General features: G+C 51.7%; 2 protein-coding genes and 1 long non-coding RNA gene across 3 annotated transcripts; 1 reads left to right on the top strand and 2 right to left on the bottom strand.

The window, feature by feature from the left end:
* Positions 1 to 30491: 30491 nt before the first annotated feature.
* CPN2 (carboxypeptidase N subunit 2) lies at positions 30492 to 38960 on the bottom strand. Its single transcript, XM_032361417.1, has 2 exons — positions 38854 to 38960; positions 30492 to 32297 (listed from the first exon to the last, which is right to left on the bottom strand). The coding sequence occupies exon 2, from the start codon at positions 32292 to 32294 to the stop codon at positions 30648 to 30650; it is 1647 nt and encodes a 548-aa protein (XP_032217308.1). The 5' UTR covers positions 32295 to 32297; positions 38854 to 38960; the 3' UTR covers positions 30492 to 30647.
* A 2599-nt stretch (positions 38961 to 41559) lies between these two features.
* Positions 41560 to 54876, bottom strand: LRRC15 (leucine rich repeat containing 15). The gene is made up of 2 exons (XM_032337529.1): positions 54822 to 54876; positions 41560 to 46945 (listed from the first exon to the last, which is right to left on the bottom strand). Exon 2 carries the CDS (start codon positions 46938 to 46940, stop codon positions 45189 to 45191), a length of 1752 nt encoding a protein of 583 aa, XP_032193420.1. The 5' UTR covers positions 46941 to 46945; positions 54822 to 54876; the 3' UTR covers positions 41560 to 45188.
* A 4380-nt stretch (positions 54877 to 59256) lies between these two features.
* Positions 59257 to 64895, top strand: LOC116600916. The gene is made up of 3 exons (XR_004289858.1): positions 59257 to 59328; positions 64561 to 64570; positions 64885 to 64895. It is a non-coding gene; the product is annotated as an uncharacterized LOC116600916 (long non-coding RNA).
* The last annotated feature ends 5394 nt before the right edge of the window (positions 64896 to 70289 follow it).

Below are 70289 nucleotides of genomic sequence, written 5' to 3'. Positions count from 1 at the left end.
CAGGGAGCCTGACACAAGATCTGGGGATCCCAGGCCCCCAACATCATGACCCAAGCCAAAGGCAGACGCTTAACTGACTGAGCCACCCAGGCTCCCTGTGTCCTCTCACTCCCGAAAGCGAGCCTCTCAAAGCATCCCAGACTGCTGACTACCATCCAGTCTGTCCAGTGTGAAGGGATGCTGTCCCAGAAGCACAAGGAGGCCAATTGCAGTCTTCCCGAGGAAAACGTGCCAAACAAGTTTTTGCCCCATCTGGGATAGTGGAGCAAACGGTGGTTCCACTGTTGGAATGCTCTTAAAACAGTTCTGGTGAGCTGGCCTCAAGGAAGGTGGGCTGGGGCCCAGGATGGATGATGTAGTCCTGGCCCTCTCTCCAGGGCTGGCTTGGGAAAGAGGTGGAAGACTTCCATATAATGAGATTCCCGGCCCCACTCCATCAGCCAGGAGCAGCGAAAGTATCCAAGGGCCAGAAACCTTGCTCTGGCTGGAGCAGAAGGCTATGGGCTGCTCTCTTGGAAGGAGAATCTGTTTTATCTGGAGCAATAGGACCTCAAAATGAGTGGTATTTGTGTGTACCTGGGGAGATGCGTTGGGGAGGGGGGAAATATGTAAATATTTATTGGTGGTGGTTTTAAAAGTCTGGGGAGAAATCTGCTAAATGAAATTTAACATATATTTAATACTCAAATGTACTGCTTATAATGAAAAGTTGATTTTAAAGTCTAAAGTTTTGCTTTTTTAAAAGTCTATGAAAGTTTCAAAATTAATTTTGTTCAACCTCCTGTCTTAACTGGATACTTGAATAATAACTGAACTGTTTTTGAACTCTGATTTTAAACTAGTGAAAAATCTCATTTCATTAGACTGATTTCTAAAGCCTATAAGATTTCTCTCTAGTGCTGTAGGGCTCACCTGCCAATCGTGGCTGAATCAGTATACGGGCATATGACCAGCCTCCACATCTCAGACCACATACATGCATAAAACCAGCATTTTTAGGCTAACACCATTCAGTTAAAATTAAAAAAAAAAAATTGGACTTCAGTCTAACTCACTCTCTTTGGAAGCCATAACATATCTGATACTTTAATAGGCACTCTGCATCAATAATGTTTGAATAATTGTGTATGATAATGGGCCTCTGGAACTTTAAAGAACAGAGTTAAGTGACATCACCTTTGCAGAAAAAATGTATGTTATAGCTACATTCTATATTTTATATAATCACCATGGACTAGTCACTCTCGTTATTATGAGTGGCATTCAAAAGCATCATCACAATAACCATTACATTCATTTGATCTTGGTATATCTCTTTAGTCAATACCTGCTTTGTTATTTATGCATGATTTCCTCCAACGTGCCAGGTGTCATGCTAGGGACCAGGAACTGAAACGAATGTGCATTGTTTCTGGTCTGGAGTCACCTTCAGTAGAAGGTACAAACACGGAAGCAAATCAAGGTGATAACATGTTATAAATGTTACAGAAGCAAGAGGGGCCTCGTGGCGCAATGAGTAGAGCATCCGACTCTTGACTTCAGCTCAGGTCATGATCTCAGGGTCATGGGATCGAGCCCTGAGTAGGGCTCCCTGCTCAACACGGGGTCTGCTTGGGATTCTCTCCTTTCCCTCTGCTCCTCCCATGGCTGGTGCTCTCTTTCTCTCTGTGCAGAATGAATAAATAAGTCTCTAAAAAAAAATAAAGAAGTGAACAAGGAGCCAAAAGGAAGAAGATACAAACTCCACCCAGAAGAGGGAAGAGAAAGTAGGGAAGACTCCCCAAAGGAGGTGGCATTGAGCGTGTCTCCCTGCTGTCATCGTCAGTCTATGGGACTGTTCCTCCTGAGTGGTCTCCTGGAGTCCACACTTACCACAAGGGATTTATGCCTGTGAAGGTTCTGGCAGTGTGTAGGAGGCCTGAGGCCTCCAGATCTTCAGAAGGGATGGAGAATGGCCTTTCTGATTAAAAGTGACAGCCCACTCTCTACAAGACATCACCATAGATCCTCAATCAACGAATAGTAAAGAAACAGTTAAGGGGTGCCTGTGTGTCTCAGTAGGTTAAGCTTCTGCCCTCGGTTCAGGTCATTGTGTCGGGGTCCTGGGATCAAGCCTCGCAGCGGGCTCGCTGCTCAGCAGGGAGCCTGCTTCTCCCTCTCTCTCTGTCTGCCTCTCTGCCTACTTGTGATCTCTATCAGATAAATCTTAAGAAAGAAAGAGAGAGAGAGAGAGAGAGAAAGAAAGAAACATTTAAGCACCTGCCTTGGCTTCAGGTCATGATCTCAAGGTCCTGGAATCAAGCCCCACATCAGGCTCTCAGCTCAGTGGGGAGTCTGCTTCTCCCTCTGTGATGGAATCTTCAAAAAAAAAAAAAAAAAAAAAAAGAACACATTTATTTACTGAACATTAACATTATGAAGGAAACACTTATAGTGACAACACATAAATTCTAAATCCTACTCTAGGCTCAGTGACTTTGAGAGTGAAGTTGGTCCAGGCGTTTTGTCCTGCTGCCTACACCACGTAGCCATGGATTCATCATTCAGCAAACCCTCCTGACAACTGTGGCCACTCATGGCTTTCCCCCCCGCCACCTCTCATTCATTGGTCTAAAGTTCCCTGAGCTTACCACACGGCAAACATGAGAGAAACAGCAGTGAGCAAAACAGACAAGACATCCTGCCTCCCATGAGCTTAACGTTCTAGTGAAGAAGACAATAAGCGAATAAATAAGGGAAACCCAAGTGCCTCAATCAGGAGAGAGTTAGTGAGAGCTGCCGATCTTGGTGGGAAGGAGCATCTTAGAACATTGTTAACAATCGCCAACACACAATGCTGGTGAAGAGCTGACCGACCTTTAGTACGTGTCGTGATTATTGTGACATTGTCTACAGATGCTGTATCTCCTTGTGCCCTGGACCCAGGATGGGTTCCCCATACTTACCCCACTACTGAATTGTTACGGCAGGGAATCAGAGAATAAGAAGTAGAATGTAGAAAATAGAGCAGGGATATGGGGTGGGGAATGAGAATGGGAAAGGTGGAAATTTTAACTAGGATGATCAGGAAGGGACTTACTGAAATGGCATTTGAGGAAAGGGCTTGGAGGAAAAGAGTTCCAGCAAAAGAAACTGTAAGTGCAAAGGTCCTGAGGGAGGAGAGAGGGAGCAAAGGGTGAGTAACATAAGGCAGTCAGAGAGGTAATGGGAGGACAGACCATATAGGGTTCTACAGGCCTTGAGATGAATTTGGTTGACACCAAGAGTGCCATGGGAAGGAAGAGACATGATCTAAATTGCTTTTGAAAGGGCTACTCTGGAAGCTGTGTGCAGTGCAGACTGAGGCAGGGAGGGGGTCATGGGGAAGGGTGGAGGCAGGCAGAACCAGTTAGGAGTCTATTGTCATGCTCAAGGTGATAGCAGTGAAGATGCTAAGGGTCAGATCTTGGAGGCAAAGCTTCTATTGGATGATTCACTCAGTGAGCCTAAAAGAAGACGCAGAAGATTCGAAGGGTTTTTGGACTTGCCCTTAGCTGGGATGGGGAAAACTGCAGGCGAGGGAGGGTCGTGTGGGGGTGGGTGGGGGTCAGCAGGAGCCCAGTTCTGGAAAAGATGTGTATTTAGATGCCCAGCAGAAACGTCTCATACGCAGTGGGCGCCAATGAGCCCTGGGGAGTCAGTGTGCACGGATCATTGAAAGCCGTGAGTCGGCTGAGGGAGGATAGCTAGATGAGAGTCACAGGATGGAGACCGTATGATCCTCTAGACGAGAGTTACAGGACGGAGACCGTATGATCCTCTAGACGAGAGTTACAGGACGGAGACCGTATGATCCTCTAGACGAGAGTTACAGGACGGAGACCGTATGATCCTCTAGACGAGAGTTAGAGGACGGAGACCGTATGATCCTCTAGATGAGAGTTACGGGACGGAGACCGTATGATCCTCTAGACGAGAGTTACGGGACGGAGACCGTATGATCCTCTTTGTCCTTCCTCTTTCAGGAAGCTGTGCAGAAGCTAGCCAAAGAGGCAGATGGTGTACCCCGAAGTGGAAGGGAAACCCCGGGATGGTGGTGTCCTAGAAACTGAGCAACAGGAAGGGAGGGGCGGCTGTCTAAAGCTGCTGTCGGGTCAGGCAGGGTGAGGACCACGAACTGCCCATTGGAGTTAGCAAAATGAGGACACTGATGATGCTGACAAGAGGGTTTCATGAGTGACAGGATGACGGGAGTGGATTCAAAGTAGAATGGCCAGAGAGGGTTTGGAGTGGCAAATACAGATGGCTATCTTAAGAGCTCAGCTATAAAGAGAAGAGCACTGGGGACCTTTTTCTGGGGGAGGCAGCGGGATCAAGAGAAGGTATATTTGTGTGGAAGAAATGGCAGTGTGGCCCCCCACTGTTAGGAGAGACACAATAAAGAGGGAGAGGCTGATGTCACAGGAGAGAGAAGGGAGGGGGGCTGGAGCAGTGTCCCTGAGCAGCCCAGAGGGCATGGGAGGGCTGGCGCTGGCAGAGGGGCTGGCCTTGGCCAGCGTGGAACGTTCATCCATAGGAACAGGACAGAGGCAGGGTCAAGGGCATGGATGCAGGCATGGGGGCATGGAGGGTTACTAAATAAAGCCCACGCCCATCCCCTGATTATTCTATCTTCTCAATGAAGTACAAGAGGGTAGGAAGTGGGATTGTTCCTGAGAGCAGGAACCTTGTCTCTGGTCCACATAGTTTCCCTGGTACTGGCCCAGCACATGTGCATCTGGAGGATGAATGATTAACTAATCAATGATGTGTAAAACGCGCCGATTATCACAGGACTTGGAACCCATTAGCCCTTTCCCCAGTGGTCTCCAGCCAGATGCCCGGTGCCATCCCAACACACTTGCGTCCATGGCCGTCAAACCTCAGGGCTGTCTGGGCCCCCAGGGGACTGCAGCACACCGCTGCTTTTCCCTCTCTCGCAGCCGAGCGACAGGGGGTTGGCCTCGGCCTCTTGGTAAAACCACCAGTTTTATCTCATTGGAGATTAGCGGAGCATATCATGTTTGTCTCCATTTCTTGCTTTTTCTTCTTCCTGCTCACTCTCACGTGGTCGCATGTGTTGCCAAGCTCACCAAGGAGGATGCTGTGGGACAGTCTGGCCACCTGTCTTTAGAAGGGAAAGTTCGAAAACCACAACACATGACCCATTTGTTTTATAGACACATTAAAATTCAGTGGCTTTGTCGAGCCTTTCTATTAATGCCTTTCTATTAATATTACTAATATTCTATTAATATTACTAAGAGTTTAAATGGCTTGGATTGTTTGCATCTGAGGCCATGCTACAGGCTTTGGAGGACAAGGTCCTGCCTGGGCTGGGGTAGAATGACCATCCCACAGGGCTCTTCAAGCCTAAGCATCTGGGTTCTCAGCCAGGGGCCATACAGCCTGGAGTCCACAGGCCACCAGAGTCGCACACTGGCGGGAGTCCCCGGGCTCTGCCATGTTGTCTAGCGCAACCCCCTTGGATGCTGAACAGCTTATGTGGTCACATGGTCAGCTGGTCTTCCCCTTCTGGATGGACTGTGGCTTTAAAAGCATTCTGCTAGAGAATCAATTGCCCCCAGTGGCTCTAAAGGTCCTTAGGGGATGCTGGCCTTTTCTCTTACAAACAGGTGACCCCATGGGTCAGTTTTGGCGTACTGGGAAACTCATTTTTCCCTAGCGGCCCCTTGGAAACCTCTGCAGAAAGGTGACAGTCTTCCCAGAAGATGCCTTCCTTGCCTCTGGGGCACCAGAAGAGCAGCTGAGAACTGGGAAGAAGCCCTTAAATTCCTTTCCCATCAGGCTTGAGGGGAGGCTTGGTGGGGGGGGGAGAATTCAGTTAGTCAGTCACCACATATTTGCTAAGAACCTACTGTGAGCCAGGCACTGCTCTAGATGCTTCAGATACGTGAGGACAAAACGAATAAAACGAATAAAATTCACACCTGTGGAACTCACATCCGAATGTGAGGGGAGGCCAAAACCGGTTCTGGGTTCAAGCTGGGCCCAGATTCCTCTCCTCCCGCAACTGCCCAGAGTGAGCAGCAGCTTCAGATCCTCGAAGACCTCCTGTCCCCTGACAGAGGCTCAGACACTTCCCAGCTGCAGCCTGTCGCAGCAGATCTGCAGAGGACATCAGCCTGTGCCATCTCCTCGGAGAGGCCCAAAGCCACTGGCAATCAATGAGATCAGCACCGGCCACAGTTGGTGGCAAACCCCGGCAGGCTCTGGGTGAATCTGTGGGGTCAGCTCCCTGCCACCTGCTTCCTGCCTCAGTGGCCACAAGGGAAATACCCCCTTCTGAGGAGGGAGAGCCTGTCACCCAGATAAGCTGCCGCTGTCGGTGCCCCCACTTCAGCAGGAAAACCCACTGGTTGAGAAGCTGTCTCTCTTCTGGCTATTTTCCTGACTGAGTAGAAGCAGCTCGAACACCTGCAGAGAGCAAGGAGATGGGAGATTAAAGGAAACCCTTCTTACCTCTGAAACACCCCCCAACTCCCCAGATCCAGAACCACTTCCCAAATACACCGTTTTTAGAGAAAAAGAAAACAAACTCAGATCTGCCACTGTTTGCAAACCCCAGACAACCTACGGTCCATCTTCTCCCTGTCATGGGCAATGGAGAGTGGCTCCTGACATCTGTTTTCTTTGAAGAGCCTGTCAGAGACACAGGGCAGCAAGAGCCCACACTGCCCCTCAGGACTGGGGCCATGATCCCCCAGCTCCCAGGACTGGGGAGGCAGAGGCAGCCTCCAAGGTGGATCTCCGGGGGTGGGGGGGCCCATGTCTGCAACAGCCCCTCACCCACAAACTACTGGGGCGGATTTTCCCAAACCACTCAGAGCAAACTCCTCTTTTGGACTCCACACTGTGCCTAGATGTTCAGTCCTTGCCTACAGCCATGGAGGAAGATCTCCAGGCCAAGCACAAGCCACTCTGTGATATGATAAAATTTCTGAAGCTTAAAAAAAAAAAAAAAGGTCAGCAAAATATAAAGACAGTTGCACGAGCTGAGTCTTCCCATGCACAGTTATTTCTAGATCAGGATTTTCAAGTCGGGTGGGGTAAGGTAGGGGAAATAGCAGTCTTTCTAGGGGCTTTTTCAAACCACCTATAATCCCCCCACTTCCAGTTCCGGAGGCGCTAGCACAGGCCTCAGGGGCCCTCGGACACAAGCGGCATTGGAAGCCCAGAGGGTCTGGTCAAGCACAAACCATTCTGCACCGCCCGCCCCCCACCCCCAGAGTTCCTTAATTTCATAACTCGGAGCCAGAGTCCAGAAGGTACGTGTCTTTCTACTGGTTCGGAGAAGAAACCATTTGTTGTTTATTGCAAAGGAGCAAGACCAAATTTCCCTGTCTTTTCTCTTGTTGCTGCCACTCTGAAATGGGGGGCGGGAAGCAGGGGGCAATGGCTTTGAGATGAGCACCTGACCAAGCCTCCAGCCCTATCTGTGAGGACTGCAGCCTGCAGTTCCCCGCCGGTCATGAGCTGAAACCAGGCTGGGAGGCACCAGCTGCTCTTTTAGCTGGAGCTTGGACATGAGGAGAATAGGGCACAGATGCCCCCCTACGAGGTCCGGGAGCCTCAGCTCGTCCTGTGGCCACGCTGAGGGGCCTTTTGGGGATCAGTCCTCAGACTGGTGCAGAAACGTTCAGAGGTGAAGATCTCATTCTCAGAATTCAGAAGGGACATTGTGGCAACCAAACTTAGCTTTTATGGCCAAGTCATACCATTAACCCAAGTTATACCATTAACCCCAAGTGGTCCCAATCATGACATACAAAGGAAGATGGCCTGTGGTTCCATGGAAGGAAAACCACAATCTTGGAAAAGAAGAATTTTTTTAAAAATATTTTATTTATTTGACAGACAGAGATCACAAGTAGGCAGAGAGGCAGGCAGAGAGAGGGAGGGAAGCAGGCTCCCTACTAAGCAGACAGCCCGACTCGGGGCTCGATCCCAGGACCCTAGGATCATGACCTGAGCCAAAGGCAGAGGCTTAACCCAGTGAGCCACCCAGGTGCCCCAAAAGAAGAATTTTTTAGAATTGACTTCTATCTCCTATGATGTTCTCATCACATAAGAGGTTGTAGGGCGCCTAATTACACAACGAGGGAGTGGATTCCTGCACTTCCTTGAAGACTGGGAACCACATGTCAGCATCCCCAGGGCCTAGCACAGTGCCTGAAATACACTAGGTCCTCAGTGAAAGATAAATGAATAAAACCCTTAAATTTGGTTTACAAGTCAGGGCACCTGAGTGGCTCTGCCTGTTAAGCATCTGCCTGGAATCAAACCCTGTATTGGGCTTGCTGCTGGGTGAGTCTGCTTCTCCCTTTGTCTGCTGCTCCCCTTGCTTGTGCTCACTCTCTCTCTCTGTGTCAAATAAATAATTAAATAAAATCTTTAAAAAAAAAATTCTGGGGGTTTTTAAGTCAATGCCTCCCAAAGGGGGAAAAATACCATCACAGGGCAGAGCTCTAGGGGCCTCAGGCCAGTCTAACAAGGAATCCTGCAGTCACAGAGCAAAAATCCTTCTCCTGATGCTGTTGGCTCTCCTGCCTCTGTTCCCAGACATTTAGCTACTGGAGTAATTAAGACTGTCACCTACAGGCCGTCACCCTGAGCATTCAGAAACTGTTCTGTTACTCTTCCCAAGGGTTAATGATCTTCAGACCTTTCGAAGAGCTTCTGTTTGAGTTGGTTATCTGAATCACCGATGGGGCTGTTTCCAGGATTCTGAGTCTTCTCTCCAGTGGTGTGTATGTTGGGGGGTGGAGAAGTAGGACGTTGGGAGAAGGGCTTATATTCACACCCATTCACATACAGACATGCCCATGGAAGCCAACAACAAACCCAAGGTATTAGCTGTTTCACCAGATGATTCATTTTCTGCTCTCTGGTGGGGACACAGTGGGGAGAACTGGCCATGTGTGGAATTAGTGACTCCCTGGAGATACACTCCCTCTTGCACCTTTGGGGGCTTGCCTTTCTTTCTTTTTTTGCCCCAAATCCAACTCAAAGTGCCCTTAAGTAGGGATTGTATGATGTACAGGGCAGATGCGTTTACCAGTCCTCTTAGAATTTCCCACATTTCATTGTACCCCAAGACCAACTTCCACTTCCCAGACCAGTCTCAGTGATATCCTAAGTGTTGGCCAAGATCATGGTAGAAAATATCCATTCATTTAGCATAAAATGCTTGTTGACACATGGCTCCACTATAGCCCTCTACAGGAGCCCCTCCAAACATTAGAACTCAAAGACAAGATAAACTTTATCTCCCCTAAGGAACGAGTCTACTTCCTTTCCTTTCCTTGGCCACTAGGAGCCTCGGCATTCACTTTAGTAATAGCTTCAGGTTTTGTACATTTACATTCCTCCTCCTTCCTGTGGTCCTGAAATAGGCAGATATTTTTAATCTTATCGAATGTGTGTTCTTTGGTCAAAAGCACCCAATTTTTTTCATGTTTAATTTCTAGCTAAATTCAAGGTATCGATAATCTTTGTGTAAAACAGAGAGTGAGAAATATGAGAACTGACTCTCAGAGAAGAAACCGACTGCATAAAAAAAAAGATTTGCCACAAACAAAAATTCCTGAAAACAATTAAGAGTTCAGAGTGGGGTACAAGCCAGCGATGCAATGATAACCTTGTGCCTGGGGGGCTACTCCTTCTCTAGACAACCACTTTCTTTCATTTCTCCATGAAGCTTGGTGTTTGAGTCTCACATTGACCTCTGGAGATGAAAACGGTCTTACTAAGACTTGTAGGAAAAAGTCATGTCATGCTTAACTGCAATCTTTCCACATAGGAAGGCTTGTCTAACAAACACCCATTAGGCACCCACTGTTGTCAGAATCCTGCCAAGCTCTGGGAAAAGGATCTTCCGGAGAGCAAAGAAAAGAGTCCAGGCCTCTTTCCTCAAATGGTTTTCTCCCACCTGTGGTCATCTCTGTAGATAAACGCTGCTGGTTCCCCAGTCTCCCAGATGGGTGTCTGAAAAAGGCTTTCAACCCTCCTGTTCTTGGGGGCTTTCAGAAGATCGTCGTGCATCGGGACTGATGTGCGTGGGGCCCGGTCTGATCCCTCAGGACTTTCGCTCTATGGAGCCTGGGTCCCACCATGGCCTTGCCCCAAAGCCCGACCACAAGCTCCGGGAAAGCTGGCGTGAGGTGTCCCTGCACGATGTAGTCCTGATTCTCTCCTCTAATCCTCCCCAGGCTTCCTCCCCGGAGCTGCCGTGCTGGGGGTTCATGAGCTGTGCGGGCTGGCCCCTTTCCCTGCCTTTTTTTAAATATAAATTTTAAAATGTGACTTGGAGATGAAAGCAAGAATGCCAAAAGGAGGCCGATGCTTTCTTGTGTTCAATTACAGCCCTGGGGAGCACCCCACAGAAGGAGCCGCTCACAGCTCCAGCCAAGATGAAATCTGCTTTTCCAATAAGCACTTCAAACAGCGAAGGAGGTTTTTGGCTGGATTCGGCACCTGGGAAGCCAACAGTTAATGGGGTTGGGCACCGAGGCCGGGCTCTCCGCCATCAGGGGAGATCTGAGGCAGCCGCTTTCACTGCCACTCAACTTATAAGGCACTTGCTTGCCTGCTTCCCCCAGACAAGAGCACGAAGCCCACCTTTGGACCTCACTGAACAGATCTTCCAAGAGGGGAGATTTTGTGATCCCAGTTAGTTTCTCTCCATATAATTTTTCTTTGTTGGTTCCTCAGGCCGGATTCCTTTATAAGAAGTTCTAGGTGTCATTAGAAATGCAGATAATAAGGAAATAAGGAAAGTGAGGGAGATGGCTGGTGAGCAGGTGGATGGATGGATGGACAGACAGACAGATGGATGGATGGATACACAGACCGGCTGGGGACAGAGGGGAGCAGCACTGAAACATAGAGGGGAAGCTTCGGCAGCTCTGTTTCATAAATCTGGAAACTGAAACTCCCCAAAGCAAATGACCCTCCCAAGCTCACCACTACTCAGCCCAGGCTAGACCCCAAGACTTCTAGGTCATGCCCTTCCCATGACACCAGCCTGCTGCTCCAATAAGCTGGGCTGCACCTTGACAGGACGACGTCAGCATCTGGCCCTGCACTGACACAGGGCTCTCCGGAGGGAGTCGTGGTCAGGAGTGCATCCTGCCTGCTGGAGTTACTCAGTATTAGCCAATTGTCAAGTCACACAGGGAATCGTCACCAGAACTCTGGATTCCAGCTGCATTCATGACCTCCTAAAGCCATACCTGGATTCGGGCAAATATACCCCAAACTGTTAGGTCAGAGAGTCTTTTGCATGGAGAGGAAACACCAGGGTGCAGAGCAGGAATTTCCCAATTTGGGTGTATGCCAAGGACTTGTCAAAATACACACTCCCAGAGCCCGTTCTGGGAGGCTTTGAGGGAGCAGGTCTCCGTGAATACAGGAGGCACAAGTTCAAGAGCAAAACACCCATCTCTGAAGTTTGGGGTCAAGAGTCACCTCCCGGGCAAGGCCTCTCCTGACCATTATATTTAAAATCACAACCCATATACCACCTCTCTGGCCCCCATCCCCTCCCCTGCTCCTTCCCTTCACAGCATGACACGTTCTGTTATACCCCCGCGAGGGACCCTATGTTAGTATCCTCCCCTCACATCCCTAGATTGCAGTCCTCACTCTAAAGGTGATGGAGTTTGGAGGCAGGGCCTCTGGGGCGTGACTAGAAAACGTTATTAGGGCGGAGCTCCCATGCCGGGTTTAGCACCCTTCTAAGAAGGGGAGGAGCCCTGAGCTCTCACTCTCTGCCCCCTGAGGACACAGCAAGACAGTAGCCATCTGCAAACCAGGAAGAGGGCCCTTACAGTATTTTGTTATGCAGCCCAAGCTAAGATAGCTAAATAACTGACCTGTTTCTTACACTCGTTTTTGGTCTTGCCCACACTGGCAGCTCCCCGAAGGGAAGACCCATCTTGTCCACTGCTGAATCTCATGAGCCTGAAACAGTGCCTGGCTTGGACCACTCTAAGTTAACGGGGCTGACTGAAGGACGAAGGGATTCTGGGGTAGATGGAATCACACGCTTGAGAAACCCTGCTCACGAAGAGCTCACACCTTTGGTACTGGCCGGATGAGAGTTGGGATTAAACTCTACCCACTTCCGTATGACTTCAGACCATTGAAGCCCCCTGAGCGTCAGTTCTCTCATCTGTAAAATGAAGACAATACTGGAATCTTAAGGTTGCAACCCAAGGACCCAGGGGACTGGGCACAGAGCATCACTCCCCTCAGTATTTCCTTCCTCGTTACTCATCTTCTGGGTAGAATTTTGCATTCAATGTCCTCTGAGCAGAAAATGTGCCTGAAGCCTCCCCCCAGTGGGAGGGGCGAGCATTCTGCTTCGTGCCAGATGGAGAGAGGGGAGGAGGAGGAGTGCATGGAGGTGGGGGGGGGGAGTAGGGGGGGTGGGGGAGGGGTTAATTTTAAGTCCCCAACCCCAGAAACAGTGGCATCCAGGATCCCAGGCAGAGAGAACCCAGGCCGGAGACAGCAGGGTGGGCACCTGGAGGAGGCATTCCTCAGGAAACAGCCCACCCCGGTTCCCTGGGGTGCTTGGACTACATCCCAGACTCCGGCAGCCCCACCTGGAAGGACTTAGACCAGAGCATGGGAGCTTTGGGAGAGGTGATCCTGGAATCGGTGACTAAGGTTGTAGAATCCTTTCTCTCCGGGTGTCATGAAACAGGATTTGGAGGCAGAGACACAGAAAACAGGAAGTATCTGTGCACGTGTGCGTGCACTCAGACCCGAACATTACATAACCCGAAGAGAGAAAAAGAGGCAGCCCCTGTAGAGTGGGGTTGGGGCCTCTTTCCATATGGAACACAGGACAGTGGTGGGACACATGACTCCGAGCCCAGCACCGGTATGTAAGTGCTGGCTTGGCTACTTGTTGGCTACCTAGGGCAGCCCCTCTCCTGCCCCCTTTGAATTACTCCCCTCTGTGCCCTGAGCACAAGTCTCTGTGGTCTTCCCTGTGCTGGTGGCACAGGAGCCCCAGATCCCAGCTGGGCTCTGGCCAGAGGCACTCCGAGGCAGCAGCGACACCAACCCAAACACACCGTGACCTGGATATTCCTGCCCCCCACCTCTGCCCCACCCCTGCCCTGACCCACTCGCGATCCAATTCAAGGCTCAAGCCTTTACTTTGTGAGGCTACACTGGCTGGCGCACAATGTGTAGTGACCTCCCACACCTCTTCCCTGGCCTCCTGTCCCCCGTGAGTGAAAGCCAGCGCCCACCAGGCTAAATTCCCTCCGAGTCCTGGGGAGGCCTTTTCCCTGCACAGCCCCTGCCGGGTCTATGAAGATTCAGGTCGACACCTGGAATGACATCTGCCCCAACAAAGGGTCACTCATCCAAATTCAAAGAGAAACTGGTATTCTTCCAATTAAACAAACCGGTTTCCTTTGGAACCCAGCCACTACTCTCTCAACACTGCCTAAACTGTCACACCCAGCACCTAGTAGGAGCTCTGAAGGGCCTTGGCAGGGGTTTCTGAGGAATTAGCTTGAAACGGGACCTGTCAAGAACCAGTTGTGTGAACTTGAGCGACTCCCTTCCCCTTTCTGGGCCTCTGGGCGGGCTGGGCTCTCTGGCATCTGCCCAGTGTGGACATTGTGTCCCTCTCCCACCTGCAAACAGCCTCCCTCCCGGGGGGCTACAGGATGCCCACCTCGCTGGCTGGTCGTGGCTGGGGGTGGATGGGGTGGGAGTCACACGGGAGAAACCAGGAACAGGTCCTTGAAGTCAAGATCAGAAGCGGGCACGAAGCCTGCTTCCTGCTCCCCAGAATTACCTCTTCTGCCCTTCCCACTGTGAGCTGTGGAAGCCGGAAGGGTCATCAGGCACCATCCGTACCAGAGGGGTTCAAGCTGCTTTGACCTGCACAGACCTTCACCAGATGCAATCTCACACTAGTGAGGCCCAGACAGCAAACAGATTTTACGGGGAGAGGAGTGGGGGAGCAGGGATGAAACGGAACATTTATGATCCAAGCAATACTGGCCAGCCCACTGGGAAAATCAACTCTGGGAGAGGGAGGAATGTCTTCAGCCAATGAGGGAAGCTAGATAGGAGAACATCACTGTGCTCCACTAGGCTCTCATCTCCAGAATAAACTCCCACCCTTGCTTAAAGAGTGTTGTTTTGTTTGTTTGTTTGTTTGTGTTGTTGTTGCTTTTTAATTGACGTTTCATCAACAGCCAGAACTCACCCAGCTCCTACGCACCAAGATAGACAATGTTCCTTAGAAATGGCAAACTGCCTTATCTGTCGCATTAAAGCTTGGCCATCTGCCCCTGTCTCTTCCACTCCTGCCTATGAAAACACATGAGCTGGAATTTCTGATCCACACAGCTCAGACAGGGGAGAAAGGGAAGAGCGGACAGCAGGGAAGGAACTGAGCTGCCGAGTGCCAAGGAGAAGAGAAACTCCTAAGAGGAAAGAAAGTTAAGAGTTGGTTCCTGCTGCTCACCTGATAAATCCGAGGGCTCAGGCCTGGGGGATTTCCTGGGACCCTCAGGGTCCTGACAAGGCAGAGGAGAGGCAGGAAGCTGCTGGGAAGATAGGGTAGGGCACAGGGTCTCAGACCGGGTTGTCATTGCCGGAGCGTGAACAAAGGCTCAGTACTCAGAGTGGGCCCGGCATCCTGCCTGGAGGAGGAGGGCAGCAGGGCTGGTCGCGTGAAGCAACTTGTCCCCGTGGCCGCAAAAGCCGAATCTCTCCAGCACGGGGCACATCGCTGACGTCAAGCGGAGCGGGACCATGGCCAGCACTAACTAGGTACAGACGCACGGGGGAGGGTGGACTCCGCCAGGAGCAGCTCCCGCAGGCGCCGGCCGGGATCCCCCGCGCCGCTCCCGTGGCGGGCCTGGAGGAGTCCGGCCGGCTTCGCAGGCGGTGCGACAGCGCACTCTAGTGGCCAGGGCTCGGAGAGCGCCTCCCGGAGCCCCGCAGGCCTAGGCGTGGGGCCCCGATGTTAGAATCTGGGACATTCTAAACTCCTTGGCCTCCCTTTAGAATCACTTGGGAAGCTTTTAAAAATCTGAATGCCCAGCAGGCACTCCATCCTAATCAAATTAGAAGCCCTGGAAGCGGGACCCAGGCGCCAGTATTTTTAAAAACTCTTTAGAAGGGTGGCTCAGAGGCTAAAGGTGTTCACTCGTCAAGTTGACACAGGAGCTCTATAAATACATATATGGGGGCGCCTGGGTGGCTCAGTCATTGGGCGTCTGCCTTTGGCCCAGGTGATGATCTTAGGGTCCTAGGATGGAGCCCTGCATCAGACTCCCCGATCCTCAGGGAGCCTGTTTCTCCCTCTCCTACTCCCCCTGCTTGTGTTCCCTCTCTCTGTGTGTCTCACTCTCTCAAATAAATAAATAAAAATAAAAATCCTTTAAAAATATATTTAAAAAATAATAAAATACACATATGAAAATTAATTAATTTATTAACTAAAGAGAAAACCAAAAGCTCTCTAGGTGCTTGCCTAGTACCATCATGTTCAGAACCAGTTTCCTTAACAGCAGCAGCTGAAGCTGTAGGCTTCATAAGAATCACCTGGAGGGCCCGTTAATACACAGATGGGGGGGCACCACCCCCTGAGTTTCTGATCCAGTCGGTCTGTGGTGGGGCCCTGTTAGCTCCAGCGGCTTCCCAAGGGAGGGGATGCTGTCATGGCCGCGAGCATACCTAGAGAACCCCGGGCTAAACTTCTGTGCAGACTGGGCCACGGACCACTGTCCCAACATCCCCTGGGAGCCAGTTAGAGACGAAGATTTATTTGCCTGTCCCACCTGGGATCCACTGACTCAGAATCGATGCAGGTGAGTTGCGTGACGTGAAGGTTCCCAAGGGCTGCTCTAAGCACCGTGTGGTCAAGCCTCGTGTGATCAGGCTGTTTTGAGGGCTAGCAAAACCTCTTTTCATCCTCCCCAGAACCTCTGGATCAGAGAATGGAACGTTCTGGATTATCTGTTCCATTTCTCTGGCATGACAGAAAGGAGAAACTGAGACCCAAAGAACGGAAGGAACTTGTCCCTGGTCAGTCATCCTGGGCGCTTCCAATTTCCTATACTCATGAACGTGCCCTTCCTCTCCCTAAGAGGGGGCACACATGAGTTCCGATCTTCATCCACGCACCTCGTGAACTCAAGGGGGCTGGTGGAGGTCCGGGTCCTTCCTGGCCCGTCTGCTTAGAGTGCACTGAGGCAACGAGCAAAGACGCAGGAGAAGTGCCCCAGAGAGCACAGTGGCAGGTGGCCTGCACAAGATGACCCAGGAGGACTGATTGGAGATTTGAGTGTCAGCCACTGACCCTAAGTGTTGAGACTCATACCAATTTTTTGTTCATGATTCTTCTTCTGAAATGTCAAGGAAGAGAAATCAGAGCCCCGTCTCACAGGCACCTATCTCATAGACAAATCTGCACACACTGAGCAGCCTGTCCCCAAAGTGGCCTGAATGGCCAGCTCTGGCCAAAGCTCATGGTGGGTTTCCATCTTTTCATGTTATTGTTCATGCTGGCGGTCTGAGGAGCACGCAGAGTCCAGGAGGGGGGACTAGACGAACACGTGATTAAATGACAATGAAATACCTTATCACAAGACTGGAGGATTTGATTTCCAGGACAGTGAGGGGAAGGATGGCGTTTGAACCGATGGACACTGGACAGATGCACAACAGGGGTCAGAGAAATCAGGAATGGCTTCCTGGAGGCTGTGTGGTCATCCCAACTGGGGCATGGTGGAAGCTTGTATGTGACCTTTGGCCTGTCCAAATTTGGGCTTCACATTTTTTTTTAAGCTTTTATTTATTCATTTGAGAGAGAGAGAGAAAGAGAGCATAAGAAGCGGGAGAGGCAGAGGGAGAGGGAAGAGCAGACACCCCACTGAGCAGGGAGCCCAATGCGGGACTCGATCCCAGGACCCTGGGATCACGACCTGAGCCAAAGGCAGACGCTTCGCCGACTGAGCCACCCAGGTGCCCCTGGACCTCACTTTGAACCGTGAAAGGTGCAGAATGAGACCCACCCTGTGGCCTGTCGAGAATCTAGAAACAGGATGTCTGGCTGGAAAGGGGGCAGCTGAGGCTGAACAGAGAGGGAGGGGTGGGAGGTGGGGCTTGAATCTAAAGTTGAGGAGTTCAGGTGTTATCCGGGACCCCACTGGAATCCGAGTGACGACGCAATGAGGGGAAAGTGACTCTGATGGGAGTTTGGTGATGATGGAGCCTTTTCAGAGCCCGGCAGGCATATTGCTGACGCCCCCCGCCCCACTCCAGGGCCCTGCGGTAAGACAGTCTCGAACATCCTTGACAAGTTTCCCACATTTGGGACGGCTACATCTTACCGTTCTGTGTTCATTTCCACTTCTTCCCAAAAAGCTGGGGGCAGGGGGCCAATAAGCAATTTGTAATCATAAAGAAAAACGGGCGGGTATTTGTTTTCTTGTGGTCTATCACACTCGCAGCCACAGCCCCCGGTTCCCAGCTTCACAGAAATCAAAGAAACCGAAATTAAACATTAACCAGGATCAATGACAACATCCACGAAATGACATGGCCCAGTGCAAGGAGGGAGAGGACCCCCGACCCTCTGAGGGATTGTTCAAACAGGCCCAGGGGGCTGTCCCCCTTTGCAGGGGACTGGGAGGCCCACTGATGCCAACCAGCACACTCCGTTCCAGCCAACAATCCCATCTCAGGGCCGGCTGTGGCGCTGGTTCCCTGGGGACCAGGAGGGCTAAGAAACCACATCACGCAGGAGAAGGGCTCCCAAGGAGGTACCCCCGGGGGCCATGGAAGGCAGAGTGGAGAGTAATGCATGTCACTCCCCTGTTGTGGGGGGCAGCCTCGGATGCAGGTCTTCAAGAATCAATAGGTTCTGCAGTAAGAAAGAAAGGGCAGTCAAGGCAGAGACAGGTGAACTAGGGTGGGGGAGGGGCAGTGTCTGGGAAGTGACTAATCTGGTGTGACATGTCAGGAAGATGGCCAGGGAGACTGCCAGGGCCCAAAGGCAGCTTGGGTCAGATTGGAAAGCCCAGCTCTAAAGGGCAGGCTTGGCTGGGAAGGTTCTGAGCGCCTTGTCAAAAGTTTCTGGGCCACTGTGGGAAGGGTGGGCTCGCCGGGAGGCCACGGTGGGAGGCTGCGGGGGTCATCCGGGCCAGGAATGATCAGGACTTGCCCTGGGCTGCAGCTGTGGGGAGGGATGGGCTCAGCAGGATTTTCAGAGACACAGTCCCCCTGATCCAGTGATGAAACTGGGTCGGGGGAGGCGAAGTCAGGACTGAACACTTTGACATTCTGAGAAAGGGACGTGTCCATCCGGGGTCCAGCGGGGTTGGCAGGAAGCCCGTAAGCACTTCCGAAGAAGGGAATTTAATACAAAGGGTCGGCTGCATAGCACGGTAAGAGCTATGGAGCTGAACGCGGTGTTGAGGCAGCACAGAGGTTAGTGATGGGAAGAAGATACCAGCTTCCGCTAGGGCAGGAAGACCAAAAAAGTGAGGCAAGGAAACTCGAGCTGGGAGCTCCCCAACCCAGCACAAGCCTCAGCAGGACATAGAGGAGGCCCAGTGCAGGGCCAGGGGAAGAAATGGCCTGGCTTCTGTCCCCACCTGCCCTCCCACCTTGCACCTGCCGCTGGCCAAGCCTGCTTGCAAGCCAGGAGACTCAGACACTTGGGAATTGCGTCTCCAGCCCACACAGCAGGCAGAGAAGCCCAGGGCACATGTGACAGCAGCAGGCCAGGGCCGCGCACGGGCACAAGAGAGCTGGCAACTGAGGAGACGCCGTGAGTAGGCACCGCACCGGGATGCGGAAAGTGTGAGGTCCCCGCCTGCAAGGAGAGCCCACTGGCAGGGAAGACACGGGCCGGGGAGGGGGTTTTGGCAGATGTGGAGGGTTGGCACAGCTCCAGCCGAGGTTTTCCCAGCTGAGCCAGAAGCTGATCCTGCCTGAGTCACGCCATCCGTCTGGAGCTGAGCCTCAGGGGTGCAGCAGGGCGAGGTGGGCTCAGGAAGCTCAGCGAGATCTCCCAGGCCTCCGTTCAGGGAAACAGGCCGGTGCCAGGGAAACAGGGCTGCCCCGGGGCAGCCGCTGGACTCCTGGCAGTTTCCAGTCTGACAGCAGCTAGCTGTGGAACTGTGGGCAAGTGAACGAAGCCTTCTGGGCCTCGGTTTCACGCCTGTGAAGTAAAGAGCACACCTCCCTTGTTGGGAGAATCGAAATCACAGAGAAGCACCTGGTGAGCAGGAACGCTCCGTCTACTCTAGGAAGACCAGGGATGCCACACAGACGCCAGGCCCAGCCAGGACTCAGTAATGCCACTGAGTCCCTTGAGATGAGGGCAACGCTGAGTCTGATGGGCTCCTGGGGCCCCCTGCTATTACCTACACCCGCAGAGAGGCTGGGGCCACGTGCCAGCTGCTGACAGCTGTGCTCGAAGGCAAGTTTCCGGTGAGCTGTAGCTGGCCGGCCACATCTCTGGCCGTTCTGTTAGGACCAGCCACCCATATTCCAAATGACTGAGAAGGCAGAGTGGCCAGCGAGGCTGCCAGGCTTCCACCTGGGACCCCATCGTTGGCAGCAGGGAGGTGACCGCCCTGGGAGGAGGTACTCTCAACACCCCGGGAGCCGTGGGGTCTGTAGATGGGAGAGACAGGACACAGTGGGAGGTGACTTCTTCTCCCCTTCCCCCTTAGAGCCCCATTCACGGCCACTGGCGAGTGCGGAGCCCAAGCTGGCTCCACAGAACACAGGTCAGGAAGTGATCGGGAGGGCCTCTCGGGCCGCAGGCCTTGCCCTGGTCCCTGAAATGGTGTCCAGTATCCTTTGGGCACTTTTTCCTGAGCGAGAGTCCATAGCTTTCTCCTGGTTGTGAGGGGAGTCGGCGGACCCCGTTGTCACAAGCTCCAGGTGAAGCCACCCACCGTGGGGTCCCATACCCCACCATCCCTGTCTCACACAAGGGCTCCAGCACACAGAACTCCTTGTCATCGCCCAAAGTCCCCATGTTTCCTAGGGGGTACTGTCTCTCCACCTGGAATCCCTCTCCTCCCCACCTGGCCACACATCTTGGGTTCCCCAGCCTTTAAGGCTCAGAACAAGCATCACCCCCTCCCTCCCCTCCTATACAGCATGGTGGACGGTATTTCCCAAAGATGGCGGCTCTGTGTACCTACCCCATTCCACCGGACCTGCTGGTAGCATGAGGGACTCTGCTTCCACAGAGAGGTGGGTCTCGGGCCCTTCCCTTGGATCTGGGTGGTTCTGCTGTCTAGTCCCACCAGTGGAGTGTAGGGGCAGTGAGGCTTTGTGACTTCCAAGGCGAGGTCAGAAAAGGTCAGCCCTTCTACCTGGTTCTCACTCACGTTCACATTCATTCTCTCTCTCTCTCTGTCTCGGCCTCTCCCAACACCTGCCCTTGGACCCCAGCCACCGTGCTCAGGAAGCCCAGGGCCGACAGTGAGTGGAGGTGCCTTCAGGTCATTCCAGTTGGGGCCCCATGATGACACCCAGACGAACCGTTCCCACCATGCCTATCTGCATGCTGACCCACAGGAACCCAGAGAGAACAAATGATCATTGGTAGTGGAAACCACTGTGTCTTGGGTAATTTGCTGACAGCAATGGACAAAAGGACTGGTCTGGAGTCCAATGACGCCTGGGCTTCTGTCTGCCAGACCCCTCGATCCCTGAGTCAGCCAGTGGGCTGACCGCGCCGGCTCCCCACTAGACCGCGAGCTCCAGGGCCCCCCGCCTCTGGCCACCTCCACGTCCCAGGCCAGACCCACTGCTGGAGCTCTGGGGGCTCTCAGCGAACCTTCATCCAGTGAAACCCAGAAACTGGGAGAGAGAAAATTAAGTGTATCAAAACCAAACTCCTGGCTGATTGAGTTACTTGAGCGACAGCTCTACCCATGGGAGATACAGACTTTTTCAACCAATGAAGTGTCCGGGAGAATGTCTTCATTTAAACCTTTACAAGGGTTTCACGAACTGGTCCCATCAGGCTCTGGTCTCCTATGCAACCTGCAGAGGTTCATCTGCAGAGTAAAGAGACATCGGGGACATGAGAGGACAAAAAGGCACCCCGCGGCAGCAAACCCCTCCAGCCAAAGTAATCTCATGGATCCGCCCCCATGTCCTTGGGTTTCTTCCCCCTGTGACTCCATAGCTGCCTCCTTCTCACGGAGCCTCACTTCCTCCCTCCCGCTCAGTAGGACTCTGTAGGACCCCCAGATGGTCCCCCCAACTCCCTGAGGCTGTCCCCCATAGGGGCCGTCCTGTGAGGCCCCCAGCACAGAATGCGGCTCTGCGCTCGTCTGTCCCTGGGCCTGTCCTTCCTTCCCAGGAAGGCCCTCCAGGCTGAGAGATTTCATGACACAGACCTCCCCAGGAACGTTGCACAGTTTGGAGAGCATTTGCTGCTGCCTCATTTCCCCTGGTTTCTGCACCATCATGGAGGCAGACTTAGCAGGAATGATGAGGCCCATTTTATAAAAGGAAATGGTCCCCCCAGCTCTCCAGCCCGGACCTCTGCCTGCACACCACAGTCCCTCAGCCTGTTCCGTCCGCTCTCAGCCAGGCTGCTCCTAGTCACCAGGGGAGGGAGGGGTGTCCTGCCGCACGTGCCCCAGGGGGAGACCGAACCATCCACAACCGTCCGGCCCACTTAGCTCACCCCTGAGCATCCAGAAAAAGTCTAGACCGCCTCAACCTGTCAGGTAAGTGAACGAGGATTAGACTTGTACTTCTGTTACCAAAAGACACACACACACATACACAGGTAGCAGAAAACAAACAAGGAGACAAGCCCAAACCTTTGGTGTATGTTCCCCAACTACAAAGACTCGTTTTTGGATTACTTACTGTTTGGGATGGTTCAAGATCTCTTGCCCTGTACCAAACATAAGAATCAATTTCGCTGCACCAGGTCTGTTTCACGAATGTCTACTTCTGTAAATATTTAAGAGGTACAGTCATGGGTCCCCCGTGCACACACACCTCTTTCTGGATAAAGAGGTCTCCGGGTTAGGATGTGTTCTGGAATCTTTCCTTCTACACCTATCGGGTCTGGTCGCTGTCTGCAAGACTGACATTCCTCAAGGGGAGGGATGAGCAGGCAGAAGGCTGTGGGCTCTGTCCCAGCCGGGTCAGGTTCCTGGGAGCTGTCAGCCTGGTTTCTGAAGCCCCAGTGAGGCCATAAATAACCACAATGAAAGGGCAGCGGGCGGCCCAGGCCTCCCCGGCAAGGCACCCCCGCCCATCAATCTAGTCTAACGAATGCTTGGCATTCAGGCTTCCGCCGCGACCTGACCCTGGCCCCAAGCATTCTTGGGGGAGTGCAGTGTCCCTTCCCAGGCACAGACCGGGTCAGCCAGGAGCACGTGGCTTTAGGCTGGCCCCGCGTCTTGCCCATATACTTTACAGATGCCAGAGACAGGCAGGAAGGCTCTCATCACTCAAAACACATCCCCCCTTCCAAGATGGGCTCCAGAAAGCAGACCTACAGCCCCATCCATGCCCACGTGGTGGGTCCCGTCCACAAAGGGCTTCAGGCAGCCATCCCAGCTACCCCACACCTTGTGACAGCTACTCCACGGAGGGAGCTGGTCTTTGTGTTCCCTGCTCTGTGGGTGGGCAAAAGTCAGATGATACTCTAGCTCAACTGTTTGTCCTCCTTTTGTCCTGGCCTCAAGTGGCAATTACCTTTTATTCTTTCGTTTGTACCTTTTGTTCGTACACGGAGTTTGCCTCAACTATCTCAACACTTTAAAAATGCCCACCTAAAATCACATACCCCCCTACCCCCCCGCCGACTTCCTCTTTGTCTCTGGTCTCTGCTGAGCTCTTGGATTGAATTTGCATAAGTAAAATGCTCAGATGATCCTATCCTACCACCAAATAAAATAATTTGGCTTATAACAGACTTTTCACCACATGCCTCTACAAAAAATAAGATGCACCCTTTATCAGTGCATACACACCATAACATGAAGGCTCTGTGACCACAAGTCAAGCCCCCTCACTTCTACATAGAAAACCAAGGCCCTTCAAGTTACAGGGTTGGATAAAGGACCCATGTCTCCTAGGTTCTAGTGCACTTGGGGTCAGGAATGACCCCGGGACATTCTGGATGCCCCTCAGGTAGTCCTTATGGAACCGAGCCCCACGGGCAACAGCACCTTCCACAGAGCATCCTTGGTTGGCGTTTCCCCTTCTGTCTCATGGTGCTGCCTCCTGGAATTACCTCCCAGTTAAAGCCCATCCAAGTCCTTGTGCCCAGCTCCGCTTTCTTGAGCGTGCAAATTAAGCCCATGTTATACAGAATATCCACTTTCTCCAGGCAGCTCGGGGTCATCATTACCTACCTCAGCTCATTATTCTCCTCCAGCTCGGTGCTGGACTAACGTGTCGCCTCGGGAGCCATAGAAGTGCCTGTCCCACTGAACAGCCCAGGCCCCTCTTCTCTGGAAGTTTCTGTCAGAAACTTTCTGTCAGTTTGCCATGTTTCTGTCTCTTTCTTTGTTGCTAGCAAGTCCCCAGCAGGACCACCACCCTCTTCCCAATGTGTGATTTTTTTTGCCTTTAATCTACTCCAGTCTGGAAACCATATGACCAAACTTGATAGATTTGTGTCTAACATAAAAGTGAACAGAGTCTGAGCAGAGGAACCTTCCTTTGAGCAATGCATGAGCTTTCATCTAAGGCACTGGAAACTTCTTCTTCTTCTTCTTCTTTTTTTTTTTTTTTTTTTTTTGCTGCTTGGGAGATGTTTTTATTTTTTCCTGGTTTAGAGCTCTAACTTAGAGGCTAAAAGTTGGGTAGTGAAATTTTGCATTCTTATATTTCAATTTAAATAGGGGATGTGTTCATGGGCCAATGCAGTGGGTCTAATTCTAAATACTTATCGCAAATGCCCTAAGGCTTTTGGCTTGCCACTTGTTGGGATATGTCAATTTCATAGATCCGATTTTCAAGGCTCGGGAGACTTCAAGAGTTTGCCAGCTTCACAGATGTCAAAACAATATCATATACCAGCGAATAGTGGCTGACACACAGATTTGAGGGCAAAAAATAGAATCAGTCCAGGGACTGAATACAAATCTCCCCATCCAGTCTCCAAGTCTAATTCCTCTCCAGAGAATCCCATGTCCCCTCTCCTGGGTGGGAAGGAAGACGAGCTCATCAGCCATGGCTGAGGAGTCTAGCTGTTCCCACAGATCTGAGAGTTTAGAATGCCCTCCCCAGGTGCCTCCCCCAGGTGCCCACCATCTCCCAGGCCAGGTGAGCAGCCCTAGGAGGGTGGGGGCAGGACGTGGGACCCTCCACACCCCCATCTGAAGAGACATGCGCTCTCAAATCTTTCAGCACCTGCTAACCGGTTGAAGGTTCGGAGGCCTGGAGAGAGGAAGTGACTTACCCAAAGTCACAGAGCAAAGTTGAGGCAGAACAGAAGCCACAAATCAGGTATCCTAATCTTTCCCTTCCCTCCAAGCCCAAGTGGGACCTCTGTTCCCATTTACAAAGCCCTCCGGCAAAGTGGAAGTGGCAGGTGCTCTCACATGGTAAGGGAAGGAGAAACACGGGCGGGGACCCAGGACCGCCATCTCCACCTCATAAGGAGACGGGCCGAGGAACCACCTCAGTCAATGAAGACACCGATGGTTCATTTTATGTGTCCCCTTGACTAGGCTAGGGGCTGCCCAGGTAGCCAGTAAAACATGACTTCTGTCCATGAGGGTGTTCCCAGAAGAGATGAGCATTTGAAACATAGACTGAGCAAGACAGATCCATCCCCCTTCACCAATGATGCCCAGTCATGGACTGGCATCAACCAATCCACTGAGGGCCTGAACACAACAAAAAGGTGGAAGAAGGGAGAATGTGCTTCCTTTGCTTAAGCTGGGACATCTGTCTCCTGCCCTTGGACATCAGAGGGCCTGATTCTCTGACCCTTGGACTCTGAATTACACCACGAATCTTCCTACTTCTCCGCTTGCAGGTGGCAGACCATGGGGGACTTCTCAAGTGAGAGAGAGAGAGAGAGAGAGGGAGGTCCTACTGGTTCTGATTCTCTGGAGAACCTGACATCCAGTTTTTGATCCTTCCTTTACTTTGGAACAATGGATTTCATCACTGACAGATCCAACACCCCTAGTATAACAAATGATTCTTAGCAACACCTTCAGTCTCCTGAAATAAATTTCACAGATAGTATAATCCGATCTCACAGAGAATTTAAAAAAGTTAAATGTCCTAACTGCAATACATTAGAAATAAAAGGTAGTCTATGATAAACGAATATTCCTCTCCATGCGAAAATGCTCAGGTACGACCTCACCAGAGATCTGATGAAGCCCTCGGAGGCTTTCACCTACTAGATAATGAGGAAAGGATGAAACTAAGAGAAGCTGCTTTCTGTTTATATTCGAGTCCTTGAAATAAGGGTTAAGCATTGCCAAGGCGGGGCGGGGATATTTTCCAAAGTCTGAACAACTCTGATGAAATTGCAAAGAAGGCAAAGCCCAGTCTTCCCAGCAGGTACATGCCAAGTTGCACTCCTGGAAAAGGGAAAGTGTCCAAGCCAGAAAGACAACTTTGGGGTCACCTGTGTCAGGGTCAGGCTGAGCTCACTACAGGATTTCACCCACAGCGGTGCCTGGAGGCCGGTCTGCAAGTCGTGGGCAAAGCTGACAACTCACTGTGCTGCACGGCTGTCCCAGGGTGCAGGACGCGCCGCATCACCCGGACAGACCAGAACGCGCCAGAAGGGGGCGGTGCCGCCCCGGGAACCTTAGGTCCCCGCCGGCCACCCCTCCGTTGCGGGCCCCCAGCGGCCTGGCACTCGCCCAGAATTACAGGAGACAGAAGCTTCAGCAGTTCGTCCTCCTGCCCGGGAGCGGCTTGCGCTCCACCGAGTCGATGGGCCCGGCTGTCCCTTCGTGGGGGAGGGCGGCTTGTGACTCCCAGGAGGAAAAGCGCAGCGCCCCGCAAGGGGAGCCGTTCCTCCAGGGTGCCGCAAGGGGGCGCCTGGGCCGCTGGATCGCCGCGTTTGCAGGTTTCTGAAATGTTGAACCCTACAAGATACAGAAGTGGGGGCGAGTTGAACACAGAGCGTCAGAAAGAATTCTTTCATAGGCTTACATTGTGCGAAACTGTCTGATTTTTGGAAGCATCGGCCACTCTCCATCACCCACAGTAGGTACCGAACAGTGTTGTCAATGGCATTTCCAGTCCTCCCAAATGATAGAATTTTGATATGTAAACAGCAACTTTAATATCCTCCCAGAAACAGGGATGAAAGAGTTCACACCAATGCAAAGGCCAAGGTCTTGCCTCCTGCCTGCCACACTTACCACACTTCTCTAGAAATCATAATAACAGATAACATTTCTGAGAACCCATGTGTCCTTCTTACATGAATGCACTTATTTCCCCCTCACCAAGAGCACCGTGAAGTGGGCACCACGAAGCCTGTGATCAACAGTACGCATGAGGAAACTGAGGCACAGAGAGCTACAGTAGGTGCCCAAGGTTACACTGCTGGCAAGTGGCAGGGAATCACCCAACTGTGGAACATTCAGGACATGAGGGCAAAGCGTCCCACCTGTTGGAAGGAGGGGCTTTGGGATGCCTTAGCAAGAAAACAAGGTAGCCTGCAGCCAGCTTGCTTCTTCAAGATCTCCAGAGGGCATGAGGATGGTAAAATTAAAAACACCAACAAGAAAAAAGAACCCCTACGAAATCTTTTTATATGGCCCGTTTCGTGGCTCGTTTCGTTCATGAATTCATCCAGACCACTACAGCATGCGGGTCAGACCAAGCTAGCATTCGCACCACTGCCCTGGGTCTAGCTCCAAACAGCCATGAGACCCAGTGCGGGACAAGATAGAGCCCAACTCTTCAACCTTGGCTCGGTGTGAGAGTCTCTGCGGGAGTTGAAGATAAAACTGTTTTCTGGGTCACTCTGCCCCAGGTCGATTGAAGCAGAATCTCTGGAAAGAGGGCCCTCCCAGGTGCCTGTTGCTGGGGTTACCTTTACTTCTCCAGGTGATTCTGAGGTTCGATCAGCATCAAGAACCAAAATCCTGGGGCACCTGGGTAGCTCAGTGGGTTAAGCGTCTGCCTTTTGCTCAGGTCATGATCTCAGGGTCTTGGGATCATGGAGCCCCGGGTTGGACTCCCTGCTCAGTGGGAAGTCTGCTTCTCTGTCTCTCTCTGCCTATTTGTGATCGATCTCTCGCTCTCTCTCTCTCTCAGATAAATAAATAAATCTTTAAAAGCAAACAAACAAACCTCCTGGGGTGCCTGGCTCAGTCGGTTGGGCATCTGACTCTTGGTTTTGGCTCAGGTCATGGTCTCAGGCTCATGGAATCAGGTCCCATGTAGGGCTCCATGCCAGGTGGGAAGTCTGCTTAGGGGTATCTCTCCCCTCTGCCCTTGCCCCCACCCCTTGTGCTCCCTTGCTCACTTGCTCACTCGCTCGCTCGCTCTCTCTCAAGTAAGTTAATGAATAAATCTTTTTTTTTTAAAGACTTTATTTATTTGACAGAGAGACAGCAAGAGAGGGAACACAACCAGGGGGAGTGGGAGAGGGAGAAGCAGGCTCTCCGCTGAGCAGGGAGCCCGACGTGGGGCTTGATCCCCGTACCCTGGAATCATGATGTAAGCGAAAGGCAGATGCTTAACAACTGAGCCACCCAGGCACCCCAAATAAATATATCTTTAAAAAAGAAAAGAAAAGAATGAAACTTCTTTTTCTATAGCTGAGGAAAGACCTGGAGAGGAGCCATGATTTGCTAGAGGCAGAATGCTAAGGAAGGAGGGATCCTAGTGTCCTGATTTCTAACCTGGAACCCATTAAAAGCGTTAGTACCACCCCAGACTGGGCCAGTTCCACAAGGAGACAAGGACTCCTGGGGTGTGGGGCACACTCAGAGTCTCTTCTCTGCTGCCCTCAGTCTGAACTGCAGGGCTGCTCAGTGCCTCCTGCTTCCCCTCAGGACACTGTGGCCCCCTTAGTGGTCAGAACTCCCCACACCACAGATGCCACTTCCCCAGTGTCCATCGGGTGGTTGGGTCACCAGATAAAACACTGGATAACCAGTTAAACTCGGATTTCAGATAAGCTACAAATAGTTTTGTATGCATTCCATGCAACATGTATATGTTTATTTGTAAAATTCGGCCAGGCTACCCAAAAGAGCACAGCGACTCTGGTGTCGCCCAGCCAACCAAAAAGGGAGAACACGCCGCTTGCCCAGCCCACCCAGCCCCTGGCCGTCAGCCAGGGCTCTTTCCCCAACATCATTCATCACAGAGAGAAATGATTCTATTTTAATTTAATAAGGAGTTAGAGTTTGGGGGAAATATAATTGAGAGAAATGTCTACTCGATTATCTTGTTCCTTTATCTCTGGCAGTGGAGGTTTGACTATTCGGACCCGCATCCATTGGGTGGAGGCCTGGAAAGTTCCTAGATGTACTGGGGCGGTGATGCTCTCACCGGACAGCGGGCATCACCCCCAGAGGGAAGCCAGCAGTCTAATGGAGCCGGCCTTGGGCCTGGGGCTGGGAGAGCACTAGCCTGGGGCTGGCCTTACAGGACCCACAGACACTCGGGGCCTTGGGATCCCAGAGGTGGCACAGTTCCCCAGCCTTGGAGGACTGATTAAGATGATTAATCTAGGGGTGCCTGGGTGGCTCAGTCGGTTAGGTCTCTGCCTTTGGCTCAGCTCATGATCCCAGGGTCCTGGGATGAAGCCCCATATTGGGCTCCCTGCTCAGCGGGAAGTCTGCTTCTCTCCCTCTGTCCCTCCCTGCTGCTCGTGCTCTCCAGCTCCCTCTCTCTCAAATGAATAAATACAATCTTTTTTTTAAAAAAAAAAGGAATATTAATCCAAATGCTTCTGGGAATTGAACCCAGTGAATCTGGGAGTCTGTTCCTTTGGCAAATCTGCTCAATTACCTTCCATCACCTTAGGATTATGGTGGTTTTGATTTGAGCCTTGGGAAGCGTGTTTTTTAAAGGGCATCCCTGGACACGAAGGAGGAGTTGCAATTCCTTGCCTGCAGCTGACATCGTGCTCCAGCCTTTCCCCAAACCTGTCTCTGCCCTTGGTTCATGGCTTCACTGTCTACCCTGCCTGCCACCCAGGAGATGTGCACCCTTGTCTGAGCTCTCACTTGCCAGACCCTGAGTGAGTTCCTGGAGGGCCTGCCAGACATCAGATTCGTGTGTCCCTCTCCTTCCCCAGCATTTCATTCAGACCTGTCTACGCCGGAGGCAGGAGAACCAGGAAAGTGGCTGCACACTGGAGGCTGAGGATGGGAAGGGGGAAATGGATAGACGGGTGCTCCGAAGCCTTCCCAGACGGGTGGGCCATGAGGATTGAAGGGGAGGGGAGACTGGAGAACACACCCAGCTCCTGGGCTTTGCTGGAGGGAAATCCCGGAGGAAGCCGGGATGGGTTTGCTTTACACATGTTCGTGGTGGGATAATCAAACACAGCGCTGCAGAGCAGGCAGGTATCTCCTCACAGAGGCAGTGAAATCCTGAGCCCAGGGTGAGATGCAGGTCATTACGCATTGGATCCCGGGGACACACATGAGATTCCCCGGGGAGGCCGGACTGTAGGCCCCCGGCAGATCCCAGCAGAGAGGAGATGGGCAGCTGGGAGACGGAAGGTATGGCCGGGCGGTGAGAGCGTGGGGTCCTGTGATCCAGAGGAGAACCATCGCAGGGGGCAGGCAGCCACAGAGGCAGATGCTGTCAGAGAGCTGAAGGCTGATGCACCTCCAAGCCCTGCTCACCACTCCTCCCCACTCCGGGCTCAGGGAGCAGCCCCCTTGTCCGCTGGGCCATGGGGGCAGATGGGGATGGGGGTGGGGAGAGCCAAACGGAGCCTCCTGAGGCCCCCCATTCATCCTGGTCTCCCCTGGCCATGGTGCTGGAAGTGGCCCCAAATGACACAAGTCCCCCCCACACACACACCAGTCAGACCTCTGTCCCTCATCCTTCTGCTCACCTCTGCTTCTCGCGCCTCCTTTGTTTTTCTCTGAATCAATTGAAAGCAACTTTCCGGTGAGAGAGATGGAAAGGGACATCGGTCCTTTGAGCTAGAAGTCCAAACAGGACCAGGGTGGGCGATGCCTGAGGCTCAGAACCTCGGGCGGGGTGAGAGTGGGGTGGCCATTAGATCATCAAGAAACACCAGGGAGAATGTTCTTTTATTCTCCAGACCCCAGTACAGCTTTACAAAGCTTAAGGAAGGCCCAGGTAGGGCTCCGCCTGGGTGATAGGAACAGAAGGGGGGAGGAGGGAGGAGGAGGAAGGAGGAGGAAGGGAGGAAGTGGAAGGAAGACGGAGCCCCCCCCACCACCCCCACCCCCACCCCTACACCCCCCCACCCCCCCACCCACACCACCTGCAGCAACACCTTCTCCACCTGGGAAATGCCGCTCCTTCCAGCACCTGTAGAGGAAGGGCTTCAGCTCCCTCTTTGCCCCCACCTCTGGCTTGGACAGGCTCCCGGAGGCCACCTAGGCAGGCTCCCAGCTCCGCACGCCCTGCACCTAGCTCCCCCCTGGCCGGGCCTCAATGGCCACGGTGATCCTCACAGAGCCGCAGCTCGACTTCAAGTCCCAGTGCTGGCTGCCATTGATCGTTAGTGCCGGGGGGCCTGACCCCGGCCTGGGGGACAGGTGGACATTCAGCCAGCGGCACCGATCCTCACCATCACAGGCAAGCACCACGGTGCCCTCAAGGTTGCTGTAGGTGCACCGGCTCCCAACCGCCCTCTCCTCCGCATCCAGGTCCCAGGGCCCCCCCAGCTCTCTGTCCTCTGACCCTGGGGCCTGGAAGCCCAGACGGTTGCCGGTGACGGGACACACCAGCTGCTCCTCCTGCAAGGTGGGCAGGAGCTGGCCCTTCAGGTAGGTGGGGCCCGCGCAGTAGGTCTGCATGTTGAAGAGCCGGTCGCTGTACACACGCAGCCAGCCAAAGAGGTAGGCCAGGTGACAGTCGCACTGCCAGGGGTTGCCACGCAGGGCCAGGTTGAACAGGTTGTAGTTCGTGTCGAAGATGCCCTCAGGGAGCGTGGTCAGGAGGTTTCGGGAGACGCTGAGCAGCTCCAGCTTGGACAGGTTCTGGAAGAGCGCTGGGTGCAAGGTCGTCAGGTTGTTGCTGCCCAGGTAGAGCCTGACCAGCTCCTGCAGGTCCCTGAAGACGCCGGCGGGAAGATGGGTGAGGGCGTTGTGCGACAGAGTCAGGGAACTGAGGCTGGACAGGTTGGCAAAGGCGTCCTCGCTGATGGCCTCTAGCCGGTTGTAGGACAGAGACAGGCCGAGCAGGCCCGGGGTGGGCGCGAAGAGGCCGGCAGGCAACCCCTGCAGCGCGTTCCCCTGCAAGTTCAGGAAGGTCAAGTTGCCCAGAGAAGAGAAGACGGAAAGCGGTAGGTGGCCGATGGCATTGCGCTGCAGCCACAGCTTCTCCAGCCGGAAGAGCCCCGCGAACACTCCTGGTGGCAGCTCCCTGATGGCATTGCCGTCAAGGAAGAGCTCCCGCAGGCAGCCCAACTGGCTGAACACACTGGGGGGCAGGCCGGAGAGCACGTTGTTGCTCAGCCTCAGGCTCTGCAGGCTCCCCAGGGGCTCGAACAGCTCCTCAGGCAAGCGGGACAGCAGGTTCTGGGCCAGGTTGAGGGCTTTCAGCCTTCTCAAAGGCCGGAAGAGCCTCCCGGGCAGGCTCTGGAACCGGTTACCCTGCAGCTGGAGAGATTCCAAGGCGTGCATCTGCTGGAAGAGGCCCTCAGGCAGAGCCTCCAGCGCGTTGAAGTTGAGGGTGAACTCCCCCAGGGAGGTCAGGTTGGAGAAGGCGTCGGCGCTGAGGTTGGAAAAGGCACTGCCAGTGATCTCCAGGTCCTCCAGCCTGGGCAGCCCCCCGAAGGCGTCGGGCCCGAAGTGCTGGAGCTGCGTGTTGAGGAAAACCACCTTGGTCAGGTTGGGGCTGCCGCTGAAGGCCCGAGTTCCCACCGTGGTGAGCGAGGTCTGTACAAAGATGATGTCTGTGGCATGGGGCGGAATGTCTGGAGGGATGGCGGCCAGCCCTTCATCGGAGCAGAACACCTCCTGGATGAAGCAGTCACAGCCCGCAGGGCAGGACCGGGAGGGCCTGGCCAGGAACAGGAGGCCGGCCCAGCACAGCCAGGCTCCGGACAGCATCTCCTGATCCCAGCAGGAAGAGAGAACAGAGGTGACGCCTTGATCAAGGGCGGCCAGCGCCGGGGTGGGCCAGCCAGGAAATGGGGATTAACTCTATCAGGGAGGCCACCCCTTGGGACAGTATGTGTTTTCAATGGTTGTTTTCATACAGCTTCATGGCAGCCTTGCAAGGTTCATGGGACCCGGGTTCGGACCTCCTGATGGGCTGTCACGTGGCCTATCCACAGCCACCCGGCAGGTTAGTGGCAGGACAAAGACCCAGGTCTCCTGGACTTCCCATGTGCTTTCAGGTGGAGGGAAAGGGTGAAGGTGAGATTAAAAGGCATGGAAAGAGGGAAAGGAGGAGACCGTGGGTAGTATGGAATTTTTCAGGTAATGTGTAAAATCTGAGCGGGTTGTTAGTGCACAGGGAATTTTTAACCCAAAACTCTTCCTGAGTTCCCAAATCTCAGCACCTTGCAGAGCCTAATGATAGACTAACTGTGTGCTCTTGTACATCAGCTGGGGCTGAGAGCAGCCTCAGGGAGAAAATGAGCTCTTTTATTTATTTTCCTGACGATTTTATTTACTTATTAGAGAGATAGCATAAGCAGGTGGAGCAGCAGCAGGCAGAGGGAGAGGGAGAAGCAGGCTCCCCCTAAGCAGGGAGCCCCATGTGGCACTCGATCCTAGGACCCTGAGATCATGACCTGATCCAAAGGCAGGCGGCCAACAGACTGAGCTACCTGAGCGCCCCAATAAACAGGCTCTCATCTTGAATTAGTCACCTGCTCCTTACTACCACTGTGAAATGCTCCTTTCCCAGACCCCCCCCCCCCCGCCTCCCCACCACTAAGCCCATGGAACTTTCCAACATCATCTGGACAGGAGGATTCCAGATGCAGGGATTCCACAGACCAGTGGATTTGGGGGTTTGGGGGTTTGTTTTAAATAAGAAAAGAGGATGAAGTTTTTAGTCAGCTGAAAATATCATTTTAAACGCCAGCATCCAACCCCAGGTCACAGATTGATGCCTCAGCTCCCAGGTGTGTTGTATGGCTTGTTTTTTTCCGATGTGAACCACGAGCCAACATAGAAAATTGAGAAATCTCACATTAAAATGTCCAGATTTCAGGATGATTTAGGAGCAGGGAGTTCACGTTCCCACATGACAAGACCAGCTGGAGTTGGGCTTAATTGTCCCATGGCTTTGCCCGGGGCGGGGCAGGGGGTTGTCCTCCAGGCCACTACTGCTCCCACCCGTCATTTACAGGGTCTGTCGGGGGCCAGGTTCCATGAGTTCAAATACCAGCTCCACCACGTTCTAGCTCATTCTCACTGTGTGACCTTGGGCATGATACTCCACCCAGTTGTGCTTCACTTCCCTGGTGTGTAAAATAGGGATAGTGCTGACCAGGTCAGGATAATTCTAAGGACTGAATGAGAACACAGCCAAAAGTTTTAGGTCAGTGTCTGACGTGGAGTGAGAAATTAATAAATCTTGCTAATTATTGTTAAAAGTTGTAAGCCACCATCATAACAGAAAGGTGATTCGAACACCAAAGAAGTAGGAAGAACAGAATGTCCTTTAGATAGAATTCATTTGGCTTTACCGGAAAGAGACAGACAGGCAGGAAGGGAGGAAGGAAGGAAGGAGAAGCAGAGAGAGGAAGAAAAGAGAGATGGAGGAAAGGAAGAAAGGAAGACAGAAAGAAAAAAACCTTGAAAAACATAATCCTAACTTTTCTCAGTTTACCAGTCCCCAGAAAACACTCACAATCCGCTCCATGTTGGGGTGTCTTGGCCCCAAGCCCTCTTTGCTGGCCGTGTCTCTGCTGCCCTCTGCTGGCTGCCTCCTCCCTCCCGCGATTCCACGTCAGGCCAAAGGGCTCCCCATGGGCAAACACGGTGCTTCCGAAAGCTCCCTGTACCCTCCTCCTATTCAGACACCCAATAGTCCAGTTTTTCCAGGAATATTTCTGCCTAATCAGTAGAGAGGGACCATTTCTCCCATAGAAAGTGCGTGTCTCCCTCGAGCCCCCTCTGTCGCTTGCACCGATGCTGAGTTCGCCGCAAGAAGTGGCAGGGGAGGGCTCTCACAGCAGCCGCACCTGCCTGCCACTCAGGACACATGAGTCTGTAGCTTCTACGAGCAACCGCCGGAGAATAGAGTCTCGGGCTAAAGCTGAGCTCTGTAACAGCTTGCCTGGGGGTCATAGAACCAGGAGGCACCCACTCATCTGAGGTGTATTACAGATAAAGGGAGGGCTCGGGCTGTAGAAAGATGGGATGGCCATGGTCCCAGCCCCACCTACCAGCCAGGCTGGCGCTGGAGATCCTACACAACACCCCCAAGGATCCTCAAAGAAGCCTTCCCTGGCCCCAGGAATACGGTGCCTGGGCGTATGCTCCTCGACCTAGGCAGTTAGTGTAGTTCCTTGACACGATGGCTCCCTGTGGCTGTCCCCGGTGTAGGAAGACGTGTGCTTGGCATCCGGCCCAGCGCTGACCTGCGTGGGCTTGGTTCAAACCCCAGTGAGTGATCGCCAGCCAGACCATGAGACTGCACGGGATTTGTCCTCCTCTGGAGGATAAGAGGGAGCGATGTTTGTCCTAAACACGCCATAATGCATAACAATGCATACTGTGCCAGTCCCCTTCCTTGCTAACCCCTTCAGTCCTTGGTTCTCAAAGGCAGTTTCCAGAAAACCTCCACTAGAGTGGACATGAGCGAACATATACAAGGGACCTCACCTGCTGTCTGTCCACTCATACCTAAGGGCGGGCACTGCTGGGACCTCGTCAGCCTAGGGAAGATAGACCTGAGGAGGCGACCCACTCAAGCCCTGGTTCCTGGGTACCTGAAGCATGATTGAAAACAGGGGCATAGCCTCCAGATGGATATGTGCCTTTGGTTTTGCAAACTTCTCACTGCTGGAGGTGTCAAGGTGGGAAGAGGACCAGAACAAGGCCTCTGAAGTTCAGGAAAGGGCCCCAGTCTATGCCGTTGGAGGAAGCAGGAAATGGAATGTTCCCAAATATCCCCCCCGCCAACCTAAGACTCATTCTCACATCACTCTAGAATGGCTAAGAGTTTGTGCTCTGGAGTCAGATAGTATGGGTACAAATCCTGTCCCTAGCCCTCATTAGCTATGTGGCCTTGGCTGAATTGCTTAACCTCTCTGTGCTTCCATTTCTTCATCTTCCCAACAGCAAGCTTCAGTACTACCTTCTTCATGGGGCTGTTCTGAAGATCAAATCAGATAAACCGTGTGGAAAGCAGCAAACCCAGAGCCTGGCCCACAGTGAGCGTTCAGCAGTAGAGCCTTAATGACCCTGATTATTCTGAGCATGGACCAGCCCCAACTTTGTTCTCAAGTTGTCACAGGGGTTAGCCATGGAAAACCTGATGAGATCATCCAACCGCCCCAGTTATGGACCAGCAAGATGTCTCTCTACAGCATTTTTTTCTAGCTCTTTCCTCCCAGCCAAGGGAAGCTTATCATTATTTTGCCTTTGGTTGAGAGGAGCACAGATTCTGATGGCTATGGCTAGGCTACCCTGGCCATGGGCCCCTTTCCCAACTGCCCTCATGAGCAGGTCACTGGGGACTCTGGAGACAGAGAGCGTCCCTGCCTGGGCACTGTGGAGGCCAGCACCGGAAGGGACTGTGGGGAGTAGCCAGAAGATTCCAGCATCTCTCTGAGAAACCGCCTCTGCATTTCTGCAGAGACCAGCACATGCCCACAAAAAATGTTCCATGCTCTCAGCAAGCCAGGGGATTCTGGCTCTGGTGGGGGCAGGGGAGTGGTTGACTGGTTGTAAATGCACTTTTTCCCCTTCTCAAATTGCTTTTGGGTTGATACATTTCTGTGTGTGCCCCAAGCCAGTCCGTCATCCACCGCAGAGCCAACCCTCACTCCTACCAGAGGGTGATGGGAGCCCAGAGCCCGGACCCCAAACTGTCAGGGGACTACTGCTCTACTCGGGGATGGCTACATTGTGGTCTGTGCATCACCAACAGGGCTGGATTCTGTCCCTTGGGCCCCAGCACATCTGGGAGCAGGAAGAAGGGCTTCAGAGGTCCACCCGGAGCTCCTGATGGCCTCATCCAAGTCCCCTGGGAAGTCCAGCTGTCGGGTCTCCTTTCCAGAGTTCCTCCTTCCCCCGGTCCCAGCCAGCTGGCCCTCCCCAACCTGCTACCCACTTTGTCTGAGGTGTCTGGTTTCTGCATTTGTAAGTGGAAAACAATCATGATAGGAACACCACTACCTAAATGACAGCTTTGTTCGAGTTGTGGCAATTAACTGAGATAACCGGCATTGAGTTTGTGATATGGTCATATAGTTAGAAATACATATTTGGTCTTTGCCTTGACTCCTGCTACAGAGCTCCAAAACCTCTGGAAATTTCCTGAGAGATAATAGAGGGGCATTTTTTGTTACACATAATAAGGCCCTCTCGACGCACACGTTCATGTTAATGAAGTGACTATCCATGGCTCTTAGTAAGCTTCAGATTATACATGAACTATTTGCAGTAGTTATCTCTGAAAAACAGAATGGTGGGTGATTTTCACTTTTTCCTTTTGTTTTATCAGAAATTCTCTACAGTTTCTAAAAAAAAACAGGTCACATTTGTAATAAGGTTGAAAGTCATGGGACACTTGGGTGGCTCAGTGGGTTAAGCCTCTGCCTTTGGCTCAGGTCATGATCTCAGGGTCCTGGGATCAAGCCCTGCATCAGGTTCTCTGCTCAGCAGGGAGCCTGCTTCCCCCTCTCTCTCTGCCTGCCTCTCTGCCTGCTTGTGATCTCTATCTGTCAAATAAATAAATAAAAGTCTTTTAAAAAAAAAAAATGAATGAGGGGCACCTGGGTGGCTCAGTGGGTTAAGCCGCTGCCTTCGGCTCAGGTCATGATCTCAGGGTCCTGGGATCGAGTCCCGCATCGGGCTCTCTGCTCAGCGGGGAGCCTGCTTCCCTCTCTCTCTCTCTCTCTGCCTGCCTCTTCATCTACTTGTGATTTCTCTCTGTCAAATAAATAAATAAAATCTTTAAAAAAAAAAAAAAAAAAAATGAATGAAAGTCATAAACATTCGGATTACCATGTAAGACACATAGCCCCTGAACGTATACTGTGGGCTTCCTGGACTGCTCCCCTCCCTAGAACCCATATCAAGAAGGCTCCTGGCAGCCCTGGTGGAAGAGAGCCCGCGTAGTGAAATGAGAGAAGCTGTGGGGTGCCTAGATGATTCAGTCAGTTAAGCATCTGCCTTTGGCTCAGGTCATGATCCCAAAGTGGCTCAGGTCATGAATCGAAGGTCCTGGGTTTGAGCCCTCTGTCGGGTTCCTTGCCCCTTGGGGAGCCTGCTTCTCCCTCTCCCTCTGCCCCTCCCCCTGCTTGTTCACCTGTGTGCGAGCACTCTCTCTCAAATAAATAAATAAAATCTAAAAAAAGAAGAAGAAGAAGAAAAAGAAGCTGTAAACGGAGCACTCCCCTTTCTTCAAACGCTTCCGCCAGGGCACCACCTCTAACTCCCACTGACACAGCCCTTTCTGCTTTAGGATGTCCCCGTGCCTCTTTATTCCAACTGCACCCCAGGCCCTCACAAGTTCACGCCTTCCCCAGGAAGCCATCCTTGACTGTGGACCCCACAGGTCATTCCCTTCCTCAGTGGAATTCTTGGGTTCTTCTGCTCTAACTTCTGGTCAGTTGCACCCGTCTGACTGTGACTTTCTGGGGACTGGGGATGTTTCCTGCAGCTTGTCTTACAGGGCTGTGCACCCAACTCTGAGTGGCCCAGAGCTGAGTGCAGACCAGGTGTGCTGTGTCGAACTGACCCAAGTGTGTCTGCAGCTCTTGGTCCCCCGTATATTGTGTCTTGGCCCCTTGTGCTTTAGTGGAATGGGGATGCCCTTGAGCTCTGCCAGGGCTGTGACCTGGGTGCAGATTCTGACACTGCTCCCTACAGGCTGCGTGAGCTTGGACAGGTCCCTTTTTCACTCTAAGCCTCAATTTTCCCATGCATGTTTGTAACCTCATCCCTTAGGGTTAAAATGAGTCCCCAACTGGACAATACATATGTTTACATTAGATAGTAAATACAACTCATTTAACACAATACCTGCCGAATAGTGAGTAGGTGAATAGTAGTGAATAGTGAATAGGTAGCTACCTACAGATTTTATTCTTGGAGTGACTATATCAATGAAACCAGAACTCAAAGGGGAGCCACAGGATGGCATAAACAAGGCATAAATGAAGATGAAACCAGGCAAACTTGGACATATGGTCTTCCTACTTAACCCCACCGTTCCCTATGCGCGCCCGGAGCACAGAGCCCAGACTACTTTATCTCAGGACCCCCCTGCTGCCACCTGCCTCCTGCCCCAGACCAGTACCACCCCAGCTGGGGGTCACGGGGGCTTCTCATCCCACAGCAGAGGACACGCATGGTGTCTCCTGCTTGGAGCCAGGGCCAGGCTCTGACCCTCAGAGGAGTGGCCTGCTTCTCTTCTGCCCCAGAGCTGGGACCCGAGGCCAGATTCCTCCCCCGTCCCCACAGACCCCAGGAGACCTACCTCGAGGGGCTACGAGGACACACACCAGCAGGTCCGGTTCTTTCTAGGGAGCAGAAGTATGTCTGGTGTGTCTATGATCAGTGTGAACCCAGCGGCCCCAGAGCTGATCAAAGTTCCCAGCAGTGGTCCCTCCCCTCACGTGGACAAGTGTTCCCGGAATGTCACCAGGGTCACAGGACAGGAGAGGAGAATCTGGGGCAAGGCCTCTGAAGATTAACAGAATGACCCTGGACTGTTCCCACAGACAGATCCCCACTGAGGCCAAAATCCAGCAAAGATCACAGGCCTGGCACATTTAGGGCCCCGGGGCATCCACCAGGACTTCTAAGTTTTCCAGTAGGATGCAGGGGTGAGGACCGGAGCCAGGGATCCACGCTGACACCCCCTCCCCGTGAAAGGCCGGGCCGGTGCTGGGAGCCTGACAGACGAACAGCCGGTCACAGACACCTTCCTGGCTCTCAATGCCAGGAGGAAATCTAAGAGAGCTGTGGGCTTGCTCCTTGGTTTGCTGGTTTGTCTCATGAACTAACTTTCTAAACCCTCTCTGAGTTGAAAGGAGAGAAGATGGAAAGAGGTGAATTTGGGCCCAATACAGAAAGACACTCTTTCACCACAGGGCTAGCCAAGGAAGAAAGAAGTTGCTTTGGAAAATAGTGGTTTTCCTGGGGCACCTGGGTGGCTCTGTTGGTTAAATGTCTGCCTTTGCTCAGGTCATGGCCCCAGGGCCCTGCTCAGTGGGGAGCCTGCTTCTCCCTCTCTCTGCTGCTCCCCCTGCTTGTGCTCTCGCTCATGCTCTCTCTCTCTCAAATAAATAAATAAATAAAATCTTTTTTTAAAATGGTGGTTTTCCTGTCTGGAGATGTCCATCCAGGGGCTGCAGGATGAGGTAAAGAGAGAGAGAGAGAGAGAGAGAGAGAGAGAGTGTGTGTGTGTGTGTGTGTGTGTACACGCATGTATGTACACGCACACATAGCTAAGTGTGTCTTTGTTTTAAAGGGTACAGTGGGAAGGCATGATTTAGATAAGCAGCATCGGTAGTTTTCAACGGCCAGAGGCTACCATTCAAAGTAGACTGATGGCTTTAAAACTCGTTGTGTGGTATTAATATCTATCTCACTCTTTTTCGCGACTTAACCAATATTTCTTAGGTATGCAAGTGGCTTTCATCAGCTAAATCCCAACGTTCTGAAGACTGTAGCAAGGAAACATCTTTCCGTGGAGACATAGTACAAATCCACACTCTGGCAGAGGTACGAGGGAGCGAGTCAGAGGGAAGAGGGGCTGGCAACACAATGCGCCCCACTCCGTCCTCCACAGCACACAGGCCAACAGCCACAGGAGACTACTCCAGGAACAGCCAGGGGGGGAAACTGAGAGAAGGGGGCACACCTCTGGAGGAGACCCACAGCCCCGCTAGGGGAACAGTCCGTTCTGCCCTGCGCTCTGAATTGCTTCTTGAGGCGCTGACGTTGAGTTCTAGAGAGAGAGCTTGTCTATTTACCAGCGCCACGGTGAACCAGAGAAACTGGGCATTCACTGGGATCTGGGTTCAAATTCTCGTTATTCAACTAACCAGTCCTTACACAAAGTATTTAATCTCTGCAAGTCTTTGCCTGCCCATCTACGGAATGGGTGTGGTAGCGAGCCAGGCTGGGTGTGTGTGCGTGTGTGTGTGTGTGCATGCACACGCACACGCGTGAAATCAAACCGGGTAGGAGCAGCCGGCAGAACCCTGGGCGTATGTGCGCATGTGCAGAGGGGAGACTTGCGGTAAGAACTCTAGGGACCTTCTGGGAAATAGGATGAGGACTGTAACCCCTTTTCCCATTAGCCAAATCTCCCGAGACCCGTCTGAGGCGACAGGCTCAGTGGTGAGGGAAGGACGACAGGCTCCTCCCCCCCCCCCCCAACAGTGTCCGGCCCCATGATACCGTGAGCACATTACTGACCCGTTTGGGCCCAGCTTCCTAGGACAAGCTTACACCTGGCAGACAGGATCTAACAGCTAAAAGAGCCCAGGAAAATACAACCAGAAGTGCCTGTCCTGGGCACAGCAGTGGGACAGAACAGCAGAGCAGATCACCCCTTTCTCAAACACTGTGTCGCAGCTGTGCAGTCCCTGGCATCCGGAGACCTGGAAAAGTCCTGCGGACACCTGGACACTTTGGAGGGAGACACCTTCACTCAGAGGGTGTCTTCTTAGGCCCTGTAACACACTGAGACTGGTGCCAGGCTCTGATAGGAACGTGCAGCGTGCAAGAAGAGTCTCACCCACTTAAGTCTGTACGCATGTGTGCTTGTGCGTATGTGCGTATGTGTGTGTGCACACAGACAGGTTAAATGAGTGCCTTTCTGGGGACATAAAAGAACCCCCAGTCTGGGAGTCTGGAGACCTGCTGCAGCGTGAGCTCAGGCATTAGTTCACTAGGTGACTCGAGGAAACTCATTTCCTGCCTTGATCTCAATTTCTTCATCTATAAAATGGGTTAAACCTATTCTTAAGGCTCCTTCCAGCCACAGTGGCCTAGAGATATCATGTGCTATTGCATTTAGGTTCCCCACTCACTTTCCAAAGGCTTTTTCTCAGCTCAGAATCTGTTCTCCACGAGGGTCTGCCTGGGTCAGCCTCGCACTCATGAACAGGAGTAGAAGCAACAGGTGTGAGATCCCTTCACCGAGACATCCACGGAGAGCATGTGTCCTGTGTACACCATTTATTGTTGATTCTGTATACCAGATTTGTCATAGGCAGCATCCAGCAGACATGGACCCCCAACCCTGCCCACCAGGGCTCACACTCTATAAAACCCTGGGGGCCTAGAAATCTCTAAATGCGTCACCAAGCACCTGGGACTATTTGCAATGATTCTCTAAGTGAGGCAAACGTTATCTACTTTTGAAGGCAGCATGAAGACAACGGGTTGGTGAAAACGATCTTCCCTTAGGTGAAGGAGAGTGCACACCTGACAGAAGTAGGGGCCTGGAGAAGCACCTGCCCCCTTCTCTGAACCACAGAGAGGGCTTCCTCCCTGAGCTCCCCACTCACTGCCTCCCCAGCCACCCCAGGGTTCAGTTCTGACTGTGGGATCCATGGGCTGAACTCTGTGAGCAGTTTGTAGCTAAAGGCTTGGACACAGCAGTGTCTGGTTACCAGCTCTTGTACCTAGTTATCTCTAGCTGTCTGCTCTCCACCAGCTTCCTGAGGGTGGAAACAGATTCCTGAAACTGTTCTTTTTCTTTAGCGGGTGGGTGAGCTGAATGTTCGCCTGTATTGACAAAGCTTTTGATCCACACGGTAGCAAGGGAGGTTCCGATGGCTAAGACTGTAGGAAGCAACAGGAAAGTGATTCCCATCTTCTTTACAGATAAAAGCCCAGGACAGGCCATGAGGTCTTGTACAAAGTGTGAAGAGAAAAAGAAAACCCACAGCCCACTGAAAATGCTGCAGAAGAAAGAGTGAGTTTGGACTCGTTTCCAGGGGTAACAATAGTACCTATGCAGAGAGGTGTTGTCAAGCTTAAAGAGAAGATCCTTGTTCTTTGTTTCAAAGATACCTATACACAGTAGGCACTCTTGAAAAACAGTGGTTCTAACTGGCTTTTATTCTCTTTCCTCCAACACTGACCCTTCACTCCAAATGGAGGCTTCTGGGACTGGTAAGGTGACCTAGGGGCCAGTGAGCAAACAGGGAAATTAAAATGGACTCCATCCCTACCTCAACTTGGGGGGACCAAGCAGCTCACTCCAGGCCTGAGAAGTGAGCAAATGCGATGTCTTTTTGGAAAGGGAACTCCATCCAGCTTTTCTGGCAGTTCCCTAAACAGACAACACGGTTCAGAGAACCAAAAGGCCTGCCATGGAAGAGGAGGTTCAAGGGCTCCATCCAATCCACTCAGGCAAGCTCAGAGCATCGGGTAAAGAGTTCACCACTCCCAGCCGGGGGTGCTCCTACATGGAGACATCTGAGGACAGCTGCCCTCGGGCCAACCTGTGGCCTGGAGAAACATGTTGCTATCTTGGGCCCGGGAGGAAAGGAACTCCAACGTCATGCCCACGGCCAAGACTACCCAAGGGTTCTGGGGTTAGAATGGCAGGACATACTGGGTAAAAAGGACTCCTTCCTCACCTCTCTGCCATCTCCCCCGATGGCCCCAGGATCAATCAGGCAGGACACCATCAGTGGACATGATGCCCATGTCCCAGGCTCTGGGCTTACTTCCTTTTGGCCCCTGGCAAGTCTTGGTACATGTCCCCCAGTTGCTATAAATGTTCTGAAAACATTTTGGAGACCCAGATTTACCTTGGAGAGAAGATGTCTTTTGCCTTTGACAGGCCCCATCTTCCCCAGATTCTCTGAGACAGAGAATGAAAACTATACGGTGAACTAGTTCTTACACACATCCCTTCCTGGACCCTTTTTGTCGGGGACCTGTCAGCATCACGCGCGGAGGTCTGAGGGGATTTCTTATTTGTCTTGCGGGACAGAGGAAACTAGTAAGAGCCAGTCAGGATTTCCAAATCCTTACAGCACCTCCTGAAGTTCTTTCCTGGACAAACACAGAAACCTGAAATTCTCCATGTCACGGTTTTCACTTCTGAACTAGCAGACTACTTGTCGGGACAAAGACATGAGTTGCCACGAGAACAATTTCTTTACCGGTGTGAGTACATGGCTGGCAGGAAGGGTGGTGAATTTATGTGGCTAGCACTCAAGGAGGGCGATAACTGTACATCAGACAGCTCAAGTCTTAACAAGCAGGCCACAGGCAGCAGGAACTCCACAGAGCCCTCCAGACGCAGGGTGACCTATCTGTGTACTCTGACATTGCCTCCCATATGTGAGCATTCTGAACTTCAGTGTCTAGCCGACTGGAACACTGATGGAGAATTTTACCACCCTGGAAAGATCACCAGGTTCCACTACACTTGGCTGTTCAATCGAAGGATCTCATCTCGGAACTATTTCACTTCCCCCAAATGGAAAGTGAAAATTAAAAACAGATAGAGGCAGAACATGCCCAGAAAAGGCCCAGGCAGAGAGGCCTCTGCTAAGCAGCAGACAGTTCACTGGCAGAGAAGCGTGTGTGTCTGTGGGGATCTCTGCTGTCTGCCTCTCACCGGGTCGTTCTGGGGGCCGCGGGGTGGGGGAATCTGCTAACAAAGTACCCACATCGTCTCCTCCACCCCTGGCAGCTCGGCCTCAGCAAGGGCAGGCTGGCAGGGGCATCAAGGGGCCGTCCTGGCTCCTGGGGACCCATCTCCACCAGCCTGTCTTCTCCAGTAAGAGCCTGGGATGGAGGATACTAGTGATGCCCTGTTTCTTGGTCTGGATACTGGTTACACGGGTGTGAACTGTTTGTGAAGAGACATCACGTGATCTACACAGTCACACGCCCACGTTTCTGTAGGTGTTATACTTCGGTAAGAAGCTAAAAGAGACAAACCTTAGGGATGAACTTAAGGACCCCCTCCCCCCACACACCCCCGGTACCAGGGTGCTTTCTCTATCCAGTACCAGTAAGCTGATTTTCCAGGTTGTTAAAGGTCAGACATTCTACATATCTTATTCCTCAAAGGACCAACATCTTCCAAGCAAAATTCGCGGTTTGGAAATCTCTGCGAGGCTGACGTGTTGCCCAGGTGCCTGTCTTCCTTTTCCGGGTATCGATCCCGTGAGAGACGCTGACAGCGGCTCTCTCTGCAGGCACGGAGGGACCTCTTTCACGGCGTCCTGAAAGCCAGGTGCTTGGCAGCTCTGAGGAACCCAGTTGAGGGGGTGGAAGCCTTCTGTGAGGAGAGAACTCACCCTGCCTTCAGGAGCAGAAAATCAAGGGAGACCTTTCATTTGCCGGGACCGGGGAGAGCCATGCCACGGCTGGGAGCAGAGCGAAGGAAGGGAAATCAACTTACTTCCTACTTGGGAGAGAAGCTGTCCCTGTGGAGAACTATTCCCACAAAGTGAGCAGGCGTGGTGATTGAGTCTACTGAGGCCAGCAGGACCGGGGACGCAAGGAAGCTTGTTGTCGGAGGAGAGCTGGTGAGGCTGTGGAGAAGGGCTTTCTCAAATGAAGCCCAGGGATGAGAATGAGAAACCCCACGGGGTTTTGCTATGGCGGGTAGGAATCTCCCTGGTGGCAGGAAGTCCCACAAGATCTGGTTCTCCTCTAGTTCTCTAGAGGAGAACCAGGCAGGTCAGGAAAAGGTGATGCACACCTTTCTCTCGGGGACCAGCGAGAGGGAGCGGGGGTCGCTCTGTGGACCCAGGGTTGGGGCGCAGCGATGAAACTCCCCAATCCTCCAGCAGCTGCACTGTTCCCCAGCCCTGCCCCGCCTCTTTAGCACTCATTGGGTGCCTTCATCTGCATCAGGACTGTGTGGTCCCTCTTCTTGCAACAGCAACAGCAGATGCAGGCAACCAGAGAACAGACCAGGGCAATGATGCCGATGACAATGGCAGCGATGGCCAGCCCACTCTGGGCCTGGGTCATGCCCCATGTGCCGCGGTCTTCGGTGACCTCGATGGTGGTCAGATCGGTGTAGTCCTCCATGGGGCTGGTGAAGTCAGTGGTGGAGATGGAGGTGGTATCAGGGTAGCTGGGTGTGTCTGGGTACTGTGGTGACTCCGGGTAACTGGGCACCTCAGGGATCACTGGGACCTGGACACTGGGGACAACTGCATTGACGTTGATGATGATGAGGGACTGACCTCGGACGCTGGGTGGGCTGAAACACACCGGGAGAGTATCCGTCCCCAACCTGGGCTTGTTGAGCAGGAGCCAATTGTGGAGCGGAAGGATGTCTGAGTCACACCTCCAGGGGTTGTCATAGAGCCGCAGCTCACACAGGTTCCCCAGGTGATCAAAGATGCCCATGGGCAGGTTCTCTAGCTGGTTGTTCTGCAGCTGGATGGTCATGAGGCCATTGACGTGGGCGAAGATATTCCCAGGGAGCTGTCTGAGGCGGTTGTTCTGCAAGGAGATGTTCTGCAGGTTCACCAGCATGCGGAAGACGCTCCCGTCCAGCTCTTGCAGTGCGTTGGTGTGGAGGGACAGCTCCCGAAGCTCTGCCAGCCCGTTGAAGGCATCTGGGGAGATGTAGTTGATCTGGTTACGGCTGAGGATCAGCACCTGCAGCTGGCGGAGGTTGCTGAAGACATTGTCCGGGACAGAAGTGATGTGGTTGTCGTAGAGCCAAAGCTCACGCAGGTTGTGCATCGGCCCAAAGATCCCCGGAGAGAGCTCCTTCAGGGAATTCCCAAAAAGGGTGAGACGGTTGAGCTGGGGCAGCTGCATGAAGATGCCAGGAGGCAACTGGGAGATGTGGTTGTTGGACAGATAGAGCTTCTGGAGATTACGGTTGTTGTGGAAGAGGCCAGGGGAGAGCATACCAATCTGGTTCTGCTGGAGGGCCAGCTCCTGGAGGTTTCCACACCCATCGAACGTGCCCATGGGGATTTCAGAGAGCCTGTTCTCATACAACCGGAGGACCTGGAGATTGCCCAGGCGCTGGAAAATCCTGGGCGAGAGGTGGGTGAGGCTATTCTTGCCTAGATTGAGCTTCGTGAGGCCCACCAGGTGGTCAAAGACGCCATCGGGGATATATTCCAGGTGATTGCCATGCAGCTGTAGCTCTTTGAGGTTGCTGAACTGGGAGAAGTGTGCCGGCTGGATCTGCACCAGCTGGTTGCTGGACAGAAGGAGCGACTCGAGGTTGTTCAGGCCGTGGAAGAGGCCAATAGGCAGAACTTGAAGCTTGTTGTTGGCAAGGCTGAGGTAACGCAGGGAGCCTAGGTTACGGAAGGCACCAGGCATGATGTGGGACAGCTCATTCTTCTCGATCCTCAGCGCGATGAGGGCTGTGATGTTGAGGAACGGGGACTCACTGAGTTCGGTGATGTGTGTGTTGAGGATCTGCAGGCTCATGGCATTCCAGGGCAAGGGGGTGGGCACCGCCACGATGCGTGCCCCCGAGCACTCCACTTGGGAGGCCCTGGAGCAGGTGCACTCACTGGGACAGCCATAGTAGGCCAGCCCTGCGCTCCAGGCTTGGCAGCCCACCAGCAGAAGAAGGTAATGTTTCAGCGGCATGGCCTCTACAAGGGGAGAGAGCGCATGTTAGTCAGGGCCATCTCACCGACACTGCCGTTATATTTAAGCCAACATCTTTGGTGCAAAACACTGGCTTACCTTCGAACGCCATCATCACAGACTCCAACTTACGCTACTATGGTCTGGTCAGTCAGTCTCCTCCACCTTATCCCCATGCCTTTGCCAAGCAATTCCCCCCAACCACAGTACTTTGTCCTCATCTGAATCTTTCCCATACTTCCAAGTCCACCTCAAATGCAGTAATCTCTAGGAAGCTTCCCCAGATACCGTGAGTCAGCATTATTTACCCTCCCATGCAGGGGGTCTTCCCTGTGTCCACTAGGGCCATGCTGTAGTTGGCACCGTATGGCATTTGCTGTGTTCCCGTCTGTGTCCTTCTCTAGTCGATAAGCTTTTCAAGGGCAGGGATGTTCATCTTTCATCCCTATAAGTCCCTTAAGGCGGGAACAGTATCTTGTCTGGATACAAAACCCCTGGATCACTCATCTGTGTATCCCCCAGAGCACCTGAACTTGTTGGTTGGACATGATCTCCTCAGGAGAAACAGATAGGAGATGAGACCAAATAAATAGGGCCTGAACCTGGGAGAAGATGCTAAGACCACACACTTGGAGGTCTGCTGGGCAAGCAGCAGCAGCCAGCTAAGGTGGGACGCACTGCTGATCTGGTGGAAAAGGCTACAGGGCAAGCTCAGCTCTTCCCCTGCCTGGTGCCCCACCCCCACCCCCACCCAGCACCGCCTGCCCAGCCCCATCACCAGGACCGACCACCTGGGCCTTTGTGAATCTGTTCACAGGTGCATAATGGAGACTTAATTCAAACCACCTTCCCAATGAAAGAAAATGATCTGGGCCACTTCCCGTCTCACTGGAAGAGGCTTTTGTGGCTCAGCCAATGCCTGGAGCCAGCCTTCTGAGTACTAGTTCCAGTTTCCACAAGGAAACAGTAAGTGACCTTGAGTAAGTCCCAGAAAACCTAAGATGCACTTTGAGCTCAAAGGGGATAGGGCCAGATCCTCCCATAGGCGTGGTGTTGATCTGGGGGTGGAGCCCAGTTCATGAAAGGTTGAATGTTTGAGGTCAGGGGTGACGAGAATTACCTATCTACATAATTAGAGATCACGTATACAATGTGGTGGGGATAGGAGGTCTGGACGGAGCCCTACCTGCATGAATAGTTAAGAACCACTAACCAGCTGTTGGACCTTGAAGGAAACTTAGAGCCCTCAAGCTCAGCTTCCTCATGTGTTAAGTTGAGAGGATAACCTCCGCCCCCTTTTGAGGCCACTGAGAGGAACAAATAGTTGAAAGGATGTGAGGGTGTCCCACACAGTGCTGTGCAAATGCGTGCGACTGTCCGGGCTCATCCACAACATGGACTCTGCCAGGCAGGAAGGCCTCAAAGTGGTTTTTATCTTGGCATTCTTACTCCAGGGACTAAGGATTTCTGTGTCTGTGAAGAGCAGCCTCTGTAACTTCCATCTGAGGTTCAAAGGAGTCTCTAACTTCCAAAGGGTTAAAAGCTGCTGATCATACGTTCCCACTATTTTATGGGGATGAAGGAAGCAGGGAAACTGAGGCTCAGACCTTAAGACCTGGAGCTCCAGATTCTTGGGTGAGCACTTTGATGCTCTTTTAACACAATGCAACTCCTTTTAATGAGCAAAAATCCTGAGTCAGAAAAAAAATTTCAAATGATGATGTGTAGGACATAAACTGGCTGGGTCGAGAAGGTATTTCTCAGGCTCTCTTCCTGAACTCATGGGGTTCTAGTCTGGGCCCACGACTCAGAATAATCCAGACTTCCCCACCTGGCCTTGAGTCAATGCACCTTTATCCTGCCCTGTGCTGACAAGCCTGCTCTGAGGACAGAACCCAAGTTCACCCACCCAGACCTTGATTTTTTTTTTAATTTATTCACAGCCATCCAAGCCCTGACCTATTGTAATCTTGCATTAAAAGCTTGATGGAGGAGAGAAAGAATAATAATTTGGCCAATAGAGTCTAGATGCTGAGACATGGGGCCAGATGAAGTTATGGACACATCTAGAAGGACGAACCTACCTAGACAAAAGTCAAGTCCAGAACCTGAGAGTGGAAAATGAATAACCTAAACAGGGGGCACAGAAAAAGTGACTCAACATCCACCCCAGGAGAAAGATTTAAGGTTTTTTATTGATAGTAACAGAGAAAGGAGACTATCCAGAAAAACAAATGTGATCTTAGCCGGCACTATCAACAGAAGTATGAAGTATGGAACAAAGGAGGTGACCCTCTTCCTCTGCCCTGCACTGGTCAGGCCACACCTGTCCTGCCAAGCCCAGTCCCACCCTGAACTTCAAGAAGACTAATAACAAAACTCTCTTGAAGGCCTGCTAGAGAAGGGCAAGGGGAGGGTCAGGAGTCCCAGAAACCAGAATATCTGAGCATCTGTTGAAGGAACTATGCATGGATACCTAGAAGAAGATCATCTGTGAAGGAAGCTACTGGCACGTTCCAAGGATACAGGAAGGACTGCCCTGGGACTCACTATGGCTTCCGAGGTCAAAAGTGGTGTGTTGAAGCTCTGAGGCAGCCGATTTCATTTCACCCCCAAAGAGAGCTTGTCTGAATCAGAATGGACAACCCATGGAGGTGGTAAGCTCCCCATCACTGGAAGTGTTCAAGCAGAGGCTAAGCAACTGTCTGGAAAGGAAGCTGGACAGAAGATCCCTATACCTGCTGGGTACAGAACTGGAAGACAGCTGATGGCCTGTCTATCCCCAGGACTTCAGGATTCTAAGGCTGAGTCCCAGAGCCAGGATATGAGATCCATCTACCAAGATGGATCGTGCCTATGGTCCCAGGGGCCTGGATGGGCAGGTAGGGGTGTTTGGCCGCCCCCCGGTACATGTGTGTGCGAGACTTACCTCTGGACTGATTTCCAAAAGGTGGAGCTCTGGGGCACCTGATGATGTGCTAGCTGGTACTTAGCTATCTTTAATGCCTACTCCTATCCCCAGCATGCTTCAGAATGGTGTCGTAGCCCAACAGTCAGAGACTAAACTAAGGGTCCATAACGCGGCAAACCCAAGGCAGTCTCTGTCCAATGTCCCCATCTGTCAGGGAGGGTGTGGGAGGAGGTGCCCTTGGAGGACCCATTCCAGATCTTCTCTGCACCTGCATTCCCCAGCTGGGGTGGGGGCATCAAGCCAGCCCCAAGAAGGGCTCAGGGCCAGGGCAGGGTGCCTCCTGGCTTGGGAGGAAGAGAGAAAAGAGAATCCCCTTATGGGAACAGAGCCACTGTTGTTTAAAATGAGCCACACTCAGCTTGACAAATATTGTAAGAATTTGCAGATTTTCCTTTTTATAAACCCTCATGTCTGCACAGTGAGTCTACCCTGGCCCCACATGTGGCGGTTTCCTGTTTTCCAGCACTTGTCACCGCCACAAGGCACTGACTACTCCAAAGGCCCTCCGAAGAGCCCACCTCAAACCGAGCTGCAGAGCCCTCTCGGGAAGGAGGGGCCATAGAAGCAGGGCTGGCCAGCCAGCTGGGCCCTGGGATGTGGAGCAAGCGGGGCAAACGTACTGAGCAGCCCGTGGCCCTCAGCAGCCCGGCACGCAGCAGCCTAATAGCCCACGCTGCCCAGGGCCGCTTGGCAGCTGTGACAAATGCCAGTTAAAGACCTACAAAGCTACCCTAATTATACCCTCCTCTCCTGGGCAGCCAAACGCGTTCCCCATCACTGCAACAACCCAGTCCAGCCCCCGTCCTAGGAGGAGGGCCAGCCTGGGATCTGTCGATCGCCCAGGAATTCCGTGAACCAAGCGGACAGAGAGACAGCTCACCTGGACACTCCGACGCGGTCCCTCCCTCAGGAATAGAAGCGCCTGGCCCAGGGCTTGGGCTGTGAGTCTCTTCAGCGAGAACTACCTGTGACTCATGACTGAACACATAATTAGCCTGGAAGCCCTGGGCTTTGTTGGTTGGTGGGCTGGCACTTTTTGCTTTATTACCATCTTTCACATCCCCGAAACATGACGTCCCCTGAGAGGAGATGCCTTCTTATGTCAATGCCACAGAGCAAAGCTTCTGGAAAGAGCCCGGCAGACAAATGTGCTACTCTGGTCTTGATGCTAAATTGGAGTATGAGTTTGGGTAAATTCTCCAGGCCTTAGTTTCCCTCCTGCAAAGACTTCCAAGGGCCCTCAATAGCACTGATATCTTCTGACCAGAAATCTTGAAAGGAAATACTGACTGAAACCCCACCATTCTCTTCATCCTCCCCCATACAGGTCACGCCGAAGGGCCCAACACCTCCTGGCCTGGCCCCACTTTCACATGGAGCCCAGAAGAACTCATACCCAGCTACCTCATTTCAGGAGTTTTCCTGGCAGGGAACCACTCCCCACCCTCCCCACCCCCCAGTAATCAGTGCATCTTCAAATAGCCAGGAGCCATTTCATGGGATTAGGGAGCGTCTGGTCCTGCCTTGTCCAGTGCACCTGGGGAAACTGAGGCCCAGAGACAAGAACTCCCTCCCTGGCCTATACCCTCTCCCCAGAGAGGTCTCCTTAACCCTGACGTCATCGGCAGTGACAGGCTGCCCCATCCAGCCAAGGGAGGCATCAGGCTTGTGTTGCTGAGGGCTTCCATCCCATGGCCTCACGTCCGAACCTCCGCAGCCCCCTCCAGCCAGTATCCGCTTCCATCAAGCTGTTCGTCAGGCTCAATCCAGCAGGTCCAAAATCACCAACTGAGAGGCTCAATGTATAAAGACGCTCCCATCTCGTTAAACAGGGGGTACCCACCCTACACCCCAAATTAGTACATAAAAATCATCTAGAAGATCCTGGGATGCTTGCTTCATAGACCTGACCTCACAGCACTGCAGCCATGAGGATTAAAGGAGTACTCCCTACAACACCCTTAGAGCCCTCCTTGGTGCTACTCTTGGTGCTCTACTAAATGTCAGTGACAATTCCTGTTCATTCTGCTGTGGGGTAAAACCAGGATCTCCACGGCTCCACCCACAGGGGTCCTGATTCCTAGGTCTGGCTGGGCCCAGGAGTCTGCACTGTTTAACAAATTCCCCAGGTGACTCTGATGTACGTGCCTACCTTCGACACTCAGAAGCACCCCTTGGGGTGTAGCCCAGCCTCGAGACATGCTCCTGACCTGCATCATTTACTGGCAGGAACAGAGAGACTGAGCTCAGGACCAGGGAGGCTGAACGTTGGGCCACGACGTCGCCTAGAGACCTCTGCCCATATTTCCTTCCGCAGCCCTTTCTGCAGCTGTGTCAGAAGCCTGGTATTGGTGCTAAACGGAAGCCAGCCATAGAGGCTGCTTCCAGAAGCAGTGCTTAGAGCCCGGGGCATCAGGGCGCAAGGGCTTTTTGAGACTATCCAGTCAAACCAACTGGTTATTTTGTAGATGGGAAAACTAAGGGGCCCGGAGTGGGGAGGGGACTAATCCAAAGTCATACAGTCAGTTGAAGATTTCCAACACCCAGAGCAAGACTCTACCGAAGTGTAGAGTTGGTGAACCCCTGAATCTTATCACAAGGCTTCAGGACCTTATCAGCCACGTGTGTGACGGTGCCTGGAAGAGGGGAAGAGGTGGCTTTACTCCTCTGTCCTAAAATAGCGTCAGGCTCATATACAAGCCACCCTCCAGCTGCCCAGCATTATTAACCAAGGCCAAGCGCCCCTCCCAACTCCCAGGCTGCACAGTTTGGGGGAATGTTCTTCCTTAAAGCTGCTCTTATGCCCATGTTAGCTCAGTTTCACCTGGAGTGGCCTGGAAGAGCAGATGGAGGGAAGGAGCAGAGGTGTTGCCAGGAGGGGTTAATCCCATAATTTCAACACACAGCCTCTTCAGGGATTTACCCGAATTAAAAACATTGCATCCCAAACACAAGGCATCCTGGAGCCCCAGGGGAAGACCGGCCACACCCTCACTCCCCACTTGGCTCAGCTGTGACCCCATCTCTCCTGGACCTTCAAAGCCGAAACATTGTTCGTTTGTTTAAAAAAGAAAATGAGTAAGAAAAAGTAATTCCTTTCCAGCCCCAGGGTTTGGGGAGGTAGGGCTTCCGGCAAAGACCAGAGCAGGGCTGTAATTAGCCTGGCAAAGCGGCAGGGGGTACAAACTTGCCAGCAGAGCAGGGAGAATCTCCCACTCGGGGCTGAAGCTACAGCCCCTTCCTCAGGTTGACACCTTGTGGACCCCAAATAGAGATGGATGAACCCCCACAAGGCATCTTGGAGATGCTTTCTAAATCCTGTGTCCCCAAAGCCCGAGAGGCCATGAAACCAGAAGATATAACTGTTGCTTCGTGGTCGGGATTCTGGGAAGCAATTTGCCATGTGTAATCACAGCCTCAGGAGTACTTGCTGGCAGGACCGAGCTAGGACTGAGCTGGGACCAAGCTGGGACCAAGCTTCTCCCCTGCCTCTGTTTATTTCTCCCCATCTGGATCTACTCGCACCCACAGCCCCCCACCCCCTCCAGTTACTGAGCAAGCCCCCATGGAGCATCCACCAGCCCTGGGGGAGCCTGGGGTGCCCTGACTTTCTGCGGGGCGTGTTCAGAATGCTCCCCCGCCCCAACCTCACTCACATGCTGGTGTCCTCATGGCCAAGCACGCCTGCTGACTCAAGACCACAGGCAAATGGGACTGTCTGGCCTCGAATGCACCCCAGATGTCCTATCGATACAGAATGAGAGACGTGCCAGCACTTAGAGAAGTTCTAGATTCTGGGGGCAGTGGTACCAACACAGATGGGAGCTGCAGGAGATGAAGACAGGATTCCAGATAATCCCAGGGAAGCTGGAGCCTGACGGGCAGGCATCCAGCACCTTCAGCCTGAGGGACACCTTCTCCAAGAACATTGCAGACTGCCCTGAGGGAACACATTTGGCCCTGGCTCGCTCACACTCTGGCACAGGTGGGAAAGCTCTAGGAAAGTTCCGGTTTTCCTTAGCTGGTTCCTTGGCCTTGTTCTGCCTCAGTATTTGGGCAGAGACACCAGTAAAGCTACACCAGCATCACAATTTTAAATGCACACCACCCTCATCACAATTCCTTTATGGGCCTGACCCCCTGCTCAGGACTGGCAGCCACGGCCACACCTGGACACATCCAGCTGGCCAGACAGCAAAGCCACCCAAATGGAGTGGCCTAAACCACACACAGGCTCAGAACCTGAAACAACTCTGAGTCCGCCGCTGAGATCCAAACTGGAAATCTGAACCAAGCACGCCACATCAGCTGAGCTCACTCCTGCAGCAACTCTTAAGTCCCCAAAAAGAGGACAGACGTGTCTTCCGGGAACCCCTCCATGGGTCCCGGACAGACCCACACACAGGTCGGGCCACCACGGGCCACCTCAGTGTGTGCTGGGGAAAAGCAGTGTTCAAAAAACCCAAATCTTTGAACAAGAGAAACTCTTCCCCCAGTGGAGCTAGTTCCACAAAGAGGTAAACTGGAGGGGTCACTAGTGTTCTAAAATTAGCAACTTTCAATACATCGTGCTCCCTGCAGAACATCTGGTCAGCACGCCCAGATTGACCTCATGGAACGGTTGAGGGTCAGTGGGGCAGGAGACCGGTCGGGGAGCCGCCGCTTAGGGGGGCTGATGGCCCCAAGCTGGCTGGGCAGTGGGAGGCCTGGCCCAGCACCGCTCCAGCTTGGCTCCACTTGGCCCCTTCATGAGAGCCTCCCCGGGGGGGGGGCACCCCCCAGCCCCTGCCAGCCTTGCCCCGGGAGAGGCAGAGGCAGCGGGGTCCGTGGACGGCGGGGTGCAGGGATGAGTCGGGGCTGGTGGGTCGGTGGGAGGGAGGGAGGAGGCGGAGGCCGGCCTGCCCACTTACCAGCAGCGCGGCGCCCGCCCTGGACCAGAGGGAGCGCGAGAGCAAGACGGGCTGGCTGACGGCTGCAGCAGGAGTGCGGCGGGCCAGCCCCCGCCGTATTTAACCGGTCGGGGCGTGAGTCAGCGCCGGGGGGGCCGTGCCAGAGGGAGGGGCGGGCGGCCGGGCCGGCCGGGGGACACAGTCTGCCCTGCCCGCTCGCGTGCCCCACTGCCCTTCCGTCACGGTTTGTTTTACGGGACACATTTTACTCTTTTTCTCTTTCCTGCAGGGCTGTCCATCTCGGCTCCAGAAAAGCATTAACTCTTTCTTTTATCTTTCTAACTTTTTATTAAGATGTAATTGCCGGAAGATTGGCACGAATGATAGAAGGAACACTCTTACTTGCCTAACCCAATTTACATATTGTTCACATTTTGGCAAAAGCAGTTATTTTAAGTTCCAAAGAAAGATAGTTACTCCCCTCATCCCCAACAACCAAGTTCCGCCTAAAAACAATGTTTCAATTCCCACAGACATGGTCTTCTGTTCCCTCACTGCCCCCTCCCACAGGTGGGTGTGGTTGAGGGGCAGATTTAAGAATGAGAAGCTCCCAGAGCCTTTCACCCTGCTGCCACTCCTTACTGCCCTAGTGGGGGACAGGAAACTGGTTCTGTTCTTGGTATCACTAAGGGAGCCTGGGGAAGAAGAGAAAGAGTCCTCCTTGGTGAGGGGAGGAGGCTGCCAAACCCGGGCTTCTCTTCCAAATTGTAGCCTCAGTAAGGCAAGAGCTGCACTGGGCTTGAGCCACCTGCCTGAGCCACCCGGCTCAGTTTACCCTCTCAGCCAAGTGGGGAGAGTGATATTTACACACCATGCCTCATGGAATGCCAGGAGCCTTAATTAATGTTTGCACTGTGCTTTGAGATCTGCGATGAAAGGCAGACATAAAAGTGCATAGTGTTATTACTGAAATAGTCACTTGGGTGGCTTGCCGTGGTCAAGCCCAGGACCTGAATCACGGCACATTCCTCTTCATTGGAGGCACCATGATTCAGAGCCAGCAACAGAATGCACCCAGTCCATTAAGTGACATGAGCCCAGGAGGGGTAAGGACTGCTTGGAGGGGTCTCCACATGGCGCCCAGCCCCAGCTCTCCAAGGAGCCTCCCTTCCAAATAATATGCCAGATTAAGAACCCCCTGCCTCTTTCCACCCTGGCACTTCCGTATCTGCACAGTGGAGTTGTCAACTGCCTTTCCACAGAACCTGCTGGAATAAGAATACCATGCACCACCCCCCCCTTACCTTCTTTCCTTCCTTCCTGATTCTAACATTCATCCACTCCGCACCGGGAGCTGTGGACAACAGGCATGAATCATACCTTTTTTGCCCATGAGGAACTGACACGCAGGGTGGAGAGAGGAAGGATGGATATTTATGAAGCACCTGCTGTGAATCAGAGCCCACAGTCTCCTTGTCACAACTCTACAGTGTCCTATCTACACCAAGTTTCTCAACCTCGCCGCTACTGATCCTTGGGACTAGAGGACTCTTGGTTTCGGGGAGCTGTCCTAGGTACAGACGTTCCTTGGAGATACTGCGGGTTCCGTTTCAGACCACCACGATAAAGCAAGTATCACAATAAAGCCAGGAAAAGGGATTTTTTGTTTCCCAGGGCATATAAAAGTTGTATTTATACTATACTGTAGTCTATTAAGTGTGCAATAGCATTATGCCTAAAATAGTGTACAGACTTTAGTTAAAAATACCTTATGGCTAAAAAATGTTAACTACTGGGGCGCCTGGGTGGCTCAGTGGGTTAAGCCGCTGCCTTCGGCTCAGGTCATGATCTCGGGGTCCTGGGATCGAGTCCCACATCGGGCTCTCTGCTCAGCAGGGGGCCTGCTTCCCTTCCTCTCTCTCTGTGATCTCTTCCCTTCCTCTCTCCTACTGTGATCTCTCTCTGTCAAATAAATAAATAAAATCTTTAAAAAAAAATGTTAACTACCATCCAAGCTTCCCACAAGTCCTGATCTTTTTGCTGATGGAGGGTCTGGCTTCAATGTTGGCTGATGACCAATTGGGTGGTGGCTGTTGAAGTCTGGGGGCGGGTATGGCAATTTCTTAAAATAAGGCAACAATTAAGTCTGCTGCCTTGATCGACTCTTCCTTTTAGGGACAATTCATGTGCAACATGCAGTGTTGTTTGATACCATTTTACCCACAGCAATACTTCTTCCAAAATTGGAGCCAATTCTCTCAAACCCTGCCTCTGCCTTATCAACTACGTTTAGGTTCTTCCTGAACCCTATTTTGTCATCTCAGCAGTCCTCATAACATTTTCCCCAGGAGTAGTTTCCATCTCAAGATGGAATCCATAAGAAATAACTCCTCATCTGTTCAAGTCTGCTCATGAGATGGAAGCAATTCATTCCTATCTTCAGGATCCACTTTTTTTTTTAAGATGTTATTTATTTATTTGACAGAGAGAGATCACAAGTAGGCAGAGAGAGAGAGAGAGAGAGAGAGAGGAGGAAGCAGGTTCCCCGCCAAGCAGAGAGCCCAATGCGGGACTTGATCCAAGGACCCTGAGATCATGACCTGAGCCAAGGGCAGAGGCTTAACCCACTAAGTCACCCAGGCACCCCAGGCTCCACTTCTAATTCTAGTTCTCTTGCTATTTCCCCCACTCCTGCAGTTACTTCCTCCCCTGGAGTTTTGGACCCTCAAAGTCATCCATGAGGGCTGGAATCAACTTCTTCCAAACTCCTGTGAATATGGAATCACGAATGCTATTAATAGCACCTAGAATAGTGAATCCTTCCCAGAAGGTTTTCAGTTTGCTTTGCCCGGGGCGGGGGGGGGGTGCTGGCTGGCTCAGTCAGTAGAGCACATGACTGAATCTGGGGGTCATGAGTTCAAGCCCCACATAGGGCATGGAGCCTACTTTATTTTTTTTTTTCCCAGACCCGTCAGAGGAATTACTATGTATAGAAGATATGAAATATATTCCTGTTTTAAAAAACATTTTATTTATTTATTTGTCAAAGAGAGAGAGAGGACAAGTAGGCAGAGTGGCAGGCAGAGGAAGAGAGAGAAGCAGGTTCTCCACTGAGCAGGGAACCTGATGTGGGACTCGATCCCAGGACCCTGAGATCATGACCTGAGCCAAAGGCAGCCACCTAACGACTGATCCACCCAAGTGCCCTGAAATATATTCCTTACATAGTAAGACTTGAAAGTAGAAATGACTCCTAGGTCCATAAGCTGTGGAATGGATGTTGTGCTAGCAGGCAAGAAAACCTCATTATCCATTTCCATCCGAGCTCTTAGGGACCACGTACTTTGTCAAAGAGCAGTAATGTTTTTAAAGGAATCTTTTTTGCTGAGGAGTAGGTCTCAACAGTGGGCTTCAAATATTCAGTAAACATGTTGGAAACAGATGGGCTCTCATCCAGGTGCTGTTGTTCCATTTATGGAGCACAGGCAGAGTAGAGTTAGCATAACTCTTAGAGGTCCTAGGATTTTCAGAATGGTCAATGAGCACTAGCTTCAACTTTAAGTCACCAGGTGCCTTAGCCCCTAACAAGAGAATCAGACTGTCCTTGGGAGATCTGAAGCCAGGCACTGACTTCCCCTCTCTAGCTATGAATGTCCTTGATGGCATCTTCTTACAACAGAAGGTGGTTGTTTAGTGTGGCTACCATCATGGATGATGAGCTAGATCTTCTGGAGAACTCTCTGCAGCTGCTCCATCAGCACCTGTTGCTTCCCCTTGCACTTTCATGTTACGGAGACGGCTTCCTTCCTTAACCCTAATGAACCCTCCTCTGCTGGCTTCTGACTTTTCTTCTGCAGCTTCCTCACCTCTATCAGCCTTCCTAGAATTGAAGAGAGTTAGGGCCCAGCTCTGGATTAGGCTTTGGCTTAAGGGGGTGTTATGTAGGGTTTGATCTTCTATCCAGACCACTTGGACTTTCTCTATTAACAGCAGTAGGGTTGTTTCTCTATTTTTTTTGTTTGTTTTTAATCATTCGTGTGTTCACTGGAGCAGCACTTTTAATTTCCTTCCAAAATTCGTCCTTTGTATCCACAACTTGGCTAACTCTTTGGTGCAAGAGGTCTAGCTTTTGGCCTGTCTCAACGTTCAACATGCCCTCCTCGTGAAGCTTAATCATTTCTAGCCTTTTTTAAGGCTTTTATTTATTTATTTGACAAAGAAAGACACAGCGAGAGAGGAAACACAAGCAGGGAGAGTGGGAGAGGGAGAAGCAGGTTTTCTGCCAAGCAGGGAGCCTGATTTGGGGCTCGATTCCAGGACCTTGGAATCATAACCTGAGCCAAAGGCAGATGCTTAATGACTGAGCCACCCAGGCGCCCCTCTAACTTTTGATTTAGAGCAAAAGATGTGTGACTCTTCCTTTCATTTGAACACTTAGAGGCCATTATGGGGGCCGTTCACTGGCCTAATTTCAATATTGTTGCGTCTCAGGGAATAGAGAGGACCCAGGAGAGGGAGAGAGGTGGGGGTCAGTGGAGCATTTAGTACACACACAACATCTATGGGTCAAGACCACTGTCTTGTATGGGTGCGGTTTGTGGCGATCAAAACCAATTACCATAGTACCAACAAAGATCACTGACTGCAGATCCCCTTAATAAATATAATCGGAAGGAGAAAGTTTGAAATATTGGGAGAATTACCAAACATGACACAGAGACATGAAATGAACAAATGCTTTTGGGAAAATGGTGCTGACAGACTTGCTCAACAGAAGGTTACTCTAAATCTTCAATTTGTTAAAAAATAAAATAAAATAAAAGGCAGTATCTGTGAAGTGTAGTAAAGCAAATTGCAAACAAGTGAGGTGTGCCTGTATCATAGGGTGCTTAATCATCCCTGGGCTCTACCCACTAGATAGCAGCAGCATCCCTCCCAAGTTGTGACAGCCAAAAATGTCTCTACAATTTGAGAACACAGACACACACATACACATGCATGGTTGAGAACTACTTGTCTACCAATAATTCTGTGAGTGGGAGTAATTGTCCCCGTTTTACAGATAGGAAGACTAAGGTCCAGAGCAGTTAATTAATTTCCTCAAGATCACATGCTAAGTGACAGAAAAAAATTCAAACCCCAGACTGTGAGTTTTGTGCTCATCCCAGCACTGTGTGCTCGTACACACATAACTGCTACAGGTAGAGGTGTGGCTGTGTTTAAATCGGTCTAGAGTAAGGATTTGGGCAAAGTCTTCAGCATAAGGTGGCTAAATGTGGGTGTGTTTGGAGGGATGAAGCTTGAGTTTCCTGCAGAAGGTGGCCTTACATGATGAGCAGGATCCAGAAGTGTGGGGGCAGTGAGTCAAGGAAAATCATCGACTCAGACTAAAGAGAGAAGGCTTTCCACCAATGCTGAGTTTGGTGGGAGCCCAGGGGTTGTGGCAGGTCTCCCTGGAGAGGACTGGGCTGTCTCCCTGATGGGCATGATGTCCCTTGCAGGCAATAGGAAGACACTGGGGGTTTTGGAGGACAGTCGAGGCACAGTCAGAGCCACACCACAGGACGAACAGCATCGCAGGAATTCAGGTTTCATGGAGGACCCTTGGCTGTCCACAAGGCACCCAATTTTCAAAGCACTCCTATCACCCTCTTTGGTCTTCATGACAGGACATGGCTTTCAACACAGTAACCCAGTCCATGCAGGAAGGACCAGTTCCTCAGAACCTCTGAGCTTAGGTCCCTGAGGCCCCGTCTTTCATAGGGAAGCACAGTCTCTGTCACAGAGAAAACAAAATGGCCCCAGTTGGTCCCCAGAAGTGAGATCTGTTGGTGAAAGTAAAAGCCTGATTCACCAGCCACAGGCCCTGTGAACCTCAGGGCTCACTTTCCAGCCCCCTGGGAGAACCAGAAGGGCCATGCTGTCCCCTGGGGCTTCAGAAAAGTCCAGTCTTTCTCACCCGTGCATGTTTCTTGAGTTTAGTTAATAGCACAGAGTCCAGAGAACTGGAGGTGATGTTATCCTTTCTCCAGCACCCTGAGAGATGGAGTTGTGGCCCTGCTTGGTTCACTTCAGGGATGGGGAATTCAGGACCGTATGGTGAAATTCTCTGGGTAGACTGGTAGGATAAAAAAGATGGGGAACACCCAGGGCTGCTAGGGATGTGGGTAGTCTCGCACACTGCCGATGGGAACCTAAACTCAGAGAGCAACAGCTATCAAGCCTCAAAATGTGTAGAGCCATTCACCAGGTCTGTGCCAGATACATAGACATGACTGTGTGTGTGCACAAAGTTACATGCCCAAGAAAGCTCAGTGCAGTACTGCTTGTAAAAACAGATTATTGTAAACAATACAAATATCTGTTCATAACACAATAATTCCATGCATTGCAAAAAGCCATACCAAGTAACCAATTTTAAAAGATGGGTTACATTGGGCAGTTGGTTGTGTCTGACTCTTGGTTTTGGCTCAGGTCATGGTCTCAGGGTTGTGAGATTGAGCCCTGGGTGGGGCTCCGTGCTAAGCATCGAGTCTGCTTAAAAATCTCTCTCCCAGGGTGCCTGGGTGGCTCAGTTGGTTAAGCGACTGCCTTCGGCTCAGGTCATGATCCTGGAGTCCTGGGATCGAGTCCCACATCGGGTTCCCTGCTCAGCAGGAAGTCTGCTTACCCCACTGATCTCTCTCCTCTCATACTCTCTCTCTTTCATTGTCTCTCTCTACCTCTCAAATAAATAAATAAAATATTTTTAAAAAAATCTCTCTCCCTCTGCCCCTCCCCACCTCTAAAATAAATAAATGAATCTTTGGGGAAAAAATGGGATACAGCTTTATTTGCTGAAGAAGAAAAATATACCTGATGTATTAAGCAGATATATAGAGAGATAGGTACATATAAATATATAAATAAAAATATGATTGCCTTTACTGGTTTTAGGGGGAAATATACATAGATACCTCCTCAGTTATATTTCAACATATGGGAAATGTAGTGAGGAAAAGAATCTTCACAAAACACTAGAAGATGGTACAAAACATCAATTTTCCAATCGAATGGCTCGCAGGGTCAGATCAGCACCCAAGGCTCTTGTCCAAGCCTTCTCCACCACCTTCCTCCTCCTCCTCCAGGTCACCCTGCTCTGCTCCCACCCGCTGCTCCCCGTACAGAGGCCCAGCTCTGTTGGAGGCAGAGAAACCACGAAGGCCCCACCTGGTCCCTTGCTCATTCCCAAGGCCCTGGCTGCTCTCTGAAGGAGGAATTTTAGGTTGTTCCTGAGAGCAATGACTCTCAAAGACCAACAAACAGCCACCCCATCACTCATGTGGACAGCATCTCATAACAGGACTGAGAAAATAGGTCGCCATCCATGTCTCTGTCAATTTTCTTGGTTTTATTAAAAAATGTCTGCCACACAGATGATGAGGAACAGGAAAGAACAGTGCAGGTGAGAGAGAATGTCATCCAGTTATAGATCTGTATGCATGTGTGTGTTTCTGTTCGGATGCGTGTATGTACACACGCATACACATGTGATCTCTGTAGCTCTGTATACATGCTTAAAGAAGGGTGCGGAAGGGTGCATCTGCTGTGGTACGTAGAAGAGGGGATCAGTGACAAACACGAAATTTTTATCACTGCGTGTTGGCTTATGTTCCATTTAAATAAAAATGCATTTCTTTTTTTTAAAGATTTTATTTATTTATTTGACAGAGAGAGAGAGATCACAGGTAGGCAGAGAGGCAGGAGGAAGGCAGCGATGCTCACCACTATACCACCAATGCCCGTTCAGAGAGGGAGGAGGAAGCAGATTCCCCGCTGAGCAGAGAGCCTGATATGGGGCTCAATCCCAGGACCCTGGGATCAGGACCTGAGCCAAAGGCAGAGGCTTTAACCCACTGAGCCACCCAGGTACCCCATAAAAATGCATTTCTGAGCTGTGTCTCATGGACCATTAGAACAACTGTTTTCAAAGACAAAAAAAAAAGTTCTACTCTTACAAATATTTCTCTTTATTACTCTGAGACCTGCCTCCCTAGAACCTCCACCCTTAGGTTCTCGTCCCCTCTTCAGGCCTCAGCAGGCCACCCCCTCATCTGGGGGCCATCGCCTCAGACGTGTGGAACCCACAAACAGGCTCACTTCCTTCCATCTGCCGTTTAGACATATCAGGCACAGTCCCTTCTCTCAACTGTCCTGGTCGCTCCCCATGGGGCCCCGCGTTCACTCAGCAAACGGAGCATTTGGTAAGCGGCAGGTCCTGGCAAGATGCCGGGAAACAGTAGTGAATTCGTCCCAAGAGGCGCTGAAATGCATGACAGATCCTGTTCAATTGTAAAGTGTATGTGGGATGGGGCCACCTGAAGGAGCCTGCCAGCCTTCCTGGGTCATGGGAAGAAGGCTTCCCCTAGGGGGTGACCCTTGAACAAAGGGATGGGAGGATGAATGGGCGTTTGGCCTCTGAGAAGAGAAAATAGCATTTGCAAGGGTTCAAAGGTACAAAAACCATGGCTCCTTCAACACACGGCAAAAAGTCTAAGATAACCAGAGAGCAGGGTTCGTGTGAGGGCTTAGAGGAAACACCATCCTACAAAGAGGGTAATGTGTAACATAGGAAGGGCCTCACCAGCAGGACTCATCCCACAGTCCCCAGAGCTGCTGTTTAGCAACGAGGCATGATTCTGCCCCCTTCCTGGGGGACATGTGGCGATGCTTGGAGGCATTTTTGGTTGTTACCACTTGGAGAATGCAAATGGCATCCAGTGAGAACAGCCAAGAGAGGCTGCTAGACATCCTCCAGGGTGTGAGCAGCAAGAATTATTTGGACTGAGATGTCAATGGTGCAGAGCATGAGAAACACAAGCTTGAAAGATGGGTAGTTCCAGCAGCAGCATAGAGGATGGATCACTGGGGGGTATGGGTGGGAGAGGGCAGGAAGACCTGATAAAAAATGATAGCAGTAGGTCAGATGGGAGACCGTGAAAGCCGGAGCTAAAACAGGGCAGTGGACTGAATCATGAGGTGACAATGAGGAGTGAAACAGATACCAGTCGGTGATGGGTTGGTTATGGTGGGAAGTGGGGTGATACACTGGGACTGTTACAGTACACATTAGGCCACCATGACAAAGTGAGTCCAAAATAGCAAGAGCTTAAACAAGGTGGATGTTTATTTCCCATCAAGCCTGGAATGGTGGCTTGACTCTACCAGGAACCAAGACCCCGTCTGTCCAATTGCTCAGCCATCCTCGATCCATGTCCAGAGTTGTTGTTCTAGCTCCTGCTTTCACATTCACATTCCAGCCAAACGAAAGGCAGGAAAAAGGAAGCGGCTCAGTCCTTCTCTTTAAAGGCATGACCTAGGGGCGCCTGGGTGGCTCAGTGGGTTAAGCCGCTGCCTTCGGCTCAGGTCATGATCCCAGGGTCCTGGGGTTGAGCCCTGCATCGGGTTCTCTGCTCAGCAGGGAGCCTGCTTCCCTTCCTCTCTCTCTGCCTGCCTCTCTGCCTACTTGTGATCTCTGTCTGTCAAATAAATAAATAAAATATTTAAAGGCATGACCTAAAAGCTATACACATCACTTCCACTCATAACCCATTGGCCAGGACTTAGACATGTGGCTCCCCCATCTGCCAGGGAAATGTAGTCTTGAGTTGAGCACCATATACGAATTAAAATTTTTGTAACTGTAGAAGTAGTGGGGATCAGCCACTGGGGGCTATTAGCAATCCAAACCATGGGTGATAAAAGAGAAAAGCCATGAAAGGAACAGCCTGGTTTTTGGCATTGGATGGTGGTAACATTAAGAGGACCAAAGGGATGGGGCGCCTGGGTGGCTCAGTGGGTTAAGCCGCTGCCTTCGGCTCAGGTCATGATCCCAGAGTCCTGGGATCGAGTCCCGCATCGGGCTCTCTGCTCAGCAGGGAGCCTGCTTCCCTCTCTCTCTCTCTCTGCCTGCCTCTCTGTCTACTTGTGATCTCTGTCTGTCAAATAAACAAAAAAAAAAAAAAAAAAAAAAGAGGACCAAAGGGACACCTGGGTGGCTCAGTGGGTTAAAGCAACCAACTCTTGGGGTGCCTGGGTGGCTTAGTGGGTTGAGCCTCTGCTTTCGGCTCGGGTCATGATCTCAGGGTCCTGGGATCGAGCCCCGCATCGGGCTCTCTGCACCGCAGCGAGCCTGCTTCCTCTCTCCCTCTCTGCCTACTTGTGACCTCTTTGTCAAATAAATAAATAAAATCTGTTTAAAAAAAAAATTAAAAAAAAAAAAAGCAACCGACTCTTGATTTCAGCTCAGGTCATGATCTCGGGCTAGTAAGATCGAGTCCCGCATCAGACTCTCTCTGCTGTTCCCCATGGGTGTGCACTCGCTCTCAATCTCTCTTTAAAAAAGGGAAAAAAGAAACCAAAACCAGAAAACATGGAAATGGAGGCGGTAAGAAGGAAAGGGACAGACTCGTTTGGACAGGCTGTGTTTGAGCTTTGCAGGACCATAATGTGGACTGTCCAGTCGAGCCTGAAATCAGAGTCTGAGCTCAGGGGAAGGGTCTGGGTGGGGATAGAGGTCTAACAAACCGTAAAGGGGAGCTAGTCCAGCAATGGAACTTAATCTGGAGTCCATAAGCCCCACTCACTAAAGCAGCCTCTCTACACCTAGTCCTGAAGGTGCTGCCTATGAATTCCCTGAAATTGTATGTAAGTTTGTGGAAATGTACTGTACACTTTTTCCAAGGAGTCAACTTATGACTTTCATTAGATTCTCAAGGGGTCTGGGTGCAGAGTGAAGTAAGAAGAGGGTTCAGAATGTCAGTCTGGGTATTTCCTCCCCTTATTATTGAGGCCAGCAGAAGAAGAAGAGTCCACCACAGGGATCAAGAAAGAGCAATGAGGGTGGTCTTAGGAGCAGCAGGAGAGAGTGTCTGGAGGGGCTGCAGGGAGCAGAGCTTAAAAAGAATGAGTGGTCATTAGTGAGATCCATGGGTCTATGGAAGCCTGTGACAAGGACAGGCAGTGGTTTAGAGGGGAGTAGAAGGAGCAGGTGTAGGAGGCAGGCATCCAGGAGGAAAGATTGGAGACAAGGCAAGTCTTGACTTTTTAGGATGGCAGAGGATTAAATATGTCAAAGATTGCATGGAAATACCCAGCAGAGAAGGAGGGACCGAGAAGAGCAAAAATAGAGCAAATGATATTTTCCTCTTGAAACAGCCTCCAGACACCAACCTTAGCACTCAGGTGTTGTCCCAGCAGCACAAGCAGAAGTACGCACTGTCACAGAAAGGGCTCAGACTCATAGGGTGATTTCCATCTCAGTCTGTCATTGGTTGGGACCTTGGCAAGTGAATCCACTTCTCTGAGCCTCTTTGTCCCCTTGCGTGAACTCAGATAACAACCTGCCTGATGTGAATGACAAAAGGATAGAAAAAAGATTGTGTGTGAAATGCCCAGCTCAGGTCCTGATCACAGTCGATGCTCAGTAGTGGGAGGGCCCTTCTCCCCTCCCCATCCTTCCTCTCGTACAAGATTGTTGCTTTTTAGCTCACATGAAAAGGGCAGTCTTTGAGGAAAGGACTTTATCATCTTCCTACTCATTCCAAAGGGGCAGAATTTGGTCCATTCGAAACACCGCACACCATTCTCTTGTGGGAAGAATGAAGCCAGAAACACTGGCGATATATAGAATAAGAACAATGAGACAAACAAACAGTCACCTTCTTAAAATCCCCAGTGACAGCGGCCACACTCATCTCTATTCATACCCAGTTATTAGTGGTGTTTCTCCAAGGACAGGTGTCATGAGACGGTTCTTGGTTTCCAGCGTTCTGTTCCTGATGATGATGACGGTGTGTTCAGAGTCATGAGTGTTCCAAAGAGGCTATTTGGTTGGAGGTTGTCAGGCCTGGAAGCAGTGGGTGGAGGAGAGAGGATTTCACACGTGAAAAAGCGATCTTCAAACAAACAACTCAATTAAAACACCGGCAAAGGACCTGAGTAGACATTTCAACAAGAAAGACACAGTGATGGCCAATAAGCACATGGGGAGATGCTCACCACCACTAGTCATCAGAGAAACGCAAATCCAAACCACAGTGAGATACCCCTTCACACCCATGAGGATGGCTGGTATCCAAAAAAACAGGAAATAGTAAGTGTTGACGAGGGTGTGGGGAAAATGGAACCCTGGCGTGTGGCTGATGGGAACATAAAACAATATGGCAGTTCCTCAAAAAATTAAATGTAGAGTTAGCCTGGGATCCGGCAATCCCATTTTGAGGTGTATACCCCAAAGAATTAAAAGCAGGAATGAAGCAGATATTTGTACACCTGCCCCGTGTTCATAGCAGCATTATTCACAGTACCCCAAAAAGCGGAAGTAACCCAGGTGTTTAAAAGGATAAACATGGTAAGATACTGTTTCTATGAAGTGCCTACTGTAGTCCAATTCAGAGAGGGCAGGAAGAAGAGTGGTGGTCACCCGGAGCCGGGGGGCTGGCAGGAGTGGGGAGATGAGACTTCACGGGGACAGAGTTTCAGTTGAGGATGACGAGAAAGTTCTGCAGATGATTACACAATATGGATATGCTTAATGTCACTGAACTGGACCCTGAAAATGATTAAAATGGTAAATTTTATGTTAGGTATATTTCATCCCACACACACAACAGTCCTCAGAGCACATATTGCTGGGCAGAGTTGAAGACCATTGTTTAACTCATGAAAAGTTTTCTATGAAGTTAAAAACTTGGCCTTTCTAAAAATGTTAACAAAGATAAAGAACACACCAACCCAGTCTAAGTGAGCTGGGTCCTGGTTGCCCTGCCGTACCCGGGTCGCAGAGCCTACCCTCCTGCTCTGGGCTACCCTCAGCTCTCTCGCCAGCAGATGTGTCTGAGCCTTGGAAGAAGGCGGACTTGTCTCTGGGTGATGGGACTATGAGCCATCATTCCCTTCCCTATAATTTTGTCTTTTATATTTTCTTCACATTTTCTCTATATGACTTGGCACTTTTTATAAGGAAGAAACCATTGCTTAAATTCTCCATATTTTAAAGACCTTAGCCTACATGCCAGCCCCCATGAGCAAGGGCTTGGTGTTTCTCAGGAGGCATCCCCACCGCCCAGGATTAGCCCCTCCATGAGAGATATTCTTCCCCCGGGGCGAGTCACAAAGGAGGGAAGAGGGAAAGGTTTGCTCAGTCAGGGTACAGCCGGAAAGGCGTGGTGGGTGGAAACAGGCCTTTAGGGGATGAATGGGACTCTGAAAGGGTCTGAAGGGGTAGGTGGGCATTGTAGGTAAGGACCATGGGGATGGTTAGCCAACACCCAAAGGGAAGAACCCCTACTGTGTTTGTGGGGGATAGCGGGCTGAGAAACTTAAACTTTTTTCCATAGGTGGCTGGGACCCAGGAGGGGTGGTGATCATTATTGTTTCTTTTTCTTTTTTTTTTTTTTTTTGGTAAAGGTTTTATTTATTTATTTATTTATTTATTTACAGAGAGCGCGCAAGCTGGGGGAGGGACAGAGGAAGAGATAATCTCAAGCAGACTCCCCGCCAAGCACAGAGCCCAACCAGGGCTTGATCCCATGACCCAGAAATCATGACCTGAGCTGAAATCAGGAGTTCGCCACTTAACCAACTGAGCCACCCAGGCACCCCTGTTTCATTTATTTTATCAAGAGGCCAGCCTGCCTAGACCAAGAAGCCTCAGGGTCTGCCTTCTAGTCCCACCAGCCTCCAGGACCGCCTAAGCCCAACCAGTAGGTGTCCCTGAACCTAGAGACTGATTCAAGTAAGTTTGCCAAATGCCTTCTTAAACACTGTTTTTCCAAGAGCCCATCCATCCCTTTCCCTCAAAGGGATTCGGGGAGAGTTGGAAAGGAGACAGTTAACAGAGGAGGGGAGGGAGGAGTCAGGGCTGGTTGTAGGAGGAAGGGAAAAGTTCTCTTTGGCCTCAAGCAATTTATTCGAGTTACATTTAATTGCACATTTTAATCTGAGACTTCCAAATTTTATGCCACAATAAAACAGGGCAGCCTTTGATATGTTTAAACTAGCAACTTCGCAGTCCACACGGCTGCAGCAACTTCCAGCGCGTCCCCACACCTAATTACAGGTCAGGGACGGGTGCTGGAAGAGCTGCTGTGTTTTCCTTAATTATTACATGAATGAACAAGTCTGTTTTGAATGCCTTGCATGACTGACGTTTACACAGAAACACAGGGGCACGTGGGCTACATTTAAGGAGCCCCATCCTTCCCCTGCTCCTTCCCACTTCAAGAAACCTGCCTTGCTTCTCCTCTCTCTACAAATTTCTCTCAGCATACCATCCAAAAAGGGACAGGGAAATGCCACTCAGCCAGATAAACACGTTTGAGGAAGACATGGAAACCTAGGAGCTCAGAACATGGACCTCAGCAAGTCATTTCCCCCCATTGGGTTTCAGTTTTCCCATCTGTAAAGTGGGAACAGGTATTACACTAGGTAACCATGTATGGCTGCCTATTATTCTATGGGGGAAAAGTTCCTCTTTTTAGCTCATTTCATCTGATAAAGGGAAGGGAGGGGAGGGAAAGAGGGAAGGAGGCAGGAACTGGTCAGAGTTCAGATTTCCATCCATCTTGACTAATTTCAGACCTTCTTGACTCCTTCACTGCCCACCACACAGAGTCAGTGCCCAGGACAAACAGCTGTTTAGTAAATGATAACCGAGACCCTCTTTCCATCCTTTTCCCATGGCGCAGGCACAGAGAGTGAACCAAGATGGTGGCCCCTCGGGATCTGGAGTTGAAGAAGGTTAGAAAGGGTCTTGAGCACAGGAGAGACTTCCATTAGGAAGCTGAGGGGATTGTGGACAAGAATTCCGAGTGAGGCCTGAGTCCTGAGGAAGGAAAGAGTCTCCAGGGGCCTGGGGAATGGCCGCACGGAGTCCTAGGAAGGCCCTGGTCTCCTCAGGCTGGGGGAGGGGGCAGGGGCCAGCGGCTCTGGAGGGGAAGGAGGTGGTTTGTCTGGGTCCCGTTCAGGCTCGCCCAGTCGCTGGCCTGTGCTCTCCTTCTGAGCCTCACAGGCTTCAGGGACTCAGTTCCAGAGTAAGACCTAAAGAGAGTGTTTCAAACTAGAGCCCCTTTGGAGGGTGTGCCCGAGCCAAGGGCTCTGTAATCTGCCTCTTTTCCTTTGAAAATCTCTAAGTCCAACCTCTGTTTTCAAGCCATTTATCCAATCACATATTCTGAAAGGTCGCAGTAGCTACAGTTCAGAAAGTCAGATAATCTGGTACCAATGTTAATCTCAGGTCTTTGCCCTGCCCCCACACCCCACACCCCTTTTTCTGAAGGACTTGTCAAGAAAACTAATAAGTTGCTTAGAGTTTTCCAAATAAAATCAGTGTCAGGAGGAATTGAGCTTCTCCCTTTGCTTAAATAATTGCTTAAAAATGTGTTAGGATCCAGAAACATTTTTGCTGCCTCAGAGTGGTCAGGATTCTCACACCACTACGGACCCCAA

Source organism: Mustela erminea, chromosome 1 (genome assembly GCF_009829155.1).
Source record: "Mustela erminea isolate mMusErm1 chromosome 1, mMusErm1.Pri, whole genome shotgun sequence".
In the NCBI taxonomy this organism is placed as follows: Eukaryota; Metazoa; Chordata; class Mammalia; order Carnivora; family Mustelidae; genus Mustela; species Mustela erminea.
This window is presented reverse-complemented; position numbering and strand designations above follow the sequence as displayed.

Excerpts from the sequence above, each read along its gene's own strand:
- LRRC15 (XM_032337529.1), bottom strand. The coding sequence starts at position 46,940 with ATGCCGCTGAAACATTACCTTCTTCTGCTGGTGGGCTGCCAAGCCTGG.
- CPN2 (XM_032361417.1), bottom strand. The coding sequence starts at position 32,294 with ATGCTGTCCGGAGCCTGGCTGTGCTGGGCCGGCCTCCTGTTCCTGGCC.